General features: G+C 49.8%; 4 protein-coding genes and 1 long non-coding RNA gene across 6 annotated transcripts; 2 read left to right on the top strand and 3 right to left on the bottom strand.

Moving 5' to 3' along the window:
- Positions 1-11,205: 11,205 nt before the first annotated feature.
- On the bottom strand, positions 11,206-15,743 carry KLK14 (kallikrein related peptidase 14). 2 transcript variants are annotated; one of them, XM_043598387.1, is made up of 6 exons: positions 15,651-15,726; positions 15,507-15,568; positions 14,545-14,716; positions 12,550-12,803; positions 12,309-12,445; positions 11,206-11,719 (listed from the first exon to the last, which is right to left on the bottom strand). In XM_043598387.1, exons 2-6 carry the CDS (start codon positions 15,544-15,546, stop codon positions 11,567-11,569), a joined length of 756 nt encoding a protein of 251 aa, XP_043454322.1. In that variant the 5' UTR covers positions 15,547-15,568; positions 15,651-15,726; the 3' UTR covers positions 11,206-11,566. The 2 variants fall into 2 exon arrangements, with proteins under 2 accessions (XP_043454322.1, XP_043454321.1); XM_043598386.1 differs by having other exon boundaries at positions 15,507-15,743.
- Positions 15,744-26,795: 11,052 nt separating this feature from the next.
- Positions 26,796-32,869, bottom strand: LOC122493789 (cytoplasmic tRNA 2-thiolation protein 1-like). Its single transcript, XM_043598385.1, has 3 exons — positions 32,433-32,869; positions 28,968-29,512; positions 26,796-27,386 (listed from the first exon to the last, which is right to left on the bottom strand). The coding sequence occupies exons 2-3, from the start codon at positions 29,473-29,475 to the stop codon at positions 26,812-26,814; spliced, it is 1,083 nt and encodes a 360-aa protein (XP_043454320.1). The 5' UTR covers positions 29,476-29,512; positions 32,433-32,869; the 3' UTR covers positions 26,796-26,811.
- LOC122493790 lies at positions 27,298-28,001 on the top strand. Its single transcript, XR_006300041.1, has 2 exons — positions 27,298-27,410; positions 27,809-28,001. It is a non-coding gene; the product is annotated as an uncharacterized LOC122493790 (long non-coding RNA).
- An 8,517-nt stretch (positions 32,870-41,386) lies between the features above and the next one.
- LOC122493787 (sialic acid-binding Ig-like lectin 8) lies at positions 41,387-51,519 on the top strand. The gene is given in 9 exon segments (XM_043598384.1): positions 41,387-41,720; positions 41,723-42,107; positions 42,291-42,569; positions 42,795-42,842; positions 43,678-43,926; positions 44,752-44,848; positions 45,408-45,504; positions 50,535-50,648; positions 50,650-51,519. Coding segments are annotated over 9 exon segments (1,386 nt in total). The 5' UTR covers positions 41,387-41,666; the 3' UTR covers positions 50,713-51,519.
- Positions 48,216-61,588, bottom strand: CEACAM18 (CEA cell adhesion molecule 18). The gene is made up of 6 exons (XM_043598383.1): positions 61,441-61,588; positions 59,528-59,884; positions 58,104-58,376; positions 56,080-56,361; positions 54,656-54,791; positions 48,216-49,714 (listed from the first exon to the last, which is right to left on the bottom strand). The coding sequence occupies exons 1-6, from the start codon at positions 61,490-61,492 to the stop codon at positions 49,696-49,698; spliced, it is 1,119 nt and encodes a 372-aa protein (XP_043454318.1). The 5' UTR covers positions 61,493-61,588; the 3' UTR covers positions 48,216-49,695.
- Positions 61,589-69,204: the final 7,616 nt, after the last annotated feature.

The raw sequence follows: 69,204 nt of genomic DNA, 5'->3' as shown, positions 1-69,204 counted from the left end.
ATCTCCCTAATTTTAACCACACCCCTTACAGTCAGCCTATCCCCCAAACACAACCCCATCAACAGCCTTATCTCAAGTTTATCCGGACCTCAAACCCAACACATCCAAATTCCAGTTCCCAACTTCATCTCCAGCACCAACACGGAGATGCCTAAATTCCACCATTGGCCTTCCCCCACCCCCACCCCCATCCCCACCCCCAAAACCATCAGGCGCCAGAAGGGAATCTTCAGATAGGTGGCTTAGAAAGTCAACTGTACTGGACTTGGATGGGGCCCGGAAGAGCAATATTTTGTTTGGGTAAATGGCCTTTAAGGAGCAGGGCCAGTTGGGGTGAGGGAGTCCATGGGATGTAGGTGGAGAGGGAGAAGCAGGAATCGGAAAGCTCTGGGGGGCCAGGGTGATGGGGAAGAGGAAGGAGGAAGAGGTGGTGTTTTGGGAATGAGTAGGTGTCTCCTGGAACTGTGATTGGGTGGGGCCATGAATTAATCCTAGGGGGTGGAGGGGGCAGGATTAAGGATTAAGGAGGGCAGAGGTGGGGTCAGAATTTGGAAGAAAGCCAGGGATGGGGATCAGATGAAGTTGGGAGAGAGAGCAGTGGTGTCAAAATGAGGATAAGGGATTAAGATGCCAGTGTGAAGGTTCACCTCAAAATGGTGTAGTCCATGTTGGAGAGGTTTAAGTTTGGATATAGGGATCAAATCTAGTGACAAAAGATAAGTTTTTTTTAAAAGGGATCTAACCAGGACTCTCCTACATATATAAAATAAGCATACATCAAAGTTTTTATTTTGATCCATTAATAAATGATGGAGTTAGTAAGATGTTACAAAGACCCACACAGGTAGAGGCAATAAGGAATACTGAAATAGATTTATAAATAGATGGAGAACTGGTTTATTCTACATGGGTGGGGAGGGAAATTAATTGTACTTCACCTGACAAAATTCATTTGTACGGTTATGGTTATAGACAAGAATGATTTGCAACTCTATCAGCTGTCGATAATTTACAGAGTCGTAAAGTAGCTGAAAGACAATAACAGAGGCAGAGACCGCATAAAATCAAATAACCTACTTAGTTTTCCATCAGAGACATCTGTTGGGTTCATCTCAAAGTCTTTCACATTTTTTCCTTGCACTGAGAACAAAAGTTCATGGACAGGTTTAGGATGGGTCTGATGACAGCACTGGGAATGCAGGTGGGTCTGGGGGGAGAATAGACACAGGGTGAGGATGGGGTTCTAGTTGGTTTTGAGGATAGGACTGAGTTCTTGATGGGAGGGTTCTGGGGATAAGAATGTTGATGGAGCCATGATTGAGGATTTGGATGGGAGGTTTTGAAATATAGCTGAGCGGGTGTTGTGGGTTGATGGTGATAACAAAAACTAGATGTGAGGTTAGGTGTCTGTGTTGCAGTAGGGTTTTTTGTTTTTTAATGTTTATTTATTTTTGAGAGAGGAGAGACAGAGCATGAGTGGGGGAGGGGTGCAAAGAGGGGGAGACACAGAATCTGAAGCAGGCTCCAGGCCCTGAGCTGTCAGGCTCCGAGCTGTCAGCACAGAGCCCGACGCAGAGCTTGAACTCAGAAACCATGGGATCATGACCTGAGCCGAAGTCGGACGCTTACCCGACTGAGCCACCCAAGCTCCCCTTAGTACGGTTTTGATGGGAATGGACCGGCTCATAGCTGTGAGCTTCTCTCAAGGTGACAGAAAGAGTATTGTCTTTCCCCACCTTGAAATTCCCTTACCTCACAAGGCTGGACCCAGAGTGGGTCCTGAGTTCAGTCTTTTGGAGTAGTGTTGGGTTCAGGTTGGGTGGAGGGAGGATGCGGGAGGAAGGAGGATGCAGGTTAAGTGAGGTGACTGACACTCTTGTGTGGGAAGTCCGGGTACCTATGCCCTCTTGTGGCCTGGGTCCACACTTCCAGAAAAGGCTTTCTCACTTGGGAAGGGCTGGGTCCTGGAGTAGGGGTGGCTGGCTTTGGTATTTGCTTAGGGGTGAGTACCAGGTCAATGCTGATATTAGGGTTTATGATTGGCCAGGACTTAGGTTGCTGACTCATGTTGAAGTGAAGTCATAGACCCACCAAGAGTTGGGTGCATTCCATCCCCTCACATGATCAATAAGACAACTGGAGCCCATGGAGGGCAGTGAGCTGCTGAAAGTCCCAGAACTAGACCAAATCCAGCTGTACTGTCTCATAAATCAGGGTCTTTTCCCTGTCAGAGGGCAGGGGTGGAGAAAGGACTAGAAAAAGAGACAGTGGCCTTAGTGGTTCAGAGCTGAGATGAAAATGATGTGAGTCCAAGTGGCCAAGTGACATGGCCACTCATTGTCCCCATTTGCAAAATGGCGCTATCAACAGCACATACCTCAAAGAGGAGGGTTAAATGAGTTAATATTTGAAGGTTGCTTAGATGAGAGCCCGACAGAGACCAAGGGACACAAATGTGCTTGCTAATTAAGTAAAGCTGGAAATGGAGGTAGCCTGAGGTTTCCAGAGGCCCCACCCTAGCTTGGCTTCAAAATGGGGTTCTTTGTCAAGCAAGGACTGGAAGTTCTGGTTGGAAGTGCTGGCTGGCTGGGATGAGAAAGTTGGCCCCACACCCAGGCTCAGAGAAGAGGCCCCAATGCAAACATGAAGGGAGGGGGAGACAGAGAAAGATACAAAGGGATAAATACACAGAGATAGAAAGACAGGGTGGGTAGGAGAGAACAGAGGAAATGCAGACAGAGAGAGAGAGAGAGAAACAAACAAAGGCATCGAGATGGAGGGGCACCTGGGTGGCTCAGTGGGTTCAGCGTCTGAGTCTTAATCTCAACTCAGGTCATGATCTCGTGGCTCATGAGTTCGAGCCCCACATTGGGCTTTGCGCTGATAATGCAGAACCTGCTTGGGATTCTCTCTCTTCCCTTTATCTCTGCCCTCCCCGGCCACCGTGCTTGTGCACGCTCGCTCACACACTCTCTCTCTCTCTCTCAATAAATCAATAAACTTTAAAAAAAAATGTCGAGACGCACAAATTATTCTCTGTATCTGGGTCCATGTTGTTAAGGATGTCGGTCCCAGTCATCATCTTTGCCGTGCAGCAACAGCAAACCACTTTTCACCCATCAGAATAGCGAAAACTAGAAAGGTGACTCTTGCCACCTACCTGTGTCTGCGCCCACATCCTCTGCCTCCTCTCCTATTTCTGTAGGTGAACAGCCTGCACCTCCCTCTAAGACAGACCCCTCCACTTGTGCCTGGGGTGGAGGCACAAGTCCCTTCTCACCTCCCGTCCCTTCTCACCTCCCTGGGAACATTGTGCAGCCAGCATTTCTCTGCTCCCTTGCCTGCGTGAATTTTTGTCCTTCCCCATGAACATACGAACATATTACATACAGTTGCTCCCTTGTTCCATTAAGACTTGGAGCAAAAACCAAACCTCTCAAACCTTCATGCTCTCCTTGAGCATTCTGGCCCCAATTTTTTTTTTCTTGGCCCATTTGTTTTTCTCCGCTTGACTGCATTTCTCCTACACTCACTGTCTGCAACTCCTGTCCTCCTAGTCTCTCTCAAGCCCGCTCCATGGCACCAAAAACCTCAGTGTTGCTGAACCCATCTTACTTGAGCTATCAGCAGCGTTTAACAAGTGGATCACTCTGTTCCTTTAGAGATTTTGTTTTTTCCTTGGCTTCTGGGACACTATACTCTCCTGGTCTTCCTCATTGTTCGCTGGCTGCTCCTCATCCGTGTCTGGTGCTGCTTTCTCCTGGCCCGTCTCTACACGGCGGAGCACCTCAGGGCTGGGCACTTGGTCCTGTCCTCTCCTCAGTCTACACTCACTCCCTCGGTGATCTCATCTGGCCTCGTGGCTTTACGTGCCATCTACCTGCTGACGACTCCCAAATTTACGTCTCCAGCCAGATGTTTCTCCTGAACTCTCAACTTGACATCCAACTGCCTGTCCCACATCTGCATGTCCAAAACCAAACCCCGGGCTCTCAGCAGCTCTCCAGGTCCAAACAGGCTCCTCTCGCAGAGTCTTGATCTTCTCCACTGGTGGTCTCTCCTTCCTTCCAGTCCTCAGCAGTGAAAAAACCTTCATCTCCCTTTTGGATTCCTGCCCCTACATCACATGTCCATTTTATTACCAAACCCTGTCGGCTCTGCCTTCAAAATAGATCCCCGATCTGACCGTTTCTCAACACCTTCCACCCTTGCCACCTGGCACCTCCCAGCCGCCATCATCTCTCACCCGGGGTTATTGCAAATTTTCTACCTGGTCTCCCTGTTTCTGGCCTGTCCACCTTCACTCTATTTTTGACGTGGCAGGCAGAGTGACCTTTTAAGAAAACATAAGTCGGAACAGATCACTCCTCTTCTCAAAACCCTGCAATGCCCCCAGCTCACTCAGAGTGAATGTCCCATGTCCTTATGGTGGCTGACAAGCCTCTACACCATCTGGCCCCAGTGGTCCTCTGACATCATTGACCCTCCCCTCTTTCCCGCCCTTCTGATGCCAGGCTCACGCTCAGAACCTGCTGTTCCCCCGACAGGAGGACTTTTCCAAGCCAGATGTCTGGTCTCATCGATTCTTTTTTTTTTTTTTTAATTTTTTTTAACGTTTATTTATTTTTGAGACAGAGAGACAGACCATGAACAGGGGAGGGGCGGAGAGAGAGGGAGACACAGAATCTGAAACAGGCTCCAGGCTCTGAGCTATCAGCACAGAGCCCGACGCGGGGCTTGAACTCACGGACCATGAGATCATGACCTGAGCTGAAGTCGGACGCTTAACCGACCGAGCCACCCAGGCGCCCCTCATCGATTCTTTTCATTCTCTCTTTGAAGACTTTCCTGACCACCATAGTTGGGAATTCCCGGGACAGTTTCAACAAATGACTAGAAGGACTCACAATTCCCATGACAGTTTCAACGAATGACTAGAAGGACTCACAATTCCCAGGACGGGTTCAACGAATGACTAGAAGGACTCACAGAACCCAAGGAAGCTGCTATACTGTGGTTTCAGTTTATTACAAGTAAAAGTGTAGCATAAAATAAGCAGGGGGAAATGGTGCACAAGGCAGAGTCCAAGAGAGGCCCAGGCACAAGCTTCTGGACGTCCTCTCTCAGTGGAGCTGTGTAGACACTGCCTGTTTCTCCCCACAGCGATGTGTGACAGCACATACAGAGTACTGTCAACCACAGAACCTCCCCTAAGCTTTGGTGTCCATGGCTTTCTTTTTTTTTAATGTTTATTTATTTATTTAAAAAAAAAATTTTTTTTTTACATTTATTTATTTTTGAGACAGAGAGGGACAGAGCATGAACGGGGGAGGGTCAGAGAGAGAGGGAGGCACAGAATCCGAAACAGGCTCCAGGCTCCGAGCTGTCAGCACAGAGCCCGACGCGGGGCCCGAACTCACGGACCGTGAGATCATGACCCGAACCGAAGTCGGACGCTTCACTGACCGAGCCACCCAGGCGACCCTGGTGTCCAGGGCTTTTATTTGGGGTCAGTCACATGGGCACATGGCCTTCTGCTTGCATAGCTGACCTTAGTCTCCAGCCCCTGCAGAGATCAAACTGCCCCAAGGCCTCTACCATGTCATGGTTTTTTTTTTAGTTTTTTTTTTTAAGTTTATTTATTTATTTTGAGAGAGACAGACAGCACAGGTGGGGGAGGGGCAGAGAGAAGAAGAGGGAATCCCAAGCAGGCTCCATGCTGTCAGCAAAGAGCCCACGAAGCCTTGGGCTCTAACCCACGAAGCCGTGAGATCATGACCTGAGCTGAAATCAAGAGTCAGATGCTTAATCGACTGAACCACTGAGACACCCTCTACCTTGTCATTTTTATTAGGATAGACTATGTGGCACAACCAAGGCCCCCGGGTAAACAAAGACACCGTTACCAGGCAAAAAAACCCACACTAACGCAAAACTTTATTTTTTTTTTTAATTAAAAAAATTTGTTTTTAGTTTATTTATTTTTGAGAGACAGAGAACAGGGGAGGGGCAGAGAGAGAGGGAGACAGAATCCCAAGCAGGCTCTGCACTGTCAGGGCAGAGCCCGATGCAGGGCTTGAACCCACAAACTGAGAGATCATGACCTGAGCCGAAATCAAGTGTCAGATGCTGAATCGACTGAGCCACCAAGAGGCTTGCAAGCCTTTCTTTCTGTGCAGGTTGTGGACAACTCAGGCCTGTTGAGTTAACCCTTCGTTGTATAACACCTCCTAAAAATCGTAACCCTCCTCTGACATTTTCTATCCCCTTACTCGGCTTTACTTTTATCCAAGGCACTCACTCCCATCTGTAATGCTTTATGTATTTACTTATTCATTTATTTATTTCCTGTCTGCCTCTCCTTTAGAAGTGAGTTCCCTGGGGGCAGAGGTGTTTATCTGTTTTGTTTTAAAACAGTACCTGGGGTATAATAAAATTCAATGAATCTTTGCTGGACTAATGAACGAAATGCAGGCACTGCTGAGGGTGTAGGGAGATAGGAATCCTTCTATCTGGGCAAAAACCTGCTAGTACCTGGTGACATTGATTAAGAGTGGGCCTCTTGGGGCTCCTGAGTGGCTCAGTCGGTTAAGCGTCCGACTTTGGCTCAGGCTCAGGTCATGATTTCACGGCTGGTGGGTTCAAACCCCAGGTCACAGCTCAGAGCCTGGAGCCTGCTTTGGATTCTGTATCTCTCTCTCTCTCTCTCTCTCTCTCGATCTCTCTCTGCCCCTTCCCCACTAGCACTCCATCTCTGTCTCTTAAAAATAAATAAATATTAAAAAATTTGTTAAACATGTTGTGTGCATGCCATGGTGCTTCTCAAGCTTTCAGATGCATTCTGTCCCTGGGGATCCTGTTAAAATGCAGATTCTGGGGGCGCCTGGGTGGCGCAGTCGGTTAAGCGTCCGACTTCAGCCAGGTCACGATCTCGCGGTCCGTGAGTTCGAGCCCCGCGTCAGGCTCTGGGCTGATGGCTCGGAGCCTGGAGCCTGTTTCCGATTCTGTGTCTCCCTCTCTCTGCCCCTCCTCCGTTCATGCTCTGTCTCTCTCTGTCCCAAAAATAAATAAACGTTGAAAAAGAAAATTTAAAATGCAGATTCTGGTTCATTTGGTCTGGACTGGGGCCCAAGACTGTGACATCACAAAAGTTCCAGGTAATTCTGATGCTGCTGTTTCCTGGACCACACTTTGAGAAGCAAATGGTGCTCTCCAATAGACCTTCTTGTGATGATGGAAATATTCTATTAATCTGAGCTGCCCAATTGTGGCAGCCACTAGCCACCAGGTTACTGAGCACCAGAAATGTGGCAAGAGCAGCTAATGAGTGGAATCTTAATGTGTATTGAATTTAGCTCATTTTAATTTAAAAATTAAATGACCACATGTGGCTAATGGCTGCCATATTGGACTGCACAGGTGGAGAAGACTCTGTGGCAGTTAGAGGCAATAAACTAGATGAACAAACAGCAACACGAACAGATGATTAACACAGTGTTTGGTGGAATAAGATCACCTATTTAATGCCTCGACCCTGGGGCACTTGGTTGGCTCAGTCGGTAAAGCATGTGACCCTTGATCTCGGGGTCTTGAGATCAAGCCCCATGTTGGGCGTAGAGCCTACTTTAAAAAAAGTACCTCAACCTGACTCCTCACCTACACCCACCTTCCGTGTACCCTACCTCATCCAATTTAAGATGTTGGTGATTGTATTTGCACTATTACTTTGCATACCTCTGAAATAGAGAAAGACTATGTCGATTAAATCATGATATAATGCTAAGACACTACTGGTTGTAAGATGCTTCCCACTTCAGAATTGTTAAACATGTGAAGGAATGTGCACCTGTGAAACAATAAAATGCAGTACTGAACCATCACAGCAGGGAGTATAAGTTTGGAAATCAGATTAAAGTAATCTTTGATCTAAACTACTTTTATTTTGGGGCGCCTGGGTGGCTCAGTCAGTTGCGTGTCCGACTTTGGCTCAGGTCATGATCTCGCAGTCTGTGAGTTCGAGCCCCGCATCGGGTTCTGTGCTGACAGCTCAGAGCCTGGAGCCTGCTTCAGATTCTGTGTGTGTGTCTCTCTCTCTCTGCCCCTCCGCCGCTCATGCTCCGTCTCTCTCTCTGTCAAAAATAAATAAACATTTAAAAAAAATTTTTAAAAACCCGACTTTTATTTAGCATTATAGAAGGATACAGGCCAAGAATTACAGCATGGCTGTATCATCATCTCACCAGGGGCCTGAAGGTACCTTAGTACACAGCTGCTCTTGTCCCCTTTGCTCCACAGAGCTTGTATGGCTGTAGCATATGTGAGCCAAAGTGTGTCTGTGTCACCTGGACATAAGGTGCAGCCTCCATGTCCCAACAATCTTTGGAATTTCTGTAGCCATGCGGTTCCCAGACCCAGCACCTGAGAACTCTCAGATCCTGTGTTGTCCCTCACAGCAGAGCACGTGAACACTGGTGAGGCCACACTGCCTTCCACTCTGTCTGAGCTCTGCAGTGTCCCAGCGCAGAACTACGAGGAGACAGAGGCTGGGATCATCAGGTCATTCCTAGGGACATTCACATGTCCCACACTGCGCTGGTAAGGATTTAACTCTCCGAGGATTTCCCAAGGGTTAATTCTCCAGGGTAAGGATTTAAGCTCTCCAAGAAAAAAAAGCTTTCGCCAATTTCTTTTAATTTGTTTGTTTATGTGTTTATTTATTTAATTTTAAGAGACAGAAAAGGGGGGGAGAGAGAGAGAGAGAGTGAGGGAGAGGGGCAGAGAGAGAGAATCAAAGCAAGATCCACGCCCAGCAGTGAGCCTGATGTGGGGCTCAATCCCACAGCCCTGGGACCATGACCTGCGCTGGAATCAAGAGTTGGACACTCAACTGACTAAGCCAGCCAGCTGCCCCGCTTTTGCCAATTTCTGTGGCACAAGTATTCCTGCTTGGGCTGATATCAACCTGCCAGGACAATTTCACAGGACACAGAGTGAGAAAGACATGTGCAGAGCTCGCAGTGACAGATGTAAGGCAATAAGACAAATATAGCTTCAAAGTATATAAATACTCATGAAAATAATTAGGAATTGATGAATGTTGAGTATTAATTGAACTTGTTTTGAATATTCATCGTTCAATTGTAAGTTTATGTAATTTAATATTTTTAAAGTTTTTGTTTATTTATTTTGAGAGACAGAGAGAGTGCAAGCAGGGGAGGGGCAGAGAGAGAGGGAGAATCCCAAGCAGGATGTGAGCTGCCAGTGCAGACCCCAACGCGGGGCTCCGAACTCAAAGACTGTGAGATTATGACCTGAGCTGAAATCAAGAGTTGGATGCTTGGGGTACCTGGGTGGCTCAGTCGGTTAAGCATCCCACCTTGGCTCAGGTCATAAACTTGCAGTTCATGAGTTTGAGCCCTGAGTCAAGCTCTGTGCTGACAGCTCAGAGCCTGGAGCCTGCTTCAGATTCTGTGTCTCCCTCTCTCTTTGTCCCTTCCCTGCTTGTGCTCTCTGTCTCAAAAATAAACGTTAAAAAAAAAAAAAAAGAGTCAGATGCTTAACCGACTGAGCCACCCAGGCACCCCAATGTAATTTAATTTCTAATAATGGTTGTGTTTACCAACTGGCTCTCAAAATTCCTAAAAATTTGCCAGTTGGCTTTTATGGGCTGGTTTGAGCTGGCTCTGGTACACGCTGGGCTGGTCTCCTGGCTCAAGTTTACTGACCTTTCATTCTTAAGGGCTTTCTGCTTTACTTTTATTATTTTATTTTTCAAAAAAAATTTTTTTAATGTTTATTTATTTTTGAGAGAGAGACAGAGCGTGAGCAGGAGGGGGGCAGAGAGAGAGGGAGACACAGAATCTGAAACAGGCTCCAGGCTCTGAGGTGTCAGCACAGAGCCCGATGTGGGGCTTGAACTCACGAATCGTGAGATCATGACCTGAACCAAAGCTTAACCAACTGGCCACCCAGGTGCCCCTTGAAGATTTTATGTTTAACTAATCTCTACACCTAAGGTGGGGCTCAAACCCACAACCCCAAGATCAAGAGTCATATGCTTCACCGACTGAGTCAGCCCAGTGCCTCTCTACCGTACTTTTTTTATTTTATTTTATTATTTTATTTTTTTTTATTTTTGGGACAGAGACAGAGCATGAATGGGGGAGGGGCAGAGAGAGAGGGAAACACAGAATCGGAAACAGGCTCCAGGCTCCGAGCCATCAGCCCAGAGCCCCACGCGGGGCTCGAACTCACAGACCGCGAGATCGTGACCTGGCTGAAGTCGGACGCTTAACCGACTGCGCCACCCAGGCGCCCCTCTACCGTACTTTTAAATTATGTTGGTCGTTTCTTGTCTATCACCTTCTGCCAGAGTGTCAGCTCTGTTGGGGGAGGCATTTAGATTTATCTGGCTTGTTCACAGCTCAACTTCCAGCACCTAGAACAATGCCTGGTGCACTGTTGTAGGCAATACATAGTCTTCTATTTTTAATTTTTTTAACGTTTATTTTTGACTGAGAAAGAGTGGGGGAGGGGCGGACAGAGGATCTGAAGCAGGGTCCAGGCTGATAGCACAGAGCCTGACATAGGGCTTGAACTCACGAACCGTGAGATCATGACCTGAGCCGAAGTCAGAGGCTTAACCGACTGAGCCACCCAGGCGCCCCTCCAATAAATAGTCTGATGAATGAAAGTGAGAAAGAGAATGAGATCCATAACACAATGGTTTCATGTAAATGAGAAGCAACACATTGTGACAGGCATGTTTTGCAAGGACTCATGGTGTTCAAGGCCATTTGTGTTGGTGCCTGTGGGGAGGGAGGGGACCGGAGCCAGGGATGACAGATAGAAATAAAGAAATAAAATGAGATCAGAGCTCTGCCAGGACTTGAACTCCAGCAGGTGATTAACTCAACTCTCCTCACCTGAGATCTGATTAGGAGAAAGAGGACCTTTTTATTTGCATAGGGTTTTCCAAGAAACAAGGTGGGTCTCTGCCCTCCCTGCCCTGGACCTCAGCAGTCCCTGCTCACAGGACCCAGCCTCGGGAGGGACGGTCTTGTTCAGGGTCATGCCGTGAGGCTGGGCATTTCCCTCTACCACACCAGATGTAGGGAATGGAGGGTGCCTCCAAGGGAACAACACGGACCCCATTCAGCCACTTGTGTGTACATATCTGTCAGATGAATTAAATGAACAGGTGAATGGACTTTAGGATTATTCCATTTTTATTATTATTTATCTGGTTTTTAGAGACACTAAGCTTTGAAAACTGTCTTCTTTGGGGTATGATGCCCCAAAGCATGTGTTTTCATGCTCTTGTCCCTGTACCGAAGGGGTCTTGAATAATGGTGTTGTGGGGGAGTGGAGAGAAAACCTGAAGGAACTTCTTTGGGAAAGGGGAATCCTGGGCCAGGGGTCCCCATCAAGAAGCTGGGGGCCCAGACTCCTGGGTCTGAGGGAGGAGGAGGGCTGGGGGGCTGGGGGCTGGGACTCCTGGGTCTTGAGTGGAGAGAGCAGGGTCTGGGGAGACAGCTGGGCAGCTGATGTTAAGTCATACCAACAATCATCTTCTCCGGATGGTTTTCTGGATCCAGGTCTGGTACTTGCACAGGTTGGTGTAGACCCCAGGGTAGCCGGGCAGGGCGCAACGCTCCATCCCCCAGGAAACGAGGCCCTGGAGCTGTCCTTTGCACACCAGGGGTCCCCCTGAGTCGCCCTGAAGGGGAGAGGCTGAGATGGAGACACCCACGGACGACAGATGGCCAGAGCCGTGGGTGTGAAGGACTCAAGAGGCAGAGATGGGGAAGAGGTGGGCTGAGACCCCTGGACAGGGCTCTGGAGATATCACTGCCTTCCCTTTTCACTGCTTCCTTCTGTCTCTTCCCCTTGGGGCTCACTGTGCTGCTCTAGAAAACTGTGTGTGCCTCTTTACATCTCCCTGTCTCTGGAGTCACCTCTTAGGGATGGGCTAAGGTCTCTAGAGGTGCTGAGCACAGATTTCCAGGGGACCAAATATAATAACAGCAATGAGAGCAGTGATCAGAGCTAAGTGCAGGCACCACTCTGCACTCTTTCCATGAATTACCATCTGATTCCACCATGTGCTCTAAGAGGAGCTACCCCTGTTTGACAGAGGGATTAGGCCTGTTACCCGAGGGTATACAGCTAGGATGCAGCCGGACTATTACAATCTCTCTCAGTTTCTGGGGATACCTCCTCTGATTTTCATGCTCCTGAGATCCTTTGGTACCCAAGTGCCAGCCCCAAACAATCCCCTTCCTCCAACTCTCCTTTCTGCACCTCACCTGACAAGAGTCCTTCCCTCCTTGGGGAACACCTGCACAGACCATGCCGGCAGTGATGGCTCCAGGATAAGCCCCCTGACACTCTTGATCCGAGAAGATGTTGATGTTCACGCATTGCAGGGAGTTGGGGTACCTGGCTGGGGGTACACTGAAGGGTTACGAGTTGGGTTTACCTCCTCCTCCCTCAGACCCAGAAGTCCAGTCCCCCAGCCCCTCATTTCCAGGATACGGAAGTACTTACCAATGGGGCTAGATGTGGTGCCCCAGCCAGACACGAGACAGGGGGTCCCTGGGCTCATGCAGGTATTGGCCACGGCAATGGGCTTCACCGCCCTCCCCAGCCGAACAGGCCGCTCCAGCCGCAGCAGCATCAGGTCGTTGTTGTGGGTCCGGGAATTGTACTGGGGGTGTCGCACCTGGCGAACCACACGCAGCACCTGCTGGGTAGCCTCCCAATTCTTCAGGTTGTGCTTGCCCAGGGCTACATGAAGGATCCTGGCCCATGACCCCCAAAAGTAGCACTGCTCAGGATCTGACCTGGAGACCACTCCCCATCCTCTGGCCCCTTTCCCTTCCCTGCTGATGAATTTCCCACAAGTCTAACCAACTTTTGGAACACCAGCTGGACTCCTGTGCCCTTTCTCATAACTTGGCTTCTCTCTTGGGTCAATCCCACCATCCACCCCTTTCTGTCTTGAGCTGTGTTCTGGTTTCTGGCTTGGGTGTAAGGTAATGGTTGGGAGTTCTTGGCTCAGTGCTGGGTTCTAGGCTCTGAGTTCCAACTGAGACTCTGGGCTATGGCTCTAGGCTCTAAATCAGAATTGATATCCTGGAGGAGGCTCCTGAGAGGCTCCATCCTGGTGCCAGCCTGGCTTCTGGGTTCTAGACATTTTGAACTTTTGAGTTGAAGCTAGAATTTGGGTTCTCTAGATGGAGTCTGGATCATGGCATGCGTTTTAGATATGGGTATGAACTTTTGGTGTTAGGATAGACTGCAGATTCTATTTTGAGCTCTGCATTATGGTATGAGTCTTGGTTCTAGATGTTTATTTGAGCTTTTAGTTGTAGGGTAGGCTCAATTCTATATTGAGCAATGGACTGTGATCTGAACTATGGATTCTGGACATGGATATGAGCTTCAGTTCCTAGGTTGAGTTCTGGGTTCTTGCTTAAACTCTGGTTTATGGCCTGGGTTTTAGACGATGGTTTGAGCTCTGTCTTTGAGCTTAGGGTCCTAGACATCAGTCTGAGTTTTTGATTCTTGGGTGGGCTCTGTTTTAGATTGCACTACAGTTATGGTCTGGGCTCTTGCTTCTAGACTCTGGTCTGAGCCTTGACCTCAGGTTGAGCTCTGGGTTCAAGATGGAGCTCCAGGTTATGGCTTGGATCCAAGTTTCTGGATGCTGTCTTGCATTCTGGACTTTGCATTCTAGACATTGGGCTGAGTTCTGGGCTTTAGGTTTGACATGAATTTCAATTTATGGAATTATATCTTAGTGTTTACAGGTACTGGGTGAGCTTTTGTCAGGGATCTGGGTTCTAGGGTTTGGTCTAGACTACTGAGTTCTTTATGAGACATCAGATTATGGTCTGCATTCTGGGATTTAGACACTGGGCTGAGGTTTGGGTTCTAGGCCTCTCAAAAAGAAGCTATAGACTAGACTCTGAATTAAACATTGTACCTAGAATGGGCTCTGGTTCTGTCTCTCCTACAGTCTGAGCCCAGAGCCCGGAGGCTCTGTGCTCGCAGCCCAGAGCCCGGAGCTGTATGTTCTAGCTGTAATCAGAGTCCTGGATTTATGGCTGGACTGCAGGTTCTAGACTAGGCTTTGGATTCTAGGCAGTGTTCTGAGAGGGGTCCTGAGTTTCTGAATGTAGATTGTGCCCTCAATTGAACCACCAATCTGGAATGGGCTCCTAATCTTGGTCTCTATGTAGAGTTTGGCCTCTAGCTGGATCTCCAGATAAGTTAGCTTCTAATTTTTGTGTGGGACTCTAAGCTGGCATATGGGTTCTAAACTGTCAATCTGCTTTCAGAATCTAAGCTGAGTTCAGGATTTATGGTTGGGTTCTATATTCTGAGCTGTGTTGGTAATTCTAGGCTCTTATCTAGACCCCAAACCAGGATCCAGCTACTACATTAGGTTCAACACAATGCTCTAGGTTCTTAGCTGAGCTCTGGGACGCTAGACTCTAGAATTCACCCTGCACAGGAATAGGGGAGGGGGTTACTCACGGGCGGGCACAGTGAGCAGCGGTGATGACCCATTGGCCTGACAGCAGGACCCCTCCACAGAGGAAACTACGAAAGGGACCTGCCAGTAAGGCCGCCTGCCATGGCTGGGAGTTCTGGATGCATGTATAACCACCAAGTATCTTGTCCTTATCCTCTTGGCTCTGTGCCATGGCTAGGAACAGGCAGAGGTGGGGTGTGGTGGGGAAAGCAGATGAACAAATGCTTTCCACCCCCAACTCTCTAGGACGTCTGGGACCCACAAATCCCTTTTCTTTTCCTAACCCCTAAACCACCTGCCTCTATTTGTCCCACCCAGTCTGAGATATGCCCAATGTTGCCTCCATTATTGCCCCAACACAATCAGGGAGTTTTCTGACACCCACCCCTCCCCCACCATCACCTCCATAGTATATTACTTGATCCCATGGCTGCCTCATCCAGGGCTCTGACATATCTACTACCCTTGACTCTACTCTCCCATGAATACTTTCTACCACCACTTTTCACAGGATACCACCATTCCTCCCATTAATTCTTCTCCAATACATTCAAGGAGCTCCCTGCCCTTTATCCAATCTTCCCACTCTGTGCGGACCCCCAGGATCCACTGTCTCACCCCACACCCACACCACCTACCATCACGCCCACAATCACCACCACCAACATGCCGTCTTTCCATTAGTTTTGCAGCCCTCCTTTTTAAATAAAACCTAGACAGCACTGGATACTTCTCCACAATTCCTCATTTATTCCTCCCCATCTCCTTCGACTCCTGCACCCTGATATCTCCACAACTCAGAATTCAGGCCCCTTCTGCATGCCCCTCAGTCACGACCCCCAAACCACCCTCCTGTCTTTTCATCAGGTCATCCATGAGCACCCCAGGGCCCCAGGGAACACTTTCCATCTCTTCTCAGCATGCCTAGGGGACTGCCATACTCCGGATCTCACTGCTGCCTTACCTAGAGCCATGATCTGGAGTGCTGTCAGCAGGAGGAGCATTCTGGGGTCTGGAGGTCAGGTTCTGGCAAATGCAAAGAGAAAGTGAGAGAGAAGGAGGCTGCAAGAGACCCAGAGATGAGGGACAGAGACAGTGAAGGCCTTACACAGAGACCAAGACCCTTCAAGACGTGGATGCGTCTCTGTGTGTGCAGGAAGGGGGGTGGTGCCTTGATTCCCTGTCACTCTGTGGAGCCCTTTTATCCCTGGCCTGGGCAACAGGCCCTGCCTCCCCCACCCCCGCCCTTCTCCTGACATTTTTTTATTGCCCATTTCCCATTCCAGGACTCCAGGACTCCCTGGTCCCATCTCCTCCCTTCCTTCTCTGGTCAGAGAAGCAGCCACCACATTAATGAGAACCCGCCCAGGGAAGGTGTTTAATCTGGGAGGAACCCAGGGAGGGAGGGGGACCCCAGGGCAGGGTGGACAGAGTGGGTGGCTCAGGGGAAGGTGCTGGTAAGGGTTGGGGGTAAAGAGACACAGAGAAGACTGGGAAATGTAAGAGAAGTAACATAAGAAGGTGGAGAACCAGAGAAAGAGTCAGAGAAACACAGACCCGAGAGACAAGTGTCAGAGGGAGAGAGACTAAGGAAAGATGGGGAAGGAGAAGGAAGATGAATGTGGACATGGGGACAGAGGAGGTGGGGGGCGGGAGACAGGGGGGCAGGCGCAGCACAGAGACAGTGATTCATGGAGAAGGGAATGTGGGAAAGCTAAGAAAGAAACAGAAAAACAGGGAAGACAAGGAAGACACTGAAGGCAGAACAGAGACACAAAGGAAGAGAACCGAGTGAAGAGAGAGAAGGAAGGCAGGATCACCACCCCTCCCCCACCCCAAACACACAAAATAATAGCAGGAGGACCAGAGGATGAAATGCTGGAGGAGTGGGAGGACGATGCAGGACCAGGCAGGTGAGGGGGTGACCAAGGGAGCTAGGGCACAGCACGTGGTGGGGACGCACTCAGAGGAGACAGGGAGGCAGAGATGGGAGGTGACAGCAGCCAGGAAGAGGGAGGCAGGGGGTGGGGCGGGGAAGGGCAGGAGACACCTGGGACTGTCTTGTCCCCTAGGCTTTCTGGCTTTGTGGTTCTCACAGTCCTGAAAGTCTGGGGAACAGGGACCCCAGCGGGGAGGAGAAGGAGCAGTGGAGAACTGGTGTCTCCCAACTCGGCAGAAGGGTGGGGACAGAGTGAGAGATGGTGACCTAGAGAGAGGGAGGGAGACAACGGTGAGGTGGGGGAGGGCTCCAGACAGCCCAAGGAGGTGCTCTGGGTCCAAGGGACCCCTCCTAACCTGGGGTAGGGCACGCTGCCCTCAGTACAGCACCTCCCCAGCCTCTTAAATTCCCTAATGACTGCAATTTGTCCCTGGGCCTGAGCAGGGCACGGTGACTCAGGAGGCAGCCTGTGCACTCTCCCCCTCTCAAGAACCCTCCCTTCCCTCCCCCCCCCCCCCACTCCCCGGGGTTGGCTCCCAAACCACTTTCCTTCCTCTTTGCCTGGGCTGCTGCTTAGTCTGGTCTGCACCTGGGGACTCAGTGTGTCTGAACCCACACACCCGGCTCCCTGTGTGCACTTCGGTTGCCTGTGAACTGGCTCTAAGGAGCTCCCTGCTTTAGGCGGCCAGGGCCCTGGCAAACCAGAAGGAAAGACCCCCATCCCACCCTGGGGGCACAGGAGGGCTGGGGCCCCTTGTGGTGACCTGGACCTACATAGGAGGTAACATTACATAGAAACAGATATTTGCACGCGTGCACACCGGCAAATAGAGGCACCTGAAGAGGTGACCTGGAAGGAGACCTGTAGTCTGGCTAACGGCCCTCATTGAATTCCTGGGTCTGATTTGGGTCTGATACGGTTAAAAAGCCAAGGGAAGGAGCCCCTGGGACTCTACTCTTTGAGCAATTTCTTGGAGTCCATAAATATGTCTTTGTCCTTTTTTTTAATATGGATTTTAAAAATAAACAGCCACCAAACAGAATTTCCTGGTAAACACAAGCCCCGCCCCCTTCCCCTGAGCAGAAACCTTTGATTGGGTGGACTCATGGTGACCCTCCACTGAGTTGAAGACTTTGGTGAACAGGAGGTCTCAAAAGAGACCTCTGCTTCAAAAGAACCCTCTGCTTAAGGAGAAGACTTTAGTGAACCCGAGGGAGCCCAAGCAAACGGCTGGGGCTACAAGAACAAATAGGGTCCCTTCACAGCTTATCGCTTCCCAGCCCAGCCCTGGACCTCCCAGGTTACTCAGCTCCTTCCCTCCAGAATCTAAAACCCAGACGACCTGTTCACCAATCCACCACCTGCTTAGCAGTGTTGTTGGCCATGACATGAGCACTCAAAACATATTTGATGAATGAATGAACAATCGAATGAATGAGCAGATGTCCAGAGTCCTTGCCTTCAAGGAACTTATGGTCTGATGGGAAAGGCCAATCGGCAATAAGAAACTCAGTTCGGGGTGATATGCCCTCTGACAGGGAACGTGGAAGGGCCTGATGGAACCCCAGAGTGGAGAAAGGGCTCCTGAAGGGCGAGCTGTCTAAGCTGGGGCCTGCTGTGGATGAGCAGGTGTTTGCCTGGGGCATGGAGGGAGTGTGTGTGGGGTGGGGTGGGAAGGAGGTGAGGGGCTCTGAGTAGAGACCTTCAGGCCAGAAGATGGGGACAGAACTCAGAGGGCTGGAGGGGAAATGTGGCCAGGAAAAGCAGAAGCCCAAGGGTGATTCTGAGCAAGCGAGAAGATCCCTTAGGGTCCTCACTGGAGACCCCGGTCTGGAGCTTAGGAGAGCTGTCTGGTTAGAGACAGAGGTGGGGTGTTATCAGCACCAGCGGCACCGGAAGCCAGGGTGCCTGGAGCCCACGCCCAGAGACTGTATGGAGTGGAAAGACCAGGGACATCTGCCCAGGACCCCAAGGAAGACCCCTTGGGGGTCTTCCCCAAGACGACCTAGGGGGCAGAGGGCTAAGAAGGAGCAAGGGAAGAGCTGGGAGGAAGGCCAGGAAAGGGTGCTGTTGGGGAAGCTAAGACAACTTTTTTAGGGAGGAAGTGGGACACAGCTGGGTGGCCACTGGGGAAAAGGACAGAGGGGAGACTGTAAGGTTTTGGTGGCTGGAGGGACTGGAAGAGGGGGAGGAGACAGGTGTGTGGCCAGCTAGGGTTGGCAAGGAGGAAGGAAGGATGAAAACAGCTCCAATTTATTGCAGGCTGGGCACAGTGTTGTGTTCCCAAAATTCGCCATTTAAATCATTAAAAAAAAATTTTTTTTTAAATGTTTACTTATTTTGAGAAGGAAAGAGACAGAGAGGGAGAGAGAGAGGGAGAGAGAGAATCCCAAGCAGACACTGCGCGGTCAGCGGTGAGCCCAGTGCGGGCCTGGAACCTACGAACCATGAGATCATGACTGGAGTGGAAACCAAGAGTCTGACGCTTAACCAACTGAACGACCCAGAGGCACCCCTTAAGTCATTTTTAAGTGGGCAGTTCAGTGACCTGAAGTACATTTGCATGATTGTATAATCATTGCAGCCATTTATCTCCAAAACTTTTCCATCTTGCCCAACAGGAATTCTGTCTCTATTCAACATTATCTCTCTGTCCCCTCGCCTGCAGCCCCTGGTAACCTCTATCTGCTTTCTGTCTCTATGGCGTGACCACTCTAGGCACCTCGTAGAAGCTGAATCACTTTGTGACTGGCTTATGTCATTGAGCACGATGTCCTCAAATTTCACCCGTATTGTCGTGTTTCAGAGTTTCCTTCCTTTTTATTTTTTAAAAATATAATTTATTGTCAAACTGGCTAACATACAGTGTATACAGTGTGCTCTTGGTTTTGGGGGTAGATTCCCGTGATTCATCACATACAACACCCAGTGCTCATCCCAACATGTGCCCTCCTCAATGCCCATCGCCCATTTTCCCCTGTCCCCTGCCCCCCATCCGCCCTCAGTTTGTTCTCTATATTAAGAGTCTCTTATGGTTTGCTTCCCTTCCTCTCTGTTTCTAACTATTATTTCCCCTTCCCTTCCCCCATGGTCTTCTGTTAAGTTTCTCAAGATCCACATATGAATGAAAACATATGATATCTGTCTTTCTCTGACTGACTTATTTCACTCAGCATAATACCTTCCAGTTCTATCCATGTTGCTGCAAATGGCATGACTTCATTCTTTCTCATTGCCAAGTAGTATTCCATTGTATATATAAACCACATCTTCTTTATCCATTTTTTTAAGTGGAATCATCTGTCACTTAATGGATGTGCCATATTTTGTTTGACCAAGGAAGTTCTTCACGTGGGCTAGCTTCTTTCCTCCCTGCCTCCCTCCCTCTCTTCCTCTCTGCCTCTCTCTCTCCCTCACACCTTCCTTCACTCTCTCCCTCCGTTCAACAACACAGAGCACTCACTGAGCATGAGTCACTGTTCTAAGCACTGAGGATATAGCCATGAACAAAACAGACAGAAATCCCTGCCCTGCTGAAGCTTATATTTGGTGGGGGGGGGGAGGCAATCAAGAGAAAGAAAGTTAAATAAGTACAACATATGATATTACAACTTATGAATGTATGAAAAATAATAAGAAAGTAGGGAGGGGAATAGGGTCAAGAAAGGTGCAAGTGAGGTGATCTTTGGGTAAAGACCTAAATGGGTTGGGGATATCTGGGGAAAGACTGTTTAAGACAGAAAGAGTGGCAAGTGCAAAGGCCCTGAGGTATGTCTGGGGAGCAGTGAGGAGGCCAGTGTGGCTGGAGCACAGTGAGTAAGGGGGAAACAATAAAAAGAAATGAGGGCGGTCAGGCCATGGAAAGTATGGACTCTATGGGATAGGTACTATCTTGTCCCTCTTTACAGAAAAACTGAGGCTGAGAGGGGAGAAGTGTCTTGTCCAAGGTCACCCAGATGGTCAGTGCAAGAGGAAACGTTCAAACTCCAGGACTATCGGGCTTTCTGCTCCATTACCTGACTCTTCCATTGCCTTTTCCAAGGCGATTTGAAGGTCTGTTCCATTTGTACACTGATTTGTGGGTCCAACAGTGTTTGAGTGCATTTTTCATAAATTAGCTCACCAAAGCCTTCCCATGGTGTCGTGAGAAAGACACTCTTATTATCTTCAAGGTACAGATGAGGAAGGGAAGTCGTCCGCCCAAGTTTACACAACGCTGAGTGGTGTCGCCATGATTCGAACCCAGGCGGACAGCTCTTAACAACCACAGGGAGTGAGATGCCCGAGAACAAAGGGGCAAATGGTGCAACTGCCTGAGTGGTGGGATTAGCTCCAGATGGGAGGAAAGACGCCTCTTCCATTGTTCCAGGAAGGAAGAAGGAAAGGGCGGGTGAGGTTTCGGGTGGGGTGTGGGTCCTGTGGCAGGAAGAGGAGGGAGGGCCCTTGGGGTGGCTTCTGCTTCCTCTAGGAAGACGGAGGCCAGCTCATCTCAAGGGGCACCTGGGTGGGTGGGGTTGAGGAGGTGAGGGAGGAGAAGGCACCCAGGTGAAGTTGGCACTCAGCAATTTAAAGAGGCATCTTTTGAGCAGTTGGACGATTTTGTTTTGTTTTTCTCCAGCAAAGAGCAGGAACATGCAGGGCTGGGTGATGGTGGGAGGGGTGCTGAGGACACTAGTGGTGGAAAGGACTGTGGGGTATAGGAAAGGCAGACGGAAGGGGCTTTGGCGGGAGGCTGCATGAGGGGGTCAGGGGTGCCCTGAGGTGGAAGAACAGGTATGGCAGAGACACCCACAGCTCTGGAAGCCTGGGAGGCTGTGGTCAGGGAGTAGGATGTGGGTTTTGTGGCTTCTGAGGTGGAGCCCTTCTGGATGGAGATAGGGGCCAGGGTGCTACCGTGGGAATGGGTGATGGGGGAGGTGGTCTCAGACCCTGTGGAGGCTGGGGGACTGCAAAACCAGGGGGTCCTCTCGCTTCAAGGCTCCTGAGTCCCTGTGTCGGGGAATGCCTGTCTCTGCACCTATAATGAACATCAGGCAGGTTGCCAAGGACCTCATAAACATGATCATGTTTAATCCTCCCAGCAGCTTCATGAGGTTTAGAGACTCTTATTAGCACCGTGTTACAGGTGAGGAAACGGGGTCTCAGACAAAAGTCGCTTGTGCAAGGGGCAGAGTCAGGATTGGCACCTGAGGCATCCAGCTGTTAAAGCCCATGCCATTCTGTCTTCAAATCTGTTTGCATGCCATTGAGGGCAGGGAACCTCCTGCTGGATCCCCATCCCCCTGGCACAGTCCGGCACGCGATGGATGCTTGTGGGATGAGGAAATGGACCCTCACTCTGCCCTGTTGGGCCCTGACCAGCTCCTGGCTGGCAATTTTTCTAGTACCTCCATGTGCCACGTCTCCCTGAATCCCCCCGCTGGCCCACACACAATCGCTCCCATTCTACAGATGGGGAAAACCCAGAGAAATTAGGTTAGTTGCCCAACATTGCATGGTGAGCAAGTGGTGTAGGTGGGATTCAAACCTCAGCCTGTCCGACTTGATGCCCCTCTGATGCTGATCTCACGTGTCTCTTTGATTACCCAAACTTTCTGGGTAATCTCTCAGATGGCTCTGAGTCAGCACCTGTATCTGCTACGTGCCAGGCAGCCTCTGTTTGCACACCTGGGCGCCCCTGATGCCAGGTCAACAGCCAGAGAACATTTCTGCCCCACCTCCTCCCGTCTTTATTATCTCTCATTTATTGCAGTTTAAAAAGTGGGAGAAGGTGGGGTCCACTCCCACCCTCCCCCTGAGTCTTCTCCTTGTTAGTAAACGACACCGACACCATCCTTTTCCCTGTTGCTTGGGTCAAAAGCTGGGAGTGGTCCTTGCTCCCTCCCTCACACCCACCTCCCACTTCGGCAATTCCTGTCATCTCGGCACCAAAATAGCCATGGAATCCACCCACTGCCCTCTTCTCTCACCAAGCCGTGTTTATTTCTCACCTGGACAGGTGCAATAGCATCCTAACTAGTCTCACTGCTTCCACGTTTGACCCCTATTCCTACCCCCCTACCAATACCACGTCCATTCTCCACTCAGCAGCCAATGCGTTCTTAAATTTTTAAACAGTATCATGTTAAAACCTGCTTCAAACCCATTTATGATTCCCCGCTGCAAATAGAATAAAACCCAAATGCCTCCAAGGCATTCTGTCTGGCTTATGTCCATCCCTCCAACCTCATCACTCCATCATGCTCTGTGCCTCAGCTCCCCTGCACTTCTTTGATTTTCCCAGTGTGGTAGTTGAGGGTCTTTGTCCCACTTTAGGTCTTTGTCTTTGCTGATCCCTTTGCCTGGGATACCCTTCCTGCCACTGTGATCACCTTGTCTGGAGCAGACATTCTCTTCTTGTTAGTTTCCTTCCTATGCCTTATTTCAATCTAAAATTGCTTTATGTGTTTACTTCCTTGTTTATTGTCTCTCTTTTTTCCCCCCCTCTACGGCATTTATCACCATCAGATGTCCCTCATGTTTTATTTACTTTCATTCTTATGGATTCTGTCTCCCATAACTTGAGTGTCATCTCTGACAGGGCAGGGGTTTTTGCCTTCCTTATCTGGTTCTGTGCCCTGGTGCATAGTAGGCACACAGTAAACATTTGTGGAATGAAGTAAAATCTCTGTCACTTGAACTGAGGCTTCATGAGGGCCGAGACCTCATCTAGCAGGTTCATTGCTGAAACCCCTGAGCCTAGTCTGGTACCTGGCATGAAGTGGGGCTCTGTATAAACAGGCTGAAGGAGTAAGTTTATCTCAAAGTCGTCTTCTCTCTAGAATCTCTGCTTCTCTCTAAAAATCTACTTCCCTCCAGGATCTCTGCTTCTCTCCAGAAATCTGTTTCCCTCCAGAATCTCTGTACCCAATGCTTCTACCTCTTCAGACCTGGCACGAATCTCCAATTATCCAGCCTTGGGAGAGCAAAACATAGGAGAAGACAGGGAAAGCCCATCTTTCTGAGACTGGGCTTTAAAGCCCTCCTGGGAAGAAAGATTCCAAGGGACTCTGGAGGATGCGGTTTCCACCCCATCAGCCTTGATCCTTTCACAGATCCACTGCAATCCTCAACAAGAATGAAGGATCCCTTGTGCTTACGTAGGGGCTGCATTTACCAAGGCCAAAACCATAGCAAAACCTCCCTCCATGATGACTGGGGCTTCCTGCCTCAGCAACATCCCTGCTCTGCCCTCCATGCTTACTACGGTTTCCTCCCTCAGCAAAAGACTGCCCCGTGTTTACTATGGCCTTCTGCCTACGTTGGCAAACATCTTTATTTCTGTTCAGTCTGTTTGGGAAGGACTCCTCTTGTATTGGGGTTCATGCAGGAGCTCTTATGCTTACAAACACACCCTAGGGTTTAGTGGGCTTTCCAACCCATGGTGAGTGCTCACTAAATAGCCCTCCCATCCATTCCCACCATCCCACCCCTTTGCCTCTGCTCTGTTTGGCTTCCCCTGGCAGTCCCCCTGGGCTAGCTCCTCCCCCACCATCTTGGCCTGCTAGCAGCCATTCCAAACAGGTTCAAGGTCCTTCCTTGCCTGCAGGCCTCTATCTGCCATTCTTTCAGCCCCATCTCCCTCCCACCCCATTCTCGTGCTCATTCTTACCCTCGGTGTTTTAACACTGCCTCCTTCAGAAGGCATTTTGTGACACCCCATGCTGAGCTGGGCACCTCACCTCTGGACTCCCTGGTGCCCTGGCTAGCTCCCCTGACCGTAGCACGCGTCCCTCTGAGTCCATGTCTGCCTTCCCCACCAAACAGGTGGGGAGACCTGAGGAAACCACTGAGGGCCGGGACTGGGGCTGCCTCAGTGCCCCTGGGAGATATCAGCAAATGTTTGCTGCGTGAATAAAGGCACGACCTTTTTCACTCCTCTGCTCAAAACTCTCTGTGGCTTCTGTCTCAAAACCAAAGCTGAGCCTATACGCTCTGCTCCCTCTCAGCCCTCTCTTCCACCATTACCCTGCCTCAGTCTGTGACTGCTGTGCTGCCACCAACAAGGCTCTTCCCTGCCATCTGCAGAGCTCACTGCCTCACGTTGGATAGGTCTTGGCTCAGATGCCACCTTCTCCTTGAGGCTTTTCTGTCCACCTCACTGTTTTGTGTGGGTCTCAGCCCATCGATAACCCAGGTTCTCATGATTGCAAGATTGCCCTCAAGAGTAACCACCAGGAAACTTAAAAAAAAAAAAAAAAAAAAAGGTTTATTACTTATAGGATCTGGAAATCACACAGCATACCACGGGCCATACAGCAAAGTCATGGTGGAGGGTGGGTGCATGGGTGTCTGGGGTTCTGCTTTTATTGGGATCAAGGGGGGTGTGCCTAGGATTTCAAGGGTTCACTATTCATGAATTTAAAACATAAGAGTTGGGGGGCGGGGGCAGCGCCTGGGTGGCTCAGTCAGTTAAGCCAGACTTTGGCTTAGGTCATGATCTTCTGGTTCATGAGTTCCCAAGCCCCACATCAGGCTCTCTGCTGTCAGTCTAGAGCCTGCTTCCTATCCTCTGTTCCCTCCTCTCTCTGTCCCTCTCCAACTCGTGCTCAAAAATAAACATAAACATAAACATTAAAAAAAAAAAAACCACAGAAGAGTGGGGAATTTAAAGCTTGGGAAGAGGAAAAACAGGCTGCTGGTGATTTATGGAAATCAGCTAAGATCTCTAAAACAAAGGTGCCTAGGGGCGCCTGGGTGGCGCAGTCGGTTAAGCGACTTCAGCCAGGTCACGATCTCGAGGTCCGTGGGTTCTAGCCCCGCGTCGGGCTCTGGGCTGATGGCTCGGAGCCTGGAACCTGTTTCCGATTCTGTGTCTCCCTCTCTCTCTGCCCCTCCCCCGTTCATGCTCTGTCTCTCTCTGTCCCAAAAATAAATAAAAACGTTGAAAAAAAAATTAAAAAAAAAGAATAAAACATTTAAAAGTTACAAAAAAAAAAAAAAAAAGAAAAGAAAAAAGAAAACCCAACTGCCAGGGCTTACAGTACACCTGCTTCAATGTGGACATGTTTTCATCCCCTGATTTATCACCATCTGACATACTATATATTCAACTTATTCTTCTCCTTTCTCTTTTTGGCCTCTCCCATTAGGGAAGGTATTTATGTGTTCACGGCTGTCACAAATGAAGTGCTCAATAAATATTTGCAGAATGAATGAGTGGATGTACACACAGGTCTTGAGGTCAAGGGAGGTTTCCAATGGGGCCCTAATATTTCTGCCAGACTGTGCCTCTCGCCCTTGGCGGCTGGCTCAGACCAGGGGGTCCCGGGTGGGGGTGGGGGTGGGGCAGAGAGAAGAGCTCCCAAGTGGACAGCGGAGACCTGATTTTGCTAGCAATGGCCACCTGATGCACAGACGTGGACACAGTGACCTCTTGTGGCCAAGGCCCAGGACAGCATCTTCCCAGTTCCTGTGCGGGGGCCCTCGGGTCAAATGGGACGTCTGAACAGTGGTTGAATCTGAAGGCAGATGGGCTATAACAGACACACTATATTTCAAAAGCTTAGTACAAAAAAAAAAAAAAAGCCTGTAAAATAACCTCATAGTTTTAAAAATAGCGACTACGTGTTAAAATGGTAATATTTTGGATATTTAGATCAAATATATTTATTTGGGTCAAGTAAAATATATTACTAAAAGTTCACCCGTTCCCCCTCCTTTAAAAAAAATAAGCTGTTAGAAAACTGACAATTACACATTTGACTCACACTATATTTCTATAGGATGGTGCTGAACCACAGGCGAACTCTGGCCATCCTCCCCCCACCCTGGTTCAGAGGGACAAACTCCCCCTAGGTGACCGCACAGCCAATGAGATCGTGCTGTGGATGAAACCGGATGGTGCAGTGTCCGCTACTGTAAATGAGAGTCCCTCAAGTGAAGCGGTTTTACTTATCGTCCAACAGTCAGACATGACACATAGTAGGTCCTACAGAAGCGTTAGGACTCTCCTGAGCATGCCCAGAACCTGGCAGAGTATGAGACAAGCAGCCCCCTAATTCCTACCGGCTCTGAGACACAGGAGTACTGGCCTCGCCAGCCCCTTCTCCAGGCCCCCAGCCCCTCCTCCCTCAGACCCAAGAGTCCCGGCCCCCAGCCCCTCCTCCCTCAGACCCAGAAGTCCTGCCCCAGCCCCTCCTCCCTCAGACCCTGGAGTCCTGGCCCCACGGGCCCTCCTCCCTCAGACCTAGGGGTCCCGGCCCCCAGCTTCTGCGGGGCCGGCGGCGACCGGTCCCGTCCGTCCCCCTCCCAGCCTCGCACCGAAGCCCGGGCGGAGGTCCCTTGGGTTTATTCGCAGCGCTCTTTACAGGCAGCCCCGCATCCCCCGGCGGCGGGGCCCGGCGCAGAGCCGGGGTCGCTGGGAGGCGGGGGTGGCGGCCCCGACGACCCCTCCTCGTCGCGCCCCCCGCGGCCCTTGCCGATGGCCAGGCGGGGCCGGCCGCGCTGCAGCCCGTCCAGGAGGGCGCAGGCCTGGCAGAGCGCGCGGCTGGCCAGCGCCCCGCAGCGGGAGCAGGCGCCGGGGGGCGGGGGCCGCGCGGCCGGGGCCAAGGCCAGGCGCTCGGCCGAGTGCACCAGGTCCAGCGCCGCCGACGGCCGCGCCGCCTCCAGGAGCTTGAGCAGGTGGCGCGCGTGGCCGCGGAAGGCCTCGGGAGCGTAGACGCACTCCTCCGAGAAGTAGTCCAGGCGGCGGAAGTGCGCGTACAGCACCACCTCCTTCTGCGAGGCCAGCTGCAGGGGGCGGCAGCGCGGCAGCGCGCCCCCCTCGCCCCGCGAGCCCAGGCCGCCGCCCCGGGCCAGCCGCCCCGCGTCGCCCCGCAGGAAGTTCATGAGCACGGTCTCCGCCATGTCGTCGGCGTTGTGGCCTGGGGGAGAGAGACGGGGAGCCGGTGAGATGGGGGCGCCGCCGTGGGGCAGCAGGGACCCAGACCGACGGGGAGGGGCCCTGGAGAGCGGCACAGAGTGGGCGACCCGGGCTGGAGACCCCCACCCCACCCCCAGACACTGCAGGATGCCAGGACCAGGAGAGAGATGGGGGGGGGGGGGGGGCGGTGCGTGGAGAACAGCAGGGAGGGCCGGACAGGGCCATGGAGACCCCTGGGCACCACGGGACAGCCTGGTGGAGGTGGGCGGTGGGCACAGTGAGAAACGAGAGGGGACACACAGGCCTCCAGGAGGCAACCCGGGGTGCCCTCATTTGCCACCCACGTATCGCCAACCAGGCCCTGTGCCGGCTGCTTTTTCAGGAGGGTAGTAGAAGTGCTTTATGCTACAAATATCTTTTCAGTCTCAGTTGAAGGTGTACGTCACACGGCACCGGAGAAGTCAAAGCGGCCTCTAACGGTCAGCGGAGGTTGTCAAGTAGGCTGCTGTCCCAGTGCCGGGGAATGCGGATCACCGCGTGCGGGAAGGCCAGCGAGAGCTTCAGTATTTACCCAACAGTCACCATAAATGTCACCTAAACGTCTACCTATTCTGCATCTTGTCGTCTTATGCTTGAGTCTGTCTGGTCCGACAGACACTGGTCTTCTTGGGGCTTCTCCAGTTGGCCACACTTCCCCTCCTCAGGGCCTTTGCACCAGCCACCTCCTCTGCTCAGACCCCAACAACTGGGTCTGCCCTTCACTGGTTACTCAGACGGCCTTCAGGTCAGGCTCACTCAGGAACCACTTCCTAACTCCAGGCTTCCCCCTTCACTGGGTCCTCCTGTTGTAAACTGGCAAAGTCTGTGTGATTTTTCCTTAGCAGCACTTACCGGGTTATAATTATGGACATGATGGGAGGGCAGGGGCAGAGGCTGTCTTGGGCAGCATCAGGACGCAAACATCTCTGTAAGGTCTGCTGTTTGCCAGTCTCTGGTCTAAGTGCCTCACACAGAACTCACTTTATTCCCAACGACCCTGGGACCTCGATATTATTAATAACCCCGTTTTACAGATGAGGTAACCGAGGTTAGGTATTGCTCGAGGCTACAAAGCCTCTGGTACAGAGGAGATGGTCAACAGTCACGTGTTGAAGCAACGGTTGGGAGAGAGTAAGTTCTCAAGTTCTCAGAGAGAAGAGGCCGACAGAGAAGGGGGGTCTAAAGAGTTGCGTTTCAGACTACAGATGGCTTCTGATGGGTGGTGTCACTTCACTCGCCTCCTTTTGTGAAGGGACACAGAGAATGTCATTTTGAAAACTGCAGGGAACACAGCCCCAGCCCCCGCAGAGCACCCCTGCACGCCTCCACCGCCAAAGCGAAGGCAGTGACTCAAGGCTTGCCGCGCCCAGCCCCGGCGCGCACACACTCTGCCCACGCACCCTCAGCGGGCGTGCGCACCCCCTTCTCGTGGAGATCCCCCACTTCGGGCACCCCCGGCGTCTCCTTCACCCCTTGCTGGGCACGCGCCCAGCCCCCTTGCAGCGCCCGCCCCGCGCCCCTCTGCTGCGGCGCCCGCGCTCACCCGTCACGATGTGCGTGGCTCCCACGAGGCGCGCCCCTTCCTCCAGCGCGCGGCGCCGCAGGACCCCACAGAAGGTGCAGCAGGCGCGGCTGCGGCCGGAGCCGGCCGTTCTGCGGGCCACGGCGTCCATCGTCCAGCCCCCGAAGAGGTCGGCGTAGGCCACGACGGTGAGCGGGAGGTCCCAGCGCGCCGCCTGGCGCCGCACGGCCGCCAGCGCCGCGTCCCGGTAGCCGCCGATGCCCTCGTCCACGGCCACCAGGCGCAGCGAGACGCCCAGGCGCGGCGCCAGCTCGCGCAGCACGTGCGCCAGCACCGTGGAGTCCTTGCCGCCGGAGGCGCCCACGGCCACCACGGCGCCGGGCGGCAGCAGGCGGCCCGCCAGCACCGTGTGCAGCACCTCGGCCTCGAAGGCGGTGCAGAAGCAGGCGCCGCACAGCGCTTGGCCGGAGCGCGGGCGGCGGAGGGCGGCGCGCGCCGCGTGGCAGGAGACGCACTGCGGAGCGGGCATCGCGGGTTCCGGGCGGGCGGGGAGGAGTTGGCTGCCCCTGGACAGGGAGAGAGGGGAGGCAGGTTACTTGCGGATTCCGGATGGCGGGGTCGATGCCTCCGGGGAGGCTGCTGGATCACATCTCCAAGGAGACTATCTGGGGTTGCTTTTGTTTTCGAGGTGGGGTGTTTGGGCCTCCAGGGCTGGGCTCAACTCTGCTCTGGTGTCAGAATCTCCCACAAGCTTCTACGGATTTATCAAAACATGGATAAACCCATCCCTGACCCCTTTCCGTCCCCCTCCTCCAACCTCCTCCATCCCCAGCCAAAACCAATCCTCTAGCTACACCCTCCTTGGTCCCACATGCCTGTTAAACCCAGTATCCCCTCCCCAAGCTACCATCGCCTCCAGCCTGGCCTAGTGCAGGAGCCTCCCAGCAGGTTATCTGCTTCTAGGATTTGCCACCATATGTGGAATGACCTCATGTGACCTATTGTTTACTGTCTGTGACTTTCTGAGGCAAGGGACCAGTGCCACTCAAGATGTCTAACAGGCACCTCAAAACCCAGATTCCCGATTCTTCTCCCCACGCCTGCTTCTCCTGCAGTAAAGAGCACTTCCATCCTTTCAGCTGCCCAGGCAAGATGCCCTGGGCTCCGGGACGCTGACCTGCTCTCGCCAGTCTTCTTCCTCTCCCTGCCGGTGACTCCGAACTGCAATGTCAAGTCCTGACCATTTCTCCACATCCTCAGACCTCAAACCCCAAATGCCCAAATGGCATACAGCAAATCCTGTTTGACGGCAGCTTTAACCCAGAAGGCGATGCGTCTCCCCATCTCCACGGCTGCCACCCTCATGTGAGCAATACTGCAGGAGGCTCCTCACCAGAGTCCCTGCCTCCACTCTGCCCACCCTCCTCTCCTCTCCACAGGACAGCCAGCGGACCCTGCCCACTATACATCGTCCCATACAACCCTTCTCACTTTAGGAAAAGCCAGTGGCTCCGAGGCTCTCTGTGATCTGGGTCCCTTTTTCTCTGACCTCATGTCCCACTGTCCTCAGTCATGCTGGTCTCTACTCTCAAACACTCCATGATGCACCTACTGGAAGGTGTTTGCACCAGCTCTTTCCTCTGCTCAGAGAACTCCTCCCTGTCACGGGGCCAGCAAGTAACGCTTAGGAGCCATCAATGGTGACCATCAGGTGCACCTGTCAGCGCTGAGCAACAGCCCTTTGAAACTTTTTTCTCCTTTGACTTTTGACTTGATCCTCTCTCTGCTGCCCTGGTTTCTCTTCTGCTGAATCTCAGTCTCTTTTGGAGAGTCCTCATCATGGTCCTCAGGTCCCACCCAGCCCATTCTCCTTGTAGGGACTCTGAATTGTGATGTCCATCCAGCTGGTCCTCCAAATGCCCCACTGAGGATTCTGGCTAGGCCTTCTCCCAGATCCCAAGTGCCCACACTGGCCAGGCTCCATTCCACGAGGCAGAAACCTGCTCCAGCCCAGCTGTTTCCTGTCTCCTGAGAGCATCACCACCTTCCACCTAGCCCCTTCGCAGGACAGGACATAAAGTCGCCTTGGACTCATCCCTCCTCTTGCCCTAAATCTACAGTCACCCAGTTTTGGAGGTCTGCCTCCTGAAGGAGGAAGACCCTGGCAGGTGTTGAGTCTGTGCAGATTGTCAGAGGCTCATAGGCCATGATATGGAGTTTGAATTTTATTCACAGGGAGATATGAGCCACAGGAGGATTCTGAGCAGGAAAGGGATATGAACTGACATGGGTTTTGTTTTGGAGAGAGAGAGAGAGAGAGAGAGAGAGAGAGAGAGAGAGAGAGAGAAGGGCAGGGACAAATGGAGAGGGAGAGAGAATCCCAAGCAGGCACCATGCCCAGCGTGGAGCCCAACACAGGGCTCAACATCACTAATCAACCCTGAGATCAGGACCCAGGCGGAAATCGAAATCAAGAGTCAGATGTTTAACTGACTGAACCAGCCAGGTGCCCCTGATTTATATTTTAAAACGATCCCATTTCATTGACTGCTGTGTGAGGAACATCCTTTAGGGGGCAAGAGCAAAGGCAGGGAGGCCAGTGAGGAGGCTATGGCAATAGCCAGTGACAGATGCAAGTGGCCTGGGTGGGGGTGGTGGCAGTGGAGGTGGGAAGGGTGGGATTCTAGATCTGTTCCGAAGGCAGAGTCCATAGGACTTGCACAAGACTTGGATTGTGGTGGAGGCGGGGCTGATGAGAAAAGGTAAGTGCAAAGTGACTTGGAGGTTTTGGCCAGAGCACCGGGGAGGAAGATGGGGCCATTTTGTCAGGAGGGTCCCCAGGAATTCCATTTGGACACATCAGGTTTGAAATGCCTGTTAAGTGTCTTCCCCTTGAAGACTATGAATCCAGCCTGGGTCAGGCGCCCCCTCTAGGCTCACAGAGCCGCTACGATGCCTCCATCCCAGCCTGACCATGGCTCTACCCGTCATGGTGGCCGACCTGTCTCCTTCGGGGTACTAATGTCAGGGACTGGGTCTGCCTCGTCCACCAGCCTCACATTGGGCTTGGAACAGTGTCGGCGCTCGCTAAAGAACTGTAGAATGAGGTAATAATAGATGCCCCCAGAAAAGACGCGGACCCCAGGGATGCCTCCGGATTACAGCCTTGTCAGGATGATAGTGTGTGAACCCTCTATCAGAACAGAAGCTCGAGGACACACTAGGGGCCTCTTTGATGTGCCTAATGGCATGGGGGTTGGGGAGGGAGATCGTGGAATCCCCACCTGGTGGAAGGGGTGGACGGGCAAGAGACAGGATGGACCACAATGCCCCCAGTGGGGATCCTGGCCAGAAGGCCTCTGGGACACAGGCGTTAGGGAATCACAGGGGCTAGTGTCACCACTCCCCGAGGCTCTCGACCTCACATGGCACCGCAATAACGAGCGGGGGCCCATGGGCCCACACGCTCCAGGAGCAACTACTCACCTGGACAGAACGCGGTACTAGGACGTCCCAACAGCCCCACACGCGGAAGTCTGGCACGGAAGTGGCTCCGGAGACTACAACTCCCACAAGGCTTTGGGGCTGTCTTGCCTACTGCTCCTAGAACCCCATGCGGCAACTCCAAAGTTCCTGCGGCTACTAGGCCTCCCAGTCCTACAACTCCCAGCAACCCTTGCGGCCCCTTCTACCGATTGCCAAAGTGTACTTCCCGATTTCCTTTATGCGCCTGCGCCTGGTCTTAGGACGCGGCAGAGCTGAGAGAGAGAGAGAGAAAGAGAGAGAGAGAGAGAGAGAGAGGGTTTCTATGACGGTGAGAGAAAGAGAGAGAATTTCTGTCGCAGTGCGTTGTCACCGTCACCGTGCCGGACACTTAAAAGGCGAAGTAGCTGTATTCGGATTATCTGTTTTCGTGGGATTATTACAGGCTTTTAAAGACACTGTGGAGCATTGATTTCTACCCTTTGAGGGTGGCGTTGCAGCTGGGAATTGAGGATGGGAGTGCTGCGGCGGCTCAAGAGTGCGAAAGGTGGAGGTGACGCATGCGCAGGGCAGAAGTCCGAGGGTCGGGGCTCGGAGTGGATCCATGCGTGCACGTGCGGGTGGTATTGGTGCGCATGAGCGTGTCGGATAGGGAGAGGTAGCAGTATGTGTGAGCTGAGGTCTCTGCGCGTGCCTCAGCTGTTAGTGGTTGGGGGGGGGGGGGGGTGGGGGGTGGTTAGTGGACGTGTGCCTGGCTCTGGGTAGTGGGTGAGATTGAGGTCCCGGCCAGCGAACCGGGTAGTACACACTTCCCTTCACCAGGAGGTGGAGCTCCGGGATGGCAAGCCGGTGAGAGAGGGCTTGACCCCTCGAGACCCCGACTTCTGAGACTGAGGGATCCAAAGGCCCAGACCCCTGAGACTCAGTAGTCTTTAGGCTCAGGGTCCTGGAGCCTCAGAGGTCCAGTAACCCAGGGGCCTGGAGACCCAGACCCTCTCGATTATTACTGAGAAATCGCACTCTAAAAAATACACCAAACAAAAGTGCATATTCACATCAAAGCCATGTTTGTATGAGCACTCTTCCTAATTGTTCCAGACTAGAAACAACCCAAATATCCTATTGTATAGCGTATGGCATATGCACACAATGAAACTCTTTCCACAGTGAGAATGAATGGATAGCTGTTGTGTGGGTAACTCTCACAATAAAATATTAAGCACAAGAAGCCAGACACTAAGATCCCAACTACATCGAAGTCAAAAACAGAGAAAACTAATCAATGATGATAGAAGTTACTTATAGTGGTTACTTTTTTAGAGGGGAGTAACTGAGAATGAGTGCTGGTAGGGTTTCTTGATCTAGGTGGTCATTCCAGGAATGTCATCATCGTACGAAAATTGATCAAGCTTATCTTTATAAACTGAACTGTTTTCTCCGTGTATGTTTTGCTTCAATGTCTTTTGCTTTAAGAACAATATAAGGGGATGTTTCACTCAAATATATGCTATTTCGTTTTAAAATTCAGATGACGTGTAAAAATTATAAGAAAAATTTCATTTACCGAAACGGTCTCAAGAAGAAACAAAACCCCCAAATAGCCATGTGTCCATAAAGGAATTGATTCAGTAGGAAACATCTTTGTCCAGGGGATAAAAATTCACTGGCAAGTTCTGAATGGCAGAAATCATACCGATTTTCTATGAAGCTTTCCAAGTATTAAAGATACATCAGCCAGTATGACTTTTGGAGGTCTTTTGCTTTCTTCAGACTTCATTGAGTCCTGCAGAGTAGGACCAAGAACCTCTTCATCTCTGGCGACTGGGGGTCTGAAGTTGCAATAATGCATACAATTACTATCCTTTTCCTATCCACTGGCTTCCTCCTGTGTGTGTGTGTGTGGGTTTTTTTTAACCACTTTTCCCATACTGAGACCGTGGTGACCAGACTGTCCCAAGACAGTGCCTGGCATTTATGGTTCAAGAGATGTTTCTGCTGCTGGTAGTGCTGCTATAATCCATGCTGTAGGAAGGTGAGTGGGCCAGGAGCCAGAAGAGTCTAGGGTGGGAAATGAGGGTGGAATCTGGGTCTCTAACGGCTTTGGTGCAGGGTCCAAATATGACATTGAAGTACAGAAATTGGGGACACGGGTCTCCATCCCCCCCAGTTACCTGGGTCAGGACTCCTGACTAACTCCACACGCCTCCTTTTCTCTCTCACCCCCATGAATCGATGGGTCCTGTAAGCTTTATCTCCAGAAAATGTCCCAAATTGCTCCCTTCCTCATCCCCTCTTTGTCCTGCCTCCTCCCCTTCACCCATATGGCCTTGACCATTGCTCCAGCCTCCTGGTCTCTGGTGTCTCCCGTCAAGTCTGTGTCCCACATAGAACAGGCCCAGAAAGGTTTCCCTACCCCCATAGCCTACCCTGCCCCTTCCCCGCTCAGAGCCCTCTGGTGGCTCCCCTGCACCTCAGGGTGACTTCCTCAGCTTATCAGGTGCAGAAACTTCCCTGTCCTCTCTAGCAGGCCCCAGAGATATTTGCATTTCCTTTCATCTACCAGGCTCATAGCCATGTGTCCGTAAAGGAATTGATTCAGTAGGAAACATCTTTTTCCAGGGGATAAAAGGCTCAGTTCCTTTGCTTGTCACTCCTCTACCTGAGGTGCCTTCCTCCATATGTTAATATGACCAGTTCCTCTCCTCCTTCTAGTCTCAGCTAAGCCTCTCTCCCTCCAGGATCTTTCAGCCACTCTAGAGTCCTGGAGTCTATACATGGGCTTGGGTCAAATAGTTGTGCACCCTCTGTGTCTGTTTGGGAAGTGGGAGAGGCATACCTCTCAGCTCCACCATCCCTGTTCACCCCCCACTGGATCCTGGTCCGATAGCAACCCCCTGCCATGCTGAGCTGGTCCCAGGAAGGAAAAGCCCTAACAAGCCGCACCCCCCCCCCCAACCCTAAGCACCTGATGTCCTGGAGCTGCCCCACGTAGGGGCTGGAGATGAAGGAGAATTTACCTGCCAGGCTTAGCACCCGCTGGGCTCCCAAAACAATTCCTTCAGCCTCTCTGTGCAAAGTGAGTTGCAACACAGATTCTGGGGGTGGACAGCCTGGCCAGGTGTTTAGGATGTGGAAGGGTCTAGGGCCAGAACTTCATCCCCTGCCCACCCCAGTGCCCCACCCCACTTCCCCAGAAAGCCCCTCTTCCGGCAACTATGTGACTGAGGAGTAGGAGGGCTCATGCCCCTGGTCCTCACCCTGCTCAGAGGGGCCCTCATGGGGGCTGGCTTCCTCTTCACCTATGGCCTCACGGATCTACTACACAAGGTGAGCGGGCCTGTCCCTCTCCAGGGAAGTCTCCAGGAAGTCTCTGAGTTCCAGGTGGGGCTGAGCTGTCCCACCCCACCTGTAGTTAGAATTAAAGGGGCGACTCTCTGATCTGAGAGCCATGTTGTCCCTACAGGTGTGGGGGCCCCCAGGGAGCAGAGCTGAGAGGCCTGACCGAGTCTCCGCCCTTCTTGAGATGGGACTAAGGTGTGGATCTGGAGTCCAGAGGGACAGATATGGGGACATCATGGTCAGCTTCTTCCTGGAAACACCTGGCCCACACACCCTGTGACTGCTCCTTTGTGTTCTACCTGCCCCTACCCCCATCTATGCACCTCCTCTCCCTTCCCTGTTCCCTCTTGTCCCACCCAGTCTCAGCCCTCTGATGCAGGGACTAGCCTTTGTCATCTTGTTAATACTATACAGTTTTTAACTCAAAATTTGGTTCCCACTGTATACCACATTTGTCACCTTTCCCCCCTAAATTTGTACTTTTAATGGTCTGCATTCCACAAGCATTTACTTATCACACACTATGGGCAGAGTAAAGCCCAGCATTCTTAGGGGTCACAACTGTGCAAGAGGGCCATGCTGCATTTAGTGACAGGAGTCTTTGTCAACAGAAATACTGGATGGTCAGGGGCCCCAGACTGTTGACTCCACTCCAGATGCCCCTCCAACCCACCCCCTCCTCCAGGGCAGCTGGAGAGAACACCTGAAAACACAAATCTGGACGTTTCACTCTCTGATTCTCTAGCTTTCCACTTTCAGTGGCTTCTATTTCTCATGGAAGTAATGAGAAAGTAGGAAATATGGCCCATGAGGTCTTGCTTTCATCTGTTTGTCCCCCTTTTGACTGTTAGACAGGGTTCCCCAGAGGAATAGAACCAAACAGAGATTTACTATGAAGAACTGGTTCAATAATGGAAGCTGAGGGGACCCACAATCTGCCACCTGAAAGGTGGGGACCCAGGAAAGCCAGAGGTGTAATTCCAGTCTGAGTCCCAAAGCCTGAGAACCAGGGGGAACTGATGCTGCAGATCCCAGTGCACGGGCAGGAAAACACCAATGTCGCAGCTCACGAAGGGAATGAGTCTGCTCTTCCTCTGCTTTTTGTTCTTTTCAGACCTTGGATGATGCCCACTGGCAGCCGGAAGGGGTTATCTACTTTACTGAGTCAACCAAGTCAACCGATTCAAACGCTAATCTCATCTGGAAACACCCCCACAGTCACACCTGGAAATAATGTTTAATCTGGGCATTTAATCAGCATAGACACACACACACACACACACACACACACACACACACAAAACTGGGCATTGGTCATTCTGACTACTGAGACCGTTGGCCATATCCTGTCCTTTGCTCAGGGAAGATGGGGCTCCTGTGAATAGGCAAATGGCCCTAGTTGTCAGGTTAAAGAGATCCTGGGACAATGTCTTAGAAGGAGAGAAACAGGCACACTGTTTTCCTGGATCTTTTGCATGTCACTGTGAACTTCTCTCTGGGCCACCTGTGTCCCCCTGGATTGGTGGACCAATCAATGTACCAGGGCTCAATGGCTCTTGCTCCCGGAAATTCAGCCACTTTCCCCCAACACCTTCTTCGCTCCCAGCAATTGAGCAGCTGGAATGTCAAGCCAACAAAGGTGAGCCACCAGAGCAGCCATAGGGTGTGAGAGCTACAATAGTTCCTGCTCCTCCACTGACCCTCGGAGCCCCATGGCTGCTTCAACTTCTCTCTTCTCCTGTAGCCAGCTTTAACCTGGATGCAAATGTGGAAGGGGATTCTGGGAAATGTAGTCCCAGCCTGGCAAAGCTCCACAGGCATCTTCACTGAAGGCTTACGTCCCCATTTAAGAGCCATCCTTTAAATACAGTACGTAAAAGGGGTGCCTGGGTGGCTCAGTTGGTTAAGTCTCTGACTCATGATGTCGGCTCAGGCCATGATCTCACAGTCCATGGGTTTGAGCCCTGTATTGGGCTTTGCTCTGACAGCACAGACCCTGCTTGGGATTCTCTCCACCACCACCGCCCCCACTCCTCCTCCACTTGCTCTCTCTTGCTCTCTCAAAATAAGTAAAGAAACATTTTTTAAACATTTTTAAAGAAATACAGTATGTAGAAAAATTCATCAGGCCTGTAAACCTCCAGAACGTTACCTTTTACCTATTAGCTATGATTTGTGCAAGCTAGTTTCAGTTACCTGTTGCTGCACATCAAGCCACCCTACAACTCAGTAGCCTGAACAATCATTGTATTTTGTCTCACAGTGCTGTAAATTGGTCAGAGCCCAGCTGGACAGTTTCACCCCTTGTCTTGCTCTGGGCTCTTCTGGGCAGTTATGTTGTGATGGTGGCCAGGGCTGGGCCTGGATGTCTGAGGCTCAGGGTTCCTCTATGTAGCCTCTCTCTCCATCAGAGTCCCCTGGGTTGCTTACACAGACGCCCAGGACTCTGCGAGGCAGGAGCAGAAGCTACCAAGCCTTCTTAATATCTGAGCTGTATGAGTCTTAGAACATCTTGTCCTCCACATTCTATTAATCAAAGTAGTCATGGACCCGACCTTGATTCAAGAGGAGGAGATAATAATAACAACTTTATCTCATAATGAGAGGAGCTCCATGTTTGCATAAGGAAGGGCAGGGTTGTTTGGGGTGGTCTTTGGAAGCTAGTTCCTACAGCTGCCCATTTGTCTTGAGTTTTGGCTGCCTGCTCTATGTGATGAGGGGATTACCCCTCTCTGTCAGAGATGTTCAGAAGATGAAATGGAACCGGATATGTAAAAGGGCAACACAGAACCTTCACTTTCCCTGCTCTTGAACTAGTGGCAATAGCCTGGCATTGTCCATAGGACATTTCTGGGGGTGGATAGAAGGATAAGGAGGAGAGACTGAGACCTTCCCTTCCCCTGAGGGAGTTCCCTTCCCCTGGAGTTTCCCTTCCAGGTAGACCTAAGCCCTCTCCAGCACATCTGACATGCTGATTATACTGACTCCAGACCTAAGATCCCTGTTCTGTGTGATCAGGCCCCTCCACAGAGCTGTGGACATGCCCAAAGCCAGCACTCCCCTCTGATTCAGAACCACGGACAGCACCATCACACTTTCCCAGGGACCACCTCCCAGGTAAGTCCTGTTTGGAGACAGCGCCCCCTGTGGGTGGTGGCCCCTCCTCTGCTGGGGCAGAGGTGATGTTGGTCACAGAGCACAGAACTTGGTAGCTGGAGGAGGATTTCCAGCACATTAGGAGACTGAGTGTGATAGAAAACATAATACCTGAGAGTCCAGGAATTCTCAGGGTACCAAGATCACCTGTGGAATTCACATCCCTTGAGATTGCCTGAGAGTCCCTACCATGTCAACTTGTCTCTGAGGACCCACTTTGCAGTTCAAAAGGGCAAGAGCTCCCGCTGTCCCCCCCACCCATCCCCCTCAGCCATCCCTAGCCTTCACCTCCCCCATCCCAGCCACCTACCCTGTGACATTGGAATTGTCAGGAATCTGTCTCCCAGCCAGATGCTACTCCCCTCAAAGACAAGAGCTACATCTCTCATATTCACCCCTTTACTGGAAATCTGAAGGCATAAGGTAAATGGTTGTTGAATGAATGAGTGAATGAATGAATGAAATTTTCTCTCCATCTCATGGGAAAAGTTGATAATTCTTCCCTCTCAGATTAACATAAACTACCCATCTCCCAGCTCAATGAATTCTGGTCTGACAAAGATTGGTTAAGTAGTTCCCTGTGTAGACAGTGGTGTATGAGACAGGGCACCCATATATGAGTTGTGCAATTCACTTGCCCACTCTGGACCTCAGTGTCTTCTTCTGAAAATCAGAGAAGTGGGGCTAGAAGGCCTCCTAGCTCTGATGGCCTGTGGGTTATAAGTTCCTCCTTTGCACACAGCTAGATTCTCTGTGGTTTCCCCGTATCTCTCCTTCTCATTCTTCTGCTTTTCTTTTTTTTTTAATTTTTTTAATGTTTATTTATTTTTGACAGAGTGAGAGAGACAGAGCATGAACAGGGGAGGGGCAGAGAAAGAGGGAGACACAGAATCCAAAGCAGGCTCCAGGCTCTGAGCTGTCAGCACAGAGCCCGACGCGGGGCTCGAACTCACAAAACGTGAGATCATGACCTGAGCTGAAGTTGGACACTTAACCGACTGAGCCACCCGGGCGCCCCTCATTCTTCTGCTTTTCTTTGCAAACTGGGGACCATGGGAAACAGATTGGACATGGCCCAACCCTTCTGACTATAGAGATGCTGCAATTGACCCTGCTGTGTGTAGTCCAGCACAGGGGGATGGGGCTGCAGGGTGACACGTGACAGCATTGCAGGAATTATGATGGTGCAGGAGTGCCTCTGCATGCCGAAATCCTGCCCCTTCCCTTCTCAGTGACCCCAGTGCTGACTGTGCCCCTGGTTATGGGTAAGGATTCAGGGCAGGGGTAACGTGGGAGGGGCAGATTCATGAAGTTGCATGGAAGAAAACAGACTAATGTTCTCTGTGCACACACAGTCTTAAGAAAAACATAAGCATAGTACTACATAGTACAAGCAGCATGCTCGGGTGATGAAACCATGAAGAAAAAAGCAAGGGAACAATCAGCATTAAAGTGAGTCTAGGGACTCCTTTGGGAGGAGTGGGGTGTGCAATAGGGATGGGGATCGAAGGGATGGTCCAGGGTGCCTGCAATGCTCTGTTTCTATTTTGTGATGAATCACTGAGTTGTTCTTGTTGGAGCCTATTCTTTGTATCTTATGTTCCCCCCACCCAAATGTGTCAAGAGAACCAACATAGGTGGAAGGAGGCACCAGAACCTTCCAGAACCTCCTCCCAGCCCCCAGCCACACAGTTAAACATAACCTTCTGTGAATTCAGGTGCACGTCTCTTCTCTCACCAAAGCATCCCCACCTGGAGAGTGGATGACACCCAGCTGGCATTCCTCACTCCCTGTCTCCTGCACACCTGACCCCGCCACCTTCTGGAGCAATAGAAAAAAGGGTGAGATACCAGCGGTGAAGAAATCGTCCTGGCACCCAGACAGCCGCAACAAAGGGGGAAGTTTCTACCCCTTTCAAAATTGGTCCCTTTTCCTCTGCCCTTCCCCCCATACCAACCCTGTGTACAGCCACAGCTTCAGTTTCCCATGTGTCCTTTGTGTCAGTCTCCCCTCAATGTCCTTGGAATCTTCGTCTCCCCTGCTTGAGTGTCCCCTGTGCCCAGTCTTCCTAGGACACAACCTCCAACCTCCAACCTTCCTATGAACAACACCTCCCTCTGCCTGTGTGTCCCCTGTCACAGGGAGCTCTGGGTACCGACACCTACTGTTTCCTTGCTGGACAGTGACTCCAGGGTCAGTGCCTGGGGCTAGTGTGTGGTCTCATGAGCAGGGAGGGGAGGCCTACCATGTGGATTCCAAGGGAGAGAGGACAGTTGACCTCCTCACACCTCCACCCCTGGCCTCCCCCATCTCTCAGGTCCCTATGTCCGCACATGAGTTCCACAGACATGTACAGCCTGGGATTCAGGTGGTCTGGCCCAAAGGAACCCTTTTTCACTTTGCAAAAAAATGACTCCAGAAGGGAGGGGCATTGGCAGGAAGGCGGGAGATGGGGCTCGAGCCCTGCAAAGGGTGTGAATTTGGGCGAGGCTCTCACCCTCTCTGGCCTCTAGGCCCAGGGTCCCCAGCAGTGGAGATGTGGTGGTGGATGGCTGATTCCCAAGGGCTGTCCCGGCCCTGACAGCGTCTGCGTGCGAGGTTCCTTCTCTGAGGAGGGCCACTGTTCTGACATCACTGTCACCTTCCTGTCGGGGCCTCCTTTCAGTCTTGCAGCTCTTAGCTTCTGAGAGACAAACCCGGAGAAACAGGCTCCCGGGGACCTGGCGCCTCCAAGCCCAGACATGCTTCTGCTGCTGTTGGCCCTGCTCTGGGGGAGGGAGGGGCCGAGGGCCAGAGGGGGGCCGGGAGGGGGCCACAGGGGGATTATTGGCTGCAAGTGCAGGACGCAAAGGGGCAGGAGGGCCTGTGTGTGCGAGTGCCCTGCAGATGCTTCTATCCCCGGGAAGGCTGGTCTGAGTCTACCCCAGCTCTCGGCTACTGGTTCCGGAAAGGGGCCGGTGTACAACAGGATGTTCTAGTGGCCACAAACAACCCAGATGGAAAAGTGTGGCAGGAGTCCCAGGGCCGATTCCGCCTCCTCGGAAACCCCCAGGACTACGACTGCTCCCTGGACATCAGAGATGTACGGAGAGGGGACTCGGGGACACACGTCTTTAGGGTGGAGAGAGGGCCTTCTGTGAGATATACTTACACACGGGACCAGCTCTCCGTGCGTGTGACAGGTAAGGAGCAGATTGTGGGAGAGGCCACAGGGGAAGGTTGGGGGTCCCAGGACAACCCGGGAGGGGCTGGGGGTAATGCATGTTGGGGCTCAGAGGCAGGGGCTGGACCAAAGCTTGAGGCTTCTCTCAAGGCTGCACCTCGGACCCTCCTCCTGATCCCCGTGTCTCCCCATCTCCCCCTAGCCCTGACCCAGACACCTGACATCCTTATCTCGGGGACCCTGGAGTCTGGACGCCCCAGTAACCTGACCTGCTCTGTGCCCTGGGCCTGTGCGTGGGGCACGCCCCCCATCTTCTCCTGGACATCAGCGGCCCTCGCCTCCCCGGGCCCCAAGACCCACCTCTCCTCTGTGCTCACCCTCACCCCACGGTTGCAAGACCACGGCACCGACCTCACCTGTCAGGTGACCTTGCCTGGGACCGGAGTGACCACAATGAGGACCATTCACCTCAACGTGTCCTGTGAGAACCGGGCCAGGGCCACCCGGATCCCTGATGGGGTCCTGAGGGCAGTTGGCTGGGGGGTCAGGGCCTGGGACCTTGGGTGTCGGGTCCTGGCATGTGGGCTGGGAGGGGGTCAGGAGGATCTCCACCCTCTTACCATTTCTGCAGCTCCCGTGGGGTCTGAGGGCCAATGTCCACCAGCCCTCTCCGTTGACGCCGATCTGCCATGTCTTTCTGTCCCAGATTCTCCGTGGAACTTGACCGTCACTGTCTTCCAAGAAAACGGCACAGGTAGGATAGGGGCTCCTCCTAGGGTGCAGGGAGCAAGGGCAGGGCCGGGTCCCTCTTGTGGGTCCCCCAGGGGCCCTCCCCCTCCCCGGCCCCCATGGCCCTGTGAGCAGCTGTCCCCTTCGGCCCCTCCCTCCCCCACTTCTGCCCTCCCCCCTGTTATCAGGAGAGCAAGCACAGGGCGACACTGCCCCTTACCATGCACCTCCGGACGCCCTCACCTTTTATCTTCCTGCCAACCGTTTATCTGAGTGCTTTTGAACAGCTAATCTACTCACACGGACACGTATTCATAACGCCCAGCAAAGTCGGCCTCAGATGTCCAGTTCCCTCCCGGAAAGTGTCTCGTGTCCAGAGGCTGCTCTGAGCCTCAGTGTGTTTGCTAAGGATCTAAGGGGCCCTTCGCCGTCAGTAGCACAGACTGTCCTCCTCCTGCTCGGTGACTGCGCAGTGTTCCTTCACGTGGGCGGGTTCTGCTTCTGCGTGCGCCTTCCACTCACGGAACATCACGGCGTTCATTTTACTGTATTAACCAAAATGCTATGATGAGTAAGTAATCTTGTGTCACCTTTCACAGCAAAGTGTATGTATGTCTGTGGGGTAAGTTCCTAAAAGCAAAATGTAGCTTTTATGTTCTTTCCAAGTTGAGAAATGCGGCCAAGTTGTCCTGCATGGAGGGTGGACAAGTGCACATTCCCACCATCAAGGGGAGAAAGTGTGCCTTTTCCTTCACTTCAATTGACCTCTGTTCCCCGTCCCCTCCTCCGGTCTCTTTTCATATCCTTCTGCTTTCTCTCTATCTTTTTGTCTCTCTGACTCTCAGTCTCTTTTTCTCCAGCACCCACAGCCCTGGAGAATGGCTCATCTCTTTCAGTCCTGGAGAGCCAGTCCTTGCGCCTGGTCTGTGTCGTCAACAGCAACCCCCCTGCCAGGCTGAGCTGGGCCCAGGGGCACCTGACCCTGTGCGGCCCGAACCCAGGGGTGCTGGAGCTGCCTCGGGCACAGGAGAGAGATGAAGGGGAATATACATGCCGAGCTCAGAACACGGTGGGCTCCCAGCACATCTCCCTGAGCCTCTTGCTGCAGAGTGAGTGCATCTGTGGGGGTGGCTGGAGGAGAACAACAGCACCTGCCCCCCCCCCACCCCGGGGCTCCCCAGCTGCGCCCCCTGGCCCTTAAAGGGGATCTCAGCTCTGGTCTGTGCTCCCCTGTGGGGTCTGGATTTTCCCTGCTACCTCCAGTATCACTGTCCTCTTCCAGCCAGACCCCAGCTGTAGGGTGGGGTGAAGGCTGAGAGGGGAAGCCAGGGGAAAGGGGTGGGTCTTGGAGGAGAGGGGCTGGGGCCTGCACAGGTGTGTCTGAGAACACAAGGTCCTTGATTTGTGGGGCAGGAAGGAGGCCACCATGTGCCCAAACTTTAAGGAGAAGCCAAGGTGCCTGTGTGGCTCAGTCAGTTAAGTGTCTGACTTGGGCTCAGGTCATGATCTCACGGTCCCTGGGTTTGAGCCTTGTGTCAGACTCTGTGCTGACAGCTCAGAGCCTGGAGCCCGCTTCGAACTCTGTGTCTCCCTCTCTCTTTGCCCCTCCCCCCCAAAAAACATCCTTTTTAATTTAAGGAGAAGCCAAAAAACCTCAGTAATAGAAGTAATACTGCAACACAGTATTTTTAAAAAAATATACACGAACATAAAATAAATATCTCAATGAACAAAGTAACTGCATTTTAAATAAAGACAGGCTGCAATCCAGCCCCTGTATGCCTCACTCATCTGGTCCTAATCCCCTCCCCCAGCCCCAGGTCCCTGTGTTTTGAGGCTGGCAGGGGGGCTGGAAAAATCTAGGGTCCCACAGGGAGTGGGAGAAGATACCGAGTCCTGGGAGAGGAATCACCAATAATTCAATCTGTGTGCAGGAAAAGCATGGCCTTTATCAGAAAGGCTGCTGGGGGCAGTCGGGGGAGCAGGTGCAATGGCTCTGATCTTCCTGATTCTCTGCATCGTCATCATCCTGTGAGCATTGACCCTGGGGAGGGAGGGATAGCCCTGGGTGGGAAGGGCAGGCGAGCACAGGATGGAGGGACCTGGGTGGGTAAAGAATCTGAAGCAAGGGCAGGAAGGAGGTCGACGGCACCTGGGTGAGTCTGTCATGGAACTCTTGGGGCACCTGGGTGGCTCAGCTGGTTAAGCATCCGACTTCGGCTCAGGTCACGATCTCATGGTCCGTGGGTTTGAGCCCTGTGTCGGGCTCTGTGCTGACAGCTGGGAGCCTGGAGCCTGCTTCAGGTTCTGTGTCTCCCTCTCTCTCTGCTCCTCCCCTGCTCACACTCTGTCTCTCTCTCAAAAATAAATAAAGATTAAGAAAAACAATAAAAAAAAAAAAAGAGCTCTGTCCCCATTGTCCAGGATAGGAAGGCCTGCATTCTCAGCACTAGGATCTCTAGAATGGGATCACCACTCTCCCACCTCCATCACCCTTCCAGCCCCTTAAGAGAGAATGGAGGAGGGGGTCAGTCTGCCCATAGCATGCTGAGCTGGCCAGACTGAAAGGCTTTCTGGTCTCTTCTTTCAGAGTGAGATCCCACAGGAAGAAAGTGACAAAGCCTTCAGTGGGCACCAAGAATACAGGCATGGAGAGTGCAAACATTGTCACGAGGTCAGTGTCTCAGGTGAGTGACCTGGGCATCTTGCCATCAAGCATCCTGCCTGGATACCTATCCCAGGATGGCATTTAGAATTGCTCTACTGAGGGGCGCCTGGGTGGCGCAGTCGGTTAAGCGTCCGACTTCAGCCAGGTCACGATCTCGCGGTCCGTGAGTTCGAGCCCCGTGTCGGGCTCTGGGCTGATGGCTCAGAGCCTGGAGCCTGTTTCCGATTCTGTGTCTCCCTCTCTCTCTGCCCCTCCCCTGTTCATGCTCTGTCTCTCTCTGTCCCAAAAATAAATAAACGTTGAAAAAAAAATTAAAAAAAAAATAGAATTGCTCTACTGAGCATGGCCAAAGTTCCTCTCCTTATCTCCTCCTCCTCCTCCTTGGGGATTCCCCATCTTTGGGACAGCACAACCACTCCCTCCTCTTTCTTTCCTGTCAGGCATGCAGGAGTCACCTTCTGTCTCTCCTCCCTGTCTTTCCTACAGCCCCAAATTCACATCTTGTCCATTTTTCCTCTTAAGGACAGCTAGCTTCGCCCCCTCTCTCTATCTTGACCCCCATCATTGCCAAGGATTCAGAATCTTTTTCCTGGACCTCCTCATCTCCTTGCCTCTCACCTTCCTTGTCCTATACCAAGCAGTCATCTAAAAGCCACCATTATCCAGTTCCCCTGCATTTAAACACCTGTTTGCCCCCATTGTCTAAAGCAGAGCTGGCAACTTTTTCTATCAAGGGCCAGATAGATACTTTTGGCTTTGCACACTTTACAGTCTGTTGTAACGACTCATCTCTGCTGTTGTAGAGTGAAAACAGCCATAGACCATATGCAAATGAATGAGCACAGCTGCGTTCCAATAAAACTTTATTTACGAGATTGAGCCCCATGTTGGACTCCGTACTGGTGGCATGGGCCTGCTTGGGATTCTCTCTTTCTCCCTCTGCCCCTCTCCCTTGCTCATGCACTCTCTCTCTTCAAAAGAAAAATTAAAAAATTATCTAAGATCATAACTGAACCCAGAGAAATTGTCAAACATGGCAGTATTCTCAATTGAAAATGAAAGGAGCAGAGACGTTGATTTTGAAAATGTCCTCTCTGCATTTGCTTCCAGTAAAACCAGGAAAGCAAAATTATCATAAATTCTGGTTCGGGTATAAATAAAATCTTTAAACTGAAAGTAATGTTTTATTACATGCATTCTTCAAGTTTGCAATAATATTTTAATTATTTTAATGTGGGTGAAAAACTGTTAGAAACACAAAAACATATATATATATATGCTTGTGCATATATATATATATATATACGTGTGCTTATATATATATATAAGCACACGTGTTTTCTTCTGCCTTAGGCTCTAGTTGGCTCAGAAAGTCACTCTTACTTTCCACTCCATCCACACTGGACTCCTCTGAACAAGGTTATTTGTGCCTCTGGTGTTTACATGGATTGTTATTCTCTCCTCAAATGCTCTTCCTTCCCATTTCCACTTCTTCATTCCTGTTCAGCCTTCATGCTCTGATGTAAATGTCATGCTTTTCATTCATTTGTATTCAGACTGGAAGTCTTTGGAGGGTTTTGAGCAGAGTACCATGTATCTTTTATTTACTAATTCATTTGGGAAGTGCTATTGAGCCCCTCCCAAGTGACAGGGGAGGGGTTGGAGGTGCCGGGGATTCATCTCTGAAAAAAAATTGTTCATCTTGGTCTCCGTGAAGTATTAGTCTAGACAGAGGGATACAACAAAACCAAATAAACAACCAATCAAACAACAAATAAGTGACTACAATGTGAAAGGCAGACGTGTACTTGGGGGAAAGTGGAGGGCACAGAGACCAGGGGTGCTGGGGAGATGGCTTGTGTTTTTTCTGTTCTTTATTTTTTTGTGGTAACTTTACCATCTTAGCCATTTTTAAGTGAATAGTTGTGCAACAGATTTCTAGAACATTTTCGTCTCGCAAAACAAACTCTGTATGTGTCCATCGGACAGCGAGAACCCACTTCCCCTGACACTCCTGCCCCTTGAAACCACCATTCTGCTTTCTGCTTCTGTAGGTTTGATGGCTTTCATAGATACATCACAGAAGTGGAATCATGCAGTTTTTGTATTTTTGTGACTGGATTATTTCACTTAGCATAATGTGCTCAAGGTTTATCCATGTTGTAGCCTGTAACAGGATGTCCTTCTTTCCAAGGACTGAATAATATCCTGTTGTATATAATAATGTATATAGCACATTTTCTTTATCCATTCTTCTGCAGATGGATACTAAGTTTCTTCCACCCCCAGCTATTGTGAATAATGCTGCAATGTACATGGGCATGCAAATATCTTTTTGAGATCCTGCTTTCAATTTGGGGGGATAAACACTCACAAGTGGAATTGCTGGGTCATGGGAGTTTCCATTTAAAATTTTGAGAAACCGCCATACTGTCTTCCACAGTGGCTGCACCATTTTTCTTTCCCAGCAACAGTGCACAAGGGCTCATTTTTTTCCATATTCTTGCCAACACTTGCTATTTTTTATTTTTCATTTTTTTTTGCTTGTTATAGTGGGCATCATCTCACTCCTCATGGATGTGAGATGATAGCTCACTTTACTTTTGATTTGCATCTCTCTACTGATTAGCAATGGTGAGTGTCTTTGCATAGGCTTGTTAGCCATTGTATATCTTCTTTGGAGAAATGTCTAATTCAAGGTGGTTTTGTTTTGTTTTTTTACCCATTTAAAAAAACTGAATTATTTGGTTTTTTTTTGTTATTGAATTGTAGGAGTTCTTTATATATCCTGGATATTATCCTGGATAATATCCTGGGTATTTTCAGATATATGATTTGCAAATATTCTCTCCCATTCCATAGGTTTGGCCTGTGGTTTGTGTTAGAGATGATTAAGCAAAGACATGAAGGAGGTTCAAGAGTTTGCAATCTATTGTGATCAAAGAGCATGCCGGGCAGAAGAAACAGCAGGTGCAAATGCTCAGAAATGGGAGGCAGACCAGTGAATGGAGGACCAGCAGGAAGTCTGTGTAATTAGACAGAGAGAGGCAAGTGCCAAGAAATGGGACATGAGTTTGAAGAAGTCAGGGTGTTTGTAAATCATGTCTGCACATATAGTCCACTGTGGGCGTCTGGAGGCGTTGAAGCAGAAGGACACAATCCAGCTTTCATGTTCACAGATCCCTCTGGCCACTAAGTGCAAAAGAGACTGTGTGTGGCAGGGAAGTTAAAAAGGAGGCTAGAGGAACATTCCCGGCTGGAAATGATGGTGGCTGGAACCAAGATGTCATGAGGGTGGGGCTTGCTTGCATTCCGGATGAAGTCTGAGGTTAAGGCTAAATGGAGTTTGCTAATGGATTGAGGGTGGGATATGAATGACAGAGGGGGGTCCGGGATGACTCCTAGATTTTTCCTGTGGGCAGCCAGAAGAACAGAGGCACCAATCATCGTGCTTGAAAAGGTTGTAGGAGGAAGAAATTTGGGGGAGTAAAGGAGAAGTTCCGTTTGAATATGTTCTGTGTGAGTTTTGGACGAGGGAACGGGGATTTCAAGTACACCACTGGATCAAAGTCTACGGTTCAAGGGAGAGAATGGGCTGGAGGTATCCGGGGCCCCTCTAATACTTAGGGGTCAGGGAAATGCAAAGCAAGCAGCAAAGAGACTGCTGATGGACACCTTGCAGTCCAGAAAAGAAGCGCTTTTGTTTAGGGAAGACAAGCAGTTGGATGACCTTTCTGTTGTTGCAAAGTCCAGAAAGGCGGGGACTGAAAGGGGCCCACGTGGCTTTCACGAAGCAGAGGCCTTGGTAACAACGTTGTCAGGAAGTGGTTGTGTGTGTGTGTGTGTGCGTGTGTGTGTGTAACTCTTACTCTGAACAATCAACAAAAACAGGAATCGTTCCGTTGAAGTGTTCTCTCATCAAGGGCGGGGAGCAGCAGAGCATCAAGGGCGGGGACAGTATGCTGCTGTCATGAACCAGCACACATTTAGTGGCTTCCAACAGAATACATTTATCATCTTACAGTTCCAGAGGTCACAAATCCAAGTCCACAAGTTTTCACTGGGTTAAGACCAAGGCATTGGCAGGCAGGACTGAGTTCCTTCTGGAGGCTCCAGGGGAGAAAGGCATTTTCTTGCTTTTTCCAGAAGCATCTGTATCCCTTCGTTCATGACCCAGGTCTCTGTCTTCAAGGCCATGAGTATAACATCTTCAAGTCCCTCTCTGCCTCCTTTTAATTGTAAAGATAAAGACCCCTGTGATTACATTGGTCACACCCCAATAATCCAGGGCAAACTCCCCATCTCAATATCCCTAATCTAACTTCATCCTTAAAATCCCTTTTTCCATGTAAGGTAACACATTCATAGGTCCTAGGGGATTAGGGTGTGGGCATCTTTGGGGGGCTATTTTTCTGTCTATGTCGTAGGGACATAATTTCTTTGACTGTCTATCCACGAAACTGTGAGCTCCCTAAGAACAGGTGCTGCGCTCAAATTGAGGCTTTGTAATTCTCTCTCTCTCTTACCCAGTTCCTGTCCATTATATCATAATTCACCATTAGATACTTACTTGTTTAACTTGCTTCTTGCCTCCTCCCTCGATTAAAGAGTCAGCTGCAAGAGGTCAGTGCCTACATCTCTTGTACTCATTACAGTATCTGCAGCACCCAGCTCAGGGCCTCGTACACAGGGGGCCTCAGTAGGGCACCAGGCTTTGGGGTCAGAAAGGACGTGGGCTGGATCCTGGTTTCACCGGGGACTTTGAGCACGCTGTTTTCTTGGTTCACCCTCAGTTTTCGTATCGATAAGATGAGGACAGTAATAATATCTTCCTTATGGGGTTGTTGTGGCAAGTTAATGAGATTCACAAGCATCAGATAAAGTGCTATGTATTAAATATTTGAGGAAGGTATGAATGGAGGGAATTCTACAAAAATGTATGTGAGATGAATGGATGAAGGAATTTATGGACTTCTCTCCTGGGTATTCTCTGCCTCACTCTATCCCCCACTGTTTGGTTCTGACTCCCTTTTCTCTTCCTTCACGCAGGGTCTCCTGATTGAAGCCTGGGCAGGCAGCCTTCCCCCAGATGCCGCCACCCCCTCCTTACGGGAGGAAGAAGAGCTCCATTACGCAACACTCAACTTTCACCAGACAGAGACTTTGCTGCCCACAGGAACAGGTGGCCCCTGGTATTGAGTACTCAGAGATCAGGATTCACAAATGAGAGACTGCTGAGACCCCGCCCTGGCTTGAGAGATCTTGGCCCCTGAAGGGCAGAGAAAAAGTCAGGGGCCAATTCCTGTAGACTTAGAAGCCCTCCAGGTGATGAGCTGTGAGTACGACAGAAAGAACACAAGCTTTGTAAACAGACTATTTCAAGTGCAAAGTCATATGCTGTGCCTTTACCAAGTAGGCGACAGACCAATCCCTGCCTTTCTGTGCCTCAGTTTCCTACTCTGTGAAATAGGGATGAGAAGCCTACCTGTAAGCTCATGGTGAGAAATTTATATAGAAATGCAAGGGACCTAGAATAGCAAAACAATCTAGTGAAGGAAGAACACGGTTGGAGAAATCAGACTTTACTATAAAGCTAGAGTAATCAAGACACTGTGGTGCAGAACGGAATCCAGTCTGTAAACAGAGTGTGTGTATATGGTCAGTTGAACAGCACCTAGTCAATTCAGTTGGGAGAGGAGGGACTTTTCAACAAGTAGTGGGAGAACAAGTAGGTCAAGGTTTAGAAACAATGAAACTTGACCCCTTTTTCACATCACATGCAAAAAATTAGTCTGAAATGAATCGTAAACCTAAAAGTAAAAGTGAAAACTATAAATATTTTATTATTGTGCTGCCCAATATGGTAACCACTAGCCGCACGTGGCCCTGGAGAGGTGCTACACTTAGTATGCAAAAAAAAAAAAAAAGATAAAAGATCCCATTAACAATTTTTCATATTGATTACCTGTTGGAATGATAATACTTTGGATATACTGGTTCCTTTAGACTATTATTAAAAGTAATTTCATTTGTATTTCTCTGATGATGAGTGATGTTGAGCATTTTTTCATGGCAGTTTCTTTTTAGTTTTTTTTATTATAGCAACTAGAATTTTGAAATTACGTGTTTGCTTTGCATTATATTTCTATTGGACAGCATTGCTCCAGAAGAAAATTTAGGAGTATATTTATGCATGTGCATAGATTTCTTTTTTTTTAAATTTTTTTAACGTTTATTTATTTTTGAGACAGAGAGAGACACAGCATGAACGGGGGAGGGATAGAGAGAGAGGGAGACACAGAGTCGGAAGCAAGCTCCAGGCTCTGAGCCATCAGCCCAGAGCCCGACGCGGGGCTCGAACTCGCGGACCATGAGATTTTGACCTGAGCCGAAGTCGGATGCTTAACCGACTGAGCCACCCAGGCGCCCCTGCATAGATTTCTTATAGGGCATCCAAAATAGTAAGCATTATGTGTGTGTGTGTGTGTGTGTGTGTGTGTATATATGTGTATATATATATATATAATAGTAAGCATTATATATATGCTAATAGTAAGTAATATATATATAATAGTAAGTAATAGTAGTAAGTAATAGTAAGTAATATATATACATAATAGTAAGCATTATATGTGTGTGTGTGTGTGTATATATACATATATATAATAGTAAGCATTGTATATATGCTAATAGTAAGTAATATATATATATAATAGTAAGTAATAGTAAGTAATATATATACATAATAGTAAGCATTGTGTGTGTGTGTGTGTATATATATATATATATATATATAATAGTAAGCATTGTATATATGCTAATAGTAAGTAATATATATATATAATAGTAAGTAATAGTAAGTAATATATATACATAATAGTAAGCATTATGTGTGTGTGTATATATATATATAAAATAGTAAGCATTATATATGCTAATAGTAATAGTAAGTAATATATATACATAATAGTAATAGTAAGTAGTAATAGTAAGTAATATATATACATAATAGTAAGCATTATGTGTGTGTATATATATATATATAATAGTAAGCATTATATATATGCTAATAGTAATAGTAAGTAATATATATACATAATAGTAAGTAATAGTAAGTAGTAATAGTAAGTAATATATATACATAATAGTAAGCATTATGTGTGTGTATATATATAATAGTAAGCATTATATATATGCTAATAGTAATAGTAAGTAATATATATACATAATAGTAAGTAATAGTAAGTAGTAATAGTAAGTAATATATATACATAATAGTAAGCATATATATGTAAATATATACATAATGCTTACTATTTTGAATGTCCTATAAGAAATCTATGCATATGCATAAATATTCTCCTAAATTTTCTTCTGGAGCAATGCTGTCCGACAGAAATATAATGTATATATTATGAAACACTTCTGTTCATCAAAAGGCATGATTAAGAAAATGAAAAGACAAGCCATAAACTGGGAGAAAAAAATATATATATATATATCTCTGAAAAGGGGCTTGAACCTAGCATATATAAAGAATTATTACCAGTTAATAACACAATAACCTAACTGTTAAAATGGGGGAAAAGACGCAGCCATGTATTTCACAAGAGATCCAAATGGCCAGCAAGTACAGGAAAGCTGGTCAACGCTACTGGACATCAGGGAGACGAAAACCCATCACAATGAGATGCCCTATCACATCGGCTAGAATGGCTAAAATCAAAAAGCCTGAGCACAGATATCCCTATGAGGTCAATGCCAGTATTACACCCATTTTACACATGGCAAACTAAAGCACAAGTGGGCTGTCACACTGACGGCCGATACTGCAAGCTTCGTGATACAGAGACCACGTAATGATCACAGAGAGGTTCCATATCGAAAAAGTAAGTGATTTGAAAAAAGAATGTGTCTTCTAAAATCTTCATCATCACCTCGGTCGATACCACCACAGTCATCTTCACTGTGGTCACGGCCACCACTGCCACCATCATTACCATCAAAACCATTGTCACCACGGCATTAACATCACCATCATCTCCATCATGCCTCAATGGTTCTCAATCAAGGCAATTTTGTTCTCCTTGAGACCTTTTCTTTTCTTTTCCTTTTCTTTTCTTTTTTAAAGGTTTTTCTTTTCTCTTTTTTTTTTTTTTTTTTTTTTGATAGAGACAGAGAGAGATAGAGCATGAGCAGGGGAGGGGCAGAGAGAGAGGGGGAGACACAGAACCCGAAGCGGGCTCCAGGCTGCAAGCTGTCAGCACAGAGCCCGACATGGGGCTCAAACCCACGGACCACAAGATCATGACCTAAGCCAAAGTCGGATGCTTAGCCTACTGAGCCGCCCAGGCACCTCCTTGGGGCCTTTCTAATGCCTAGAGTCATTTTTGGTTGTCTACGCTTAGAGTGGTGGAGGTAATTGCTACAGATACCAAGTGGGTAGAGGCCAGCGATGTTGCTAACCATGGTACAGTGTGCAGGATAGCCATATACCCCATCCCCACCTGAAATAATTATCTGGCTCCAAATATTGATAGTGCTGAGGTTGACAAATTCTGGTCTACTCTATACTGAGAATGCTGCTGACTGCTTCATCCTCCCAGGTAAGTTCTAGCCCCCACATTACCCTTCAGGGCAGGCGTTCCCCTTCCCATGCTCCAGGTGGGCTAAGAGGACCTGAGGGGAATGTGATCTACTCATGGCCACCCAGCAGGCTAGAGGCAGAGCTGGGATTTGAACCCAGATCAGAACCTTCCCTCTGCCCAGTCTCCTCCTCTGCATAGTTTACTATCTGTTTCCCCAGCTTCACTTGCTAACTAGTGACTACCATGTACCAGACTCATGCTGGATGCTCGGCACCCACCCCGCTCGTTCTCACAGCTGCTCCTCTAGGTGGGCCTCCATATCCACATCGTAAACACAAAGGAAATGGGCTGAAGTCATTGGGTGAAACCCCATTGGTCTTTGGAGGCATGACCACCTCTACGCTCTCCCTCTTTGCTACTGGCTTCTGGTCCTCGACCTCTCTGTCTGCCCCAGATGATTCCTGACAACCAGTCCCTGGCCTGTCCCTTCTCCCTTCTGGCTCTGCCTCCCCCTCTTAGGGCAGTGCTCTTGAGACCCAGTCCCCAGCCAGCACCCCACCCTTGACCCAGGGCAACAGGCACCTGGTGGAGAAATGGCTGATCAAGATGTAGATCAGGATTCCGCAGAGATAGATGCCGCTAAGGGCTGTTATCACGATGAGCCACACCACTTTGGCTCCTGAGATGTAGAAGCCTCTGTTCACAACATGACTGTGCTCTGGAGGAGAGGATACATGAGGGTTAGGAACACCATCACTCAACCCTTCACTCACTCACACATTCGTTCTTCAGAAATTTATCAATATTTGTTGTGTACAAGGCACCGTTCTAGGTGCTAGGGATTCAGCAGTGCACAACAACAACAACAAAAACCCTTCCTGCCCTCATGGGGCTAACATTCCAGCTGGCAAGTGGACAGTTGACAATTAAGCAAAGAGATGTCTAATATCATCGCAGGTGGCAGGAAGTGCTGTGGAAAAGAATAAACCCACTCAAGGTGGTAGAGAGTGACAGGGTCAGAGGTGCTGGTTACACAGGGTCATTAACTCATTGCACAGATATTCACTGAACAGCAACTACGTGCCAGGCACCATGTTAAGCACTGGAGGCAAATGGTGAGCCAAGAGTTCTCCCAGGCTCTGTCCTCCTAAAGCTCACGGTCCAGCGGAGTAGAAAGCTATGAATCAGTGCATAATTGTGCACGTTTGTCAGTCGTGTCTGGTGCATAGCAGGTGATTAGTAAATAGTGTGGAGAGACCAGAATAAATATCTCCAGCTCACATTGAGTTGTGCTTGTGGCTCGCTCTCTGGGATGAGCCAGACTGATTGCTTCTCATGCACTGTCTGATTTAATTCTGCCAGAATTCTGCCAGAAGGCCCTGTCATACAGGGACCTTTATTATCTTGACACTACAGATGGGGACGCTGAGGCTCAGAGAGGTGCTCTTCCCATTTACAGATTGATTTCCAAGCCAAGTTCCAGACACCACGTCCACAACAGATCTCTGTTTCCCCTACACCACCACCGCTCCCCCACCCCGCCTCATTTCAAGGCAGTCCAGCAAAACAGGGCACAGGCTGTAAGGTCAGACTGCCAGAATTTGAACTCTGCCTCCTCTGCTGATTGGAGCTGGAACCTTGAATAAAGCACTTAAACTCCCCATAGCTCATTTTTCTCACCTGTACAATGGAGGTGGTGTTAACAACAGTCACTTGCTCTGAAGGGAGACTGTGAGGGTCACATAGCTAGTAGGGTGCTCAGTAAATGTTGGCTGGCCATATCTCCCTGGAGCTCGCCCTTGCTCTGATCTGAGGTCCCTGAGGGCTTCAGAGAGGGGGTAGCTTCAGACTTAGAACTCAGAGGATGGGGGTTTTACCCAACCATCGTGGGCATGGCATTGTAAGGTAGAGATGGCATTTCTGATGACGGGCACTATGGAGGCAAAAGCACGGAAGTGGGAGTTATTTGTGGGGCATGAGCCCCAGAGGGGGGCTGCTGTACTCACCTGATCTATGCACCTGGATCTGAAATTCCCTGTACATGGTCAGCTGAGTCATGGGGTTCTCCACGATGCATCTGTATCTGCCCATCTGCTTCCAGGACAGACTTGGGAGGATGATTTTTGCCCCTGAGAGGCTCACGAGGGAGCCGTTGTGGGTCCAGTGGTACTTGGGACTGGGTCGGGAAATGGCGTCACACTCCATGTGCACTTCGGAGCCGATCTTAGCAGACAAGATGCCATTTAAGATGATGTGACTGGTTCTCAGCTGCACTTTGTCTGGACCATCTGCAGAGACAAGGCAAAAGTCTCAGAACCGTGTTTCTGACCCCTCGGGATCCTGTCTCCTTCCCTCAACCTGCATGCAGCCCCCCCTCCCCCGCCGACCAGCAGGTGCCCCCACTCTGCACCCCAAACATCCCCTAGAGCCAACACATGCAAGGCGGCTGTCCCAAAAACAACTATAATTATAATGTTTTCCGTTACCTGCACCTACTATGAGCCAGCCCTGTGATTGCCCTTCACATCACAGTAAAACAGGGATAGAGTAGAAACAGTACAACAGGCCCCCTGCAAGCCAGACTCTTTTACAGGCTGACACATTGGCTTCATTCCCATAACAACCCTTGTGATCAATTTTACAGATGAAAAGAGAGCACTAGGGATTCCGTAGTCCCCTACTGACCCACGAAGGGACAAAGCCAATGCCCCCTATGGCCCGGGAGGAATCTCCCCGAGCAGCTACAGGCCAAGGGTCCTGGCTCTTGGTTGCAAGCCTCTGACCAGTAAGCCATGTACAGAGGTCAGAAGCTATCTGTTCTGTGACCACTTTCTTCACATGATTGCCACAGCATGCTTGTTAGGAAATCTGACAGACTCCACGTGGTTCCGGAGTTAGACGTGAAAACTGTTCAAGATTTGTGCTTTTTCTCAGTTGAGAGATGTGAAACAGTTTGGTCAATGTGAAAGGTCCCAGGCTCATTGTAAGACCCAAGGCTCGTTGTATTTATAAGTAATGTCTTCGGTTTTACAAGACCTGTTTGAGATTTTGGGGAGGTCTGGCTGGGCTGCGTACTTGCCCTGGTGGACGACCAAAGAGGGTCATGCAGAAAAGAGAATGTATGAAATGTGTCATTTAGTTTTAAAATCAAACTGTTTAAGAGAGCAGTTCAATGTGAGTAAAAGGAAAAGTGAAGGCAATTTTGCTAAATTTAGAAAACCAGAATAAAAAGATCATTGGATGTAAAAAGCTCAAGGGAACCTGGGATTTGAAATTTTAGTAAATTGAATGTTTTTAACGTTTATTTATTTTTGAGAGACAGAGAGAGACAGCACGAGCAGGGGAGGGACAGAAGGAGAGGGAGACACAGAATCAGAAGCAGGGTCCAGGCTCTGAGCTGCCAGCACAGAGCCCGACGCTGGGCTTGAACTCATGAACTGCGAGATCATGACCTGAGCCAAAGTCAGACACTCAACTAACTGAACCACCCAGGCACCCCATTGAATGTCATTTTCAAGAAACTATTAGTTGTGGGGCACCTGGGTGGCTCAGCCTGTTGGGCATCTGACTTCGGCTCAGGTCATGATCTCACAGCTTGTGAGTTTGAGCCCTGCATTGGGCTCTGTGCTGACAGCTTAGAGCCTGGAGCCTGCTTTGGATTCTGTGTCTCCCTCTCTCTCTGCCCCTCCTCACTCATGCTCTGTCTCTCTGTCTCAAAAATAAATAAAACGTTAAAAAAAAAAAAAGAAACTATTAGTTGTAATCAGGCCCCTCTTTACAAAAGCCAGATCTGAACAAAGTCACACTATTTCTAATCTGGGGAGTGGGGATTGGGTTCCCATCTTGAATAGCAGGTCCTTCTGTGCAGTGAGGGTGATTCTGAGTCCAAAGAGCTGAGATTCAAACCCAGATCCAGCTGGCTACAGGCTGGCTTATGGCGCTCCCGCTTTTCAGTTCTGTTCCATTGCTACATCTCTGGGAGGCCCTGGGCCTACCCCTGGCATCACTCCTGTGACCCCAGACCACTCACAGTCCACGGAGAGAGAGAGAGGTTCACTTCTCTGAGGAAACTCTGGAATGCTTTCTGTTTCACACTGAAGTGTTCTGTCATAGCGGCTGACCCTGTGGATGATGAGGGTCTTGAGGTCCGGGGAGATTGTCATCCGGTCATTGCTGGATACCCGTGTGTAATCCACATACCAGTTGACATTGGTGGCATTGGTGTAGCAAATGGCGGCCACAGGATCCATATATTCTACCACAGAGCTGGCGTTAGCCCAGATGTCCGGCTTCTTTTCCAACTCTGGGGGAAGCAGAAAGGAGACATTAAGGGTGGGGTCTGCCTCCCCAAGCTCTGCTTCTCTCCAAGGGGAATTTTAGGTTTGGGGAGAAGCCATAAGTTGTAAGGTGGGACCTGGAGTCTTGGCAGGAGAGCAGCCCTGGAACTGAGAGGGACAGAGAAGTAAGGTGTAGGCATGAGTGGTTGATGTGTGGGCACTAGCCTGAGCCCACTGTCCTGTGCACTGAGCCATCCCTGTGGCATCCACTGCAATAATGGTGAGCTCTTGGCATGGGCATGTGACCTAATGGTTGTTTCTGAACTCTGACCCTAAAGCCAGAACACCCCCATCTGAGGAGCCATGGGTAGAATTCAGAGTGACAGCTAGCATTTGGACTCTCCATAATAACTTTTCCCATTATCTGAGTCCCATTCACTTGACAAATATTCCATTTAATTTTACAACAGACAATGGTAGATACTAGCCCCATTCTACAGATGAGGAAACGGAGGACACCGCAGAGGGAAGACAAAGGCTCAGGGCCATGCAACATATACACAGTCAGAGATAAACACAGGACTTCCTGTCTTCAAATCCACACTCTCCCCTCCAGCCCTGTGGTGCCCCCAGGAACTGTGTGGTAGACAGAATTCCAAGATGGCCCCATGATCTCCAGCCTGTATAATCCCCTTTCTTCAGATTTGGGTGAAACCCGTGACTTTCTTCTAACCTAGGTAATAAAGCAAAAGTGATGGACTGTCAGTCTGAACATTACCTTTTGTTATTTAAGACTCCTGCTTAGCAGATCATGGGGAGAGAATTCGGCTGACCCTGAAGAAGCAAACAGCCATGATGCAAAATGCCAGTGGACAGAGCCATACATGAGAACACAGCCCCGGGTCAACACCTTGTGCGTCTCAGAGTGCAGCGCTCACCTGGACTTCTGACCCACAGGAGAGCATGATAATGAATGGATGCTGTTTGAAGCTGCTGTTTGTTACACGGCAGTAGATAACTGACACCCTGACCGTGAAACAGGACCCTTGACGGGAATGAGTGACCCATCTCTGCAGGAGAAGCTAGGCTACCATCTGCCAAGCCTTCCAGTGTCACCTAGGGGTGGAGACACTTGGACACTATGATCTTCAAGGAACCTCACCACCTGCCAACTCACCTTGAATACTGAGGTAGCCTGTTGCTTTCTCGGTCCTGTTGCCAAAGTCCACCCTCGCGGTATAATTCCCTGTGTCATTTAGTGCAGACCTCCTGATCACCAGGCTACCTGTCCTGGTCACGTTCTCCCGTCCACTGAACATGGGCCCAGACTGCCAGGTATTGGAGGGAGGTTTGTAGCTGACAATCATATTTTCTGCAGTGTCATTTGCGCCTCGGTGCCAGCTGTATTCTTGAACATCCTGGGTGACATTCTGGAGGACCAGGACGGTCCGGAATCCCTTGATTCCTAAGAGTGATTCTGGGTCTATGGAGATTTGGCTGTAGGCTTGGCGGGTCCCACAGGCCAGTAGACTGGCTGAAGAAGACAAACAAAACACACATACATGAGAGAGAGAGAAAGAGAGAGAGAGAGGAGAGAGAGAAGAGACAAAAAGAGAGAGAAAGAGAGAGAGAGAAAGAGAGAGAGAGAGAGAGAGAGAGAGAGAGAGAGAGAGAGAGAAGATTGATTTACACTGTCCAGGCAATGATCACCAGGGATGCTGGTGAGCACACCAAGGGTTTCTAACTCCCCAGCCTGTCTCCTCTTTCTCATCCCCTCATCCCCTTTCTTCCTCACCCTCTTCCAGCCTGGCTTCCTCCTTGGATACTCAGTCTCCAACCCATCCTCAAATGACAGTTACGTGGATCTTTATAAAGTCTCAGATGTGACCCTGCTCTCTCCATGTTCAGGTACCTTCCATGACTCCCCAGCACTCTATTGATAAATTTCACACTCAGCATGGTTTATGAGACACTCTTAGAGAGACCTGGTCTGTATGATTCATCTAGCTTCTTTTCGGATCACACCCACCCTACCCCACTTCCCCCATGAACCCCCTTATTCAGTCAGTCATTCCTTCATGCACGCATTCGTGCATTCATTTATCAGAAGACGCAGTATCTACACTGTGTGCCCCAGACATAGAGAGCTTTCTTGATACACCACATTCTTTCCTGACTTCAGGCTTTCACACCTGCTGTTCCCCATTTCTGGCACACTGATCCCTGCTCCCTCCTCTTCATGTCTGCCCCCCCCCCTTGTCTGTCTACTCACTTCTACTCATCCTTCTGTTCTCAGCTTTGATGTCCCCTCCTTGTCAGTCTGGGTCAGGCAGCCCCTTGGGGCTCCCCCAGCCTCCTGGACCCCCTCATCCCTGTCCCCATCACTCTGGGTCATCAGAATCTGGAGATAGATCTACATCTCACACTGGACTCTGGGCTCCAGGGGGGCTGTCTCAGCCACCGCCACATCGCAGCATCCCTTATCATGAGGCAGAACCCAGTGTATGAGCTCGGGTGATATCTGGGTAGATTAAGTCCCCCAAGACTGTCTACACACGTCTTTGACTTAGCATCTAAGTTCAGTGGAGTTCATTCGTGTGGGTGGGGATCTGTCATCACCTAAGACACGGAGATCCACTCTCTGTGTACCCTAAACCTTGACTCCATAGAGGGGGCAAAGACACCTGAGCCCCCCGGCTTCAGGCCTCCAGGTGAGGACACTGGTGGTGTTTGAGGACAGGACCCAGGGTGGCCAGTGAGACATGATAGTTGTCCCTGTCAGGGGGGCTCAGAGGGTCCTGGGGGGAAAGAGTGGTTGGGAAGAGGTCCAGCTGGAGAGGTGGGGAAAGGGGTCAGGACAGGTTGGCACACAGAGGAGGTCATTTCTAGCAAGTGCGTGTGGGGGTCCAAGTTCATCACTCCTGGGTACAGATGGGGATGAACACTGTGTGTGTGAGAGAGAGAAAGAGAGACAGAGAGAGTGTCTATGGGCGCGATATGCCCAGGTGTGTGAGCTCATGAAAGTCCTGGTGTCACTCCTGCCCACCTCTCCTCTACCCCTCTCCTGTCCTGTGGGTTCAGCTTTCTTACCTAGGAGAACCAGCTCCCTCCAATGTCTGCATCGGGGTCTGGAAAGGCCCATGGGTTGCTCAGGTTCTCCTGGGCTAGGTGTCTCTCCAGGGATAGGGCAGCCTCCTCTGCCCCTTCACGGACCTGTGTCTCCAGCCCTGGGCTGCTGGTCCCCATCCCCCTCTGCGTCCCAGGATGGACTCTGAACCACAGCACAGGCGAGGCTGGGGAGTTGGATGTTATCTTAATGACTTTATGGTGGCTGTAGCTTATTATTTATCCACCTTAGTTTAAAAAAAATTTTTAATACTATTTCTACCCTGGTTACAACAACAACAAAAAAACCACTTTATGCTACTTTTAGGAAAACTGGAAAATACCAAAAAGCACAATAAATAGAAGACATCAGACTTTCTTTTGTAATTTTTTTCAATGTTTGTTCACTTTTGAGAGACAGTGAGACACAGAGCATGACTGGGGGAGGTGCAGACAGAGAGGGAGACACAGAATCTGAAGCAGACTCCAGGCTCTGATCTGTCAGCACAGAGCCCGATGGGGCGGGGGCGGGGGGGGGCGGGCTTGAACTAAAAAACCGCGACATCATGACCTGAACCGAAGTCAGATGCTTAACTGACTGAGCTACCCAGGAGCCCCTCTAAATATACCTTTGTAAATATATTCATATTTGTGATAAATAAACAGATAATTATTTATCTAAATATACATATAAATATTTATGCAAGCATACATGTTTACGTTTGTAAATAAATATAAATAAAAATATAAGTAAATAAAAAATCTTTATAAATAAAATACATAACTATTTAGCCTAATTTGATTAATACTATTAAAAAACCACCTGTAATGGTTTGACCACCTGGAGAGATATCCAGGGTTTTTGTCTGAAACTTTTCAGTTTTGATATGTTACATGTTATATGATGTGTCATACATACTCATGCACACATGTATATTTTTACCAAGGTGGTATCACACCATTAAATATCCTTTATTTGGGCTTCTCCAATGTTAAACCCAACTTTAGTCAGAGACAGGTGAATATACACCTTAGGGTATCTAGTGGTCCATTCAATATCTCTGAAGTCTCCTACTGTTTTCTAAAAAGCCATATGAATATTTGCAGCCTACTGCAAAACACATCTGTGTTTGTTTTAATAGGAAAATAATATATTACTCACCATTGAAATTCTTCAATTGGTCCCTCTTGGTATTTGATTGTAAGTGATGCCCCCAGAAAACACATGAAGTTGTTTTTCTGCCCTTAGCTCATGAAACCCTTCCTTCTGTATCTTCATTGTTCATGACCACGTACTATTCCACTGAATTGGCCATGAATTGATTTGTTCAACCCATACCCCATTTGTGAGTATTTCGCTTCTATCAACACTTTCTCTCTCTCTGTGTATATATATATATATAGTAGGTGTTTATATTATATACATTATATTCTCCCTCAGAGAAGTGATACTTTATTTTTATGTTTATTTATTATTTTTGAGAGAGAGAGAGAGAGCACACAAGCAGGCGAGGGGCAGAGAAAGAGGGAGACACAGGATCCGAAGCTGACTCCAGGTTCTGAGCTGTCAGCGCAGGGCTCGAACCCACAAACCTTGAGATCATGACCTGAGCAGAAGTCAGATGCTTAGCTGACTGAGCCACCCCAGCAACCCAAATATTTTCTTTCTATACAAACAGCAGTATAACAACTTTTGGCCAGTCCCATTTGTGGAGCTAGATGAGTTCCAGAGACAGACTTCTGTAATAATGAATTTAGCCTTAGTCAAAGACAAATCTGGTTTTGTCCTCAACTCCTAGAAGGCATCTCTAAGTCTTCAGAATGTCCTGCCTGATAAGAGTGTCTATTTACCTGGGGGCTTTGGGACACACTAGATAGTATACAGTGGAAATTATGATGAAGGCTTTGAGTCACGTAGCATCAGCTCTGCCCTTGGAGGGGCTGGAGACTAAGTTCAGCTATGTGAGCAGTGGAACATATCTATGTGACAGAGCCCTAATAAAAACTCTGACGTCAAGGCTTAGGCAATCTTCCCTAATCAGCACACTGTCACAAAGTCATGCTGGGAGGAGCTAATGCTGTCCATGACTCCACTGGAGACAAGTGGAAACCCCACACTTGGGATTCCCCTGGACCCCGACCCATGCCCTTCCCCCCTTCAGTGACATCAATCTGTATCCTCATGCTGTAATGATCCCTAACCACAAGGATAACAGCTTTCAGGGTGTTATGTGAGTCCTTCCAGTGAGTGATAGAAACTGAGGTTTCTCTTGGTTACCCTGAACTTGCAATGGTGTCACAAGTGAAGGGGGTCATATGGATGCCCTCTGGGACAGAGACCCTGTGGTTAAAAGAGAGAATCCCAGAGGCTCCTGGGTGGCTCAGTCGGTTAAGCATCCGACTCCTGATTTCGGATCAGGTCATGATCTCATGGTTTCATAGGTTCGAGCCCCACATTGGGCTCTGTGCTGACCTTGTAGAGCCTGCTTGGGATTCTCACTCTCCCTCCCTCTCTGCCCCTCTCTCGCTCATGCTCTCTCTGTCTCTCTCAAAATAAATAATAAAAAAACAATTAAAAAGAGAGAGAGAGAGAATCCCAGACTACACTGCCCAGGCTCAAATCCAAGTCTAGCACTCCTGCCACGTCATCTCAGGAATGTGACTTTCTTCACTAAGCCTCACTATCTCCACCTGTAAAGTGGGGATATGCAATGTTTCCTCTCCATAGGGCTGTTTCAAGCTTTAAATGAGGTAATATGTGAAAATGTCTGCGACCAATGCCTCCCACACAGTTTCAGGAAATGTTAATCCCTATGAGCATATGTAAGCCTTTTTATGTTTTACAACTTTTGGGGGGAAAAATTTTAACTGCATTTATAGATTTAAAAAATTTTAATGTTTGTTTATTTTTGAGAGAGAGAGAGAGCGCGCGCATGAGCAGAGGAGGGGCAGAGAGAGAGAGGGAGACACAGAATCCAAAGCAGGTTCCAGGCTCTGAGCTGTCAGCACAGAGCCCAACGCAGGGCTGGAACTCACGAACCACGAGATCATGACATGAGCTGAAGCTGGTGCCATGCAGGCATCCCAGATTTTTAAAAAAATACTTCAATTGTATGACCTAACAACAAAAATCTTCACAGGTACTTAAATTACCCATTACTTAAGGGCTTGTGTCCTTATTACCTCTTTTGTCCTTATGAAGGAAAAGGGGGGGATGGTTAATAGTATGAGACCAGCAATCTCTGCCCACAGAGACCTTCTGATTGTATCTACTTGATATCACTCAGCACGAAGCGTCCTTATCCAACAGAGCCTTGTGCGAAATCATTGCAGGAGAATGTCCCTTCTTTGTATCCAGACTATATGTAGCAAGTGATGCTTGGTCCAGTCAATTGGGACCAATATGGCAGAACTGCTTTCCTTCAGAGCCCACAGTGAGATTCCAAGCATTTAATGCAGTGAGACCCTCAGGTGGCCCCTACCTTCACGAGGAGACTGTAGGCTGGGCTACACCTCAGGCTTCAGAGACTCACTCTCATTCCCTCAAGGTGACCCCAGACTTGGGCCTTGCTCACTCCACCCTGGATCCCCTATAACTTTAAGTATCTCATCTGAAACCCTGTCTCTTTATTCAGGAATTGGGGGCTTCCTACATTGTCAGCCCCTGAACATTCCTAAAGTGTGAAGTCTGACAGATGTTGGGGCATTGACTCCCTCCAGAAAGGCGTACCAATACCGGGTGTAGCTCCCCTTAGTGAGCTCCAGTGCTCACCTGGGGGCAGGTGGCAGCCTGGAAAGCAGTCCCAAGGAGCCCTTAATCTCTTTCTGGAGCCCATCTTTGTTGCCTTCTTATCAAGACGGCAAAACATGACTGCCCTTCCCAGGGCAAGGTTCTGCCTGGTACAGCCAGACTGGACACTAGGAAACATCCACCCCTCCCTGCTCACCAGGCCTGGAGGTCACAGGGAATGCTACCGTGGATCTTTGTGAAACTGCAAACCATGTGGAGCCCTGACACCCCCAGCCCTGTCCCCGTGGCCCTGTCTGGGCAAACTCATTACCCCAAGTGCATCAGACAACCAGGGGGAGCCACAGAGTTGTGAATCACAGCAACCTTGATCTTGGTCTACATCCTCATGGGGTTAGGGTTAGAGAGGTTGGGAGGCAGGAGCCCCCAGTCAGCTCCCAGAGAAGGAAGAGGAATGGGAAAATAACAGTAACACGGATAATAACAACATTGATCACAGTAATAATTATTTCCCTTTTATCATTCCTGTGTAGCGAGACTGTCAGAGAGATTGGTCTCTGAGTGGCAGGGTGGGAGCCAGGTGCCAGGGAGGAGCTGGTGGGAAAGCAGACGCCTTGAAAGAGAGGGATGGAGGGAGGAGGTGGCTGGTGCAGCGATCCGGGTAACTCTCTGGGTGAGCAGCAGAGGGCGCCCTAACTGGGCAGGGAACGTTGGGAGAGATGCGCCGCCGCCAGGGGGCGCCGTGAGGCTGCGGGGGAAGTGCACAGACCCCCGTTTCTGCAGGAAACTGCAGCGTGGACCTTACAGCTACCACCTTTACGGATTTGAGAACAAAAGCCAGGCGGAGTAAAATCAAGCAACACCACCAAACAACAGCAACAACAGCAAACCAAAGCAAGGAGGGTAATAGGGCCTCCATCATATGAACCCTGGAACCCGCCTCATCTACAGCCAGTTCAAATTATGTCCTGAATTCCAAAGGGGACTCAAAGGCAGAGACATACAAAGACAGGTGCCCCAGACCTGGTGGCCAAGTCAATAATTACTCCCCATTAAATAACCACATTGTGTCCCTTACTATATATTTTCTAAATTTCTGGAGTTTGGGGATTTGGAGAGTACAGTTAAAAACAGATGCTCCTTGGGGCGACTGGGTGGCTCAATCAGTTAAGCCTCTGACTTTGGTTCAGGTCATGATCTCACAGTTGGTGAGTTCGAGCCCCACGTCAGACTCTGAGCTGACAACTCAGAGCCTGGAGCCTGCTTTGGATTCTGTGTCTCTCTCTACCCCTCCCCCACTGGGAGGAGAGAGCTCACTCTCTCAAAAATAAATAAACATTAAAAAAAACAACAACCAGATGCTCCAGAGACAGGAAGATGGGGTTCAAATCCTGGCTCCAGCAGGAGCTCAATCTGCTCTCCAGAAAAGGAGATCATGAAATATCTCAGTGTTGTAACGGTCTGTTGTAACCTGATAGCAATTTAACTTAATCACATACAAAACTACACGTCAACCCCTCCAACACTGTATTTTTTAAAAATTTGTTTGATGTTTTATTTAATTTTGAGAGAGAGACACCAGGTATGAGTGGGGGAGGGGCAGAGAGCTAGGGAGACACAGACTCGGAAGCAGGTTCCAGGCTCTGAGCTGTCAGCACAGAGCCCAACGTGGGATTGGAAGTCACGAACCGTGAGATCATGACCTGAGCCGAAGTCGGACAACCAACTGAGCTACCCAGGTGCCCCAACACTTTATATTTTTGATGTCACAATTTACATCTTTTCATATTAAGTACCCATTAACAAATTGTTTTAGTCATAGTTATTCTTTTTTTTAAATACTTTTTAAAGTTTTATTTATTTTTGAAAGACAGAGTGAACAGGAGAGGAGCAGAGAAAGAGGGAGAGAGAGAGAATCCCAAGCAGGTTCCACGTTGTCAGCACGGACACAGAATCTGAAACAGGCTCCAGGCTCTGGGCTGTCAGCACAGAGCGTGATGCGGGGCTCAAACCCACGGACCGTGAGATCATGACCTGAGCTGAACCGACTGAGCCACCCAGGCAACCCTGCTCATGTTAAGTTTTATTCTGTTGTTGTTGTTGTTTTTGTTTTTGTTTTTACAACAACAACAACAAACAGACAAAACCAAAACCAAAAAAAAGCATAGAGGCACAGGGGAACTTGAGAGGTGGTAGGCATGTTTGTAACCAGGATCGTCAGGATCATGGTCATGATTTTACGGGTGTATGCAGAAGTTCAAATAGCACGTTAAATATGTGCCATTTTTTCATATAGCAATCGTACCTCAATAGGTACACTAGGTACTGTCTTTAAAAAAAAAAAAAAAAAGAGGGGCACCAGGGTGGCTCAGTAGGTTAAGCATCCGACTTAGACTCAGGTCACGATCTCGCGGTCCGTGAGTTCGAGCCCCGTGTCGGGCTCTGTGCTGACAGCTCGGAGCCTGGATCCAGCTTCGGATTCTGGGTCTCCCTCTCTCTCTGCCCCTACCCCATTCATGCTCTGTCTCTCTCTGTCTCAAAAATAAATAAACGTTAAAAAAAATTTTTTTTTAAAGAAGTTGTAATTTCTACAATAGTCTAAGTTCATAGTCATCCACAATTTCTTCTTTTTTTAATGTTTATTTTTGGAACCTAAAACTGTGGCTCTTGGGTACCTGGGTGGCTCGGTCAGTTGAGCGTCTGACTTTGGCTCAGGTCATGATCTCACAGTCCGTGAGTTTGAGCCCAGTGTTGGGCCCTGTGCTGACAGCTCAGAGCCTGGAATCTGCCTCAAATTCTGTGTCTCCCTCTCTCTCTTCCCCTCCACCACTCATGCTCTGTCTCTCTCTGTGTCAAAAATAAATAAACATTTAAAAAAAAAAAGAATATGACAGCTGTGAACCTCATCATTGCTGTTAAAATGGAGAGGGATCATTACTACCTCAAGAATTTGAGGGATCACGACTAACCTCTGGTGGCCACAACTTGTGTTTCTGCCTCTGCAGATTCCCCCAGGAAGAAGATCTCAACAGTCAAGGACACACTCATTTGTCCTCTGTTGGCTGTGCTGAGGTTTCACCCTCTGTTTTGACTTGCTCAGCGTTAGAGGGGAGGTTGCTTAAAAGTAACATTCCAGAGTGCCTGGGTGGCTTGGTCCCTTAAGCGTCCGACTTCGGCTCAGGTCATGATCTCACGGTCCGTGAGTTCGAGCCCCGCGTCGGGCTCTGTGCTGACAGCTCAGAGCCTGGAGCCTGTTTCGGATTCTGTGTCTCCCTCTCTCTCTGCCCCTCCCCCGTTCATGCTCTCTGTCTCAAAAATAAATAAACGTTAAAAAAATTTTTTTTTTCAAATAAAAGTAACATTCCAGGCACAACCGCAAAGAGAGAGGATGGCTTTTTATCCTGGGCTGCACAGGATATTTTTGTAACAAAACCCCATTGCACACTGGTGCAAGTCCATTTTCTAGGACACAAATTGTTCTTCCAACCACAGAATACACAGCGCTGGGTGATGTCAGGCAGCTCTGGGGCGCAGACGCATACAGGCTGCTCAGAGTATGCGAAAAACAAGAGAAACAGCCCCACGTGTGAACCGTGACAAGAGGAGGTACTGTCTGAAGCGAAAACATCCGTAAGGAAAAGACTGCCTCGGGAAGCCGGATCAGGAGCAGTCTGGCGCTGTGCATCGGGAGGAGCGTTTGGAACATCCTCCATTCATTCATTCATTCATTCAAGCATTTGCTCACTGAGTCCTGTGATGAGCCCTGCCCTTATGCGGTCATGGAGCACGGCCAGCAACATGACCAAGCAGACAGGCGGGTCCTGTCCTCTCAAAACACAGATGTTGGGATCCAGTGCCTGGTGAACCAGGCGAAAACCTGGAAGGAAAGCCCCACCTCACCTGGTCTTCCTGGTTCTTGCTCAGGTCATGAAATTCCGGAATCGCCTAGGGACCACCCCACTAAGCAGGGAGAAGTGAGGCCAGGTCTTAGCTGCAGCCCC

Source organism: Prionailurus bengalensis, chromosome E2 (assembly GCF_016509475.1).
Source record: "Prionailurus bengalensis isolate Pbe53 chromosome E2, Fcat_Pben_1.1_paternal_pri, whole genome shotgun sequence".
NCBI classification, from domain to species: domain Eukaryota; kingdom Metazoa; phylum Chordata; class Mammalia; order Carnivora; family Felidae; genus Prionailurus; species Prionailurus bengalensis.
The sequence above is the reverse complement of the archived record's forward strand: the minus strand, read 5'-3'. Positions and strand labels throughout refer to the sequence as shown.

Bases quoted from the DNA above. Each gene is read 5' to 3' on its own strand.
- KLK14 (XM_043598386.1), bottom strand. From the start codon at position 15,546: ATGCTCCTCCTGCTGACAGCACTCCAGATCATGGCTCTAG. The intron at 14,717-15,506 runs GTAAGGCAGCAG...GCCTGTTCCTAG, and splicing joins ACTCCAGATCATGGCTCTAG to CCATGGCACAGAGCCAAGAG. The intron at 11,720-12,308 runs GTGAGGTGCAGA...TCTCCCCTTCAG, and splicing joins GAGGGAAGGACTCTTGTCAG to GGCGACTCAGGGGGACCCCT.
- LOC122493789 (XM_043598385.1), bottom strand. From the start codon at position 29,475: ATGCCCGCTCCGCAGTGCGTCTCCTGCCACGCGGCGCGCGCCGCCCTC. The intron at 27,387-28,967 runs GTGAGCGCGGGC...TCTCTCCCCCAG, and splicing joins AGCCACGCACATCGTGACGG to GCCACAACGCCGACGACATG.
- CEACAM18 (XM_043598383.1), bottom strand. From the start codon at position 61,492: ATGGGCCTTTCCAGACCCCGATGCAGACATTGGAGGGAGCTGGTTCTC. The intron at 59,885-61,440 runs GTAAGAAAGCTG...TGTCTTCTTCAG, and splicing joins GAGGGAGCTGGTTCTCCTAG to CCAGTCTACTGGCCTGTGGG. The intron at 58,377-59,527 runs GTGAGTTGGCAG...TGCTTCCCCCAG, and splicing joins AGGCTACCTCAGTATTCAAG to AGTTGGAAAAGAAGCCGGAC.